Source organism: Rana temporaria, chromosome 6 (genome assembly GCF_905171775.1).
Source record: "Rana temporaria chromosome 6, aRanTem1.1, whole genome shotgun sequence".
In the NCBI taxonomy this organism is placed as follows: domain Eukaryota; kingdom Metazoa; phylum Chordata; class Amphibia; order Anura; family Ranidae; genus Rana; species Rana temporaria.
In genome coordinates, this window is record NC_053494.1 from 31,506,925 (window position 1) to 31,579,013 (window position 72,089).

At 45.7% G+C, this 72,089-nt stretch overlaps 1 protein-coding gene across 5 annotated transcripts; it reads left to right on the forward strand.

Moving 5' to 3' along the window:
• Positions 1 to 2,310: 2,310 nt before the first annotated feature.
• RAB40C (RAB40C, member RAS oncogene family) lies at positions 2,311 to 50,418 on the forward strand. 5 transcript variants are annotated; one of them, XM_040356599.1, is made up of 7 exons: positions 2,311 to 2,335; positions 22,973 to 23,272; positions 41,176 to 41,236; positions 42,835 to 42,895; positions 44,431 to 44,508; positions 46,431 to 46,653; positions 49,255 to 50,418. In XM_040356599.1, the coding sequence occupies exons 2-7, from the start codon at positions 23,131 to 23,133 to the stop codon at positions 49,548 to 49,550; spliced, it is 861 nt and encodes a 286-aa protein (XP_040212533.1). In that variant the 5' UTR covers positions 2,311 to 2,335; positions 22,973 to 23,130; the 3' UTR covers positions 49,551 to 50,418. The 5 variants fall into 5 exon arrangements, with proteins under 5 accessions (XP_040212533.1, XP_040212529.1, XP_040212530.1 ...); XM_040356595.1 differs by lacking the exon at positions 2,311 to 2,335 and adding an exon at positions 2,345 to 2,558; XM_040356596.1 differs by lacking the exon at positions 2,311 to 2,335 and adding an exon at positions 19,828 to 20,004.
• The last annotated feature ends 21,671 nt before the right edge of the window (positions 50,419 to 72,089 follow it).

Here is a 72,089-nt window from a genome sequence, read left to right on the forward strand (position 1 = left end):
CTGTACTGTTTGTAACGCACTCCTGAACTCTGTACGTAACGCACTCCTGAACTCTGTACGTAACGCACTCCTGAACTCTGTACGTAACGCACTCCTGAACTCTGTACGTAACGCACTCCTGAACTCTGTACGTAACGCACTCCTGAACTCTGTACGTAACGCACTCCTGAACTCTGTACGTAACGCACTCCTGAACTCTGTACGTAACGCACTCCTGAACTCTGTACGTAACGCACTCCTGAACTCTGTACGTAACGCACTCCTGAACTCGGTACGTAACGCACTCCTGAACTCTGTACGTAACGCACTCCTGAACTCTGTACGTAACGCACTCCTGAACTCTGTACGTAACGCACTCCTGAACTCTGTACGTAACGAACTCCTGAACTCTGTACGTAACGCACTCCTGAACTCTGTACGTAACGCACTCCTGAACTCTGTACGTAACGCACTCCTGAACTCTGTACGTAACGCACTCCTGAACTCTGTACGTAACGCACTCCTGAACTCTGTACGTAACGCACTCCTGAACTCTGCACGTAACGCACTCCTGAACTCTGCACGTAACGCACTCCTGAACTCTGTACGTAACGCACTCCTGAACTCTGTACGTAACGCACTCCTGAACTCTGTACGTAACGCACTCCTGAACTCTGTACGTAACGCACTCCTGAACTCTGTACGTAACACACTCCTGAACTCTGTACGTAACGCACTCCGGAACTCTGCATTATGTGCGCAACGCACTCCTGAACTCTGCATTATGTGCGCAACGCACTCCTGAATTCTGCATTCTGTACATAACGCACTCCTGAACTCTGTACGTAACGCACTCCTGAACTCTGTACGTAACGCACTCCGGAACTCTGCATTATGTGCGCAACGCACTCCTGAACTCTGCATTATGTGCGCAACGCACTCCTGAATTCTGCATTCTGTACGTAACGCACTCCTGAACTCTGTACGTAACGCACTCCTGAACTCTGTACGTAACGCACTCCTGAACTCTGTACGTAACACACTCCTGAACTCTGTACGTAACGCACTCTGGAACTCTGCACTCTGTACGTAACGCACTCCGGAACTCTGCACTCTGTACGTAACGTACTCCTGAATTCTGTACGTAACACACTCCTGAACACTGCATTCTGTAAGTAAAGCACTCCTGAACTCTGCATTCTGTGTGTAACACACTCTGGAACTCTGCACTCTGTACGTAACGCACTCCGGAACTCTGCACTCTGTACGTAACGTACTCCTGAATTCTGTACGTAACACACTCCTGAACACTGCATTCTGTAAGTAAAGCACTCCTGAACTCTGCATTCTGTGCGTAACACACTCTGGAACTCTGCATTCTGTACGTAACTCACTCCTGAACTCGGTACGTAACGCACTCCTGAACTCTGTACGTAACGCACTCCTGAACTCTGTACGTAACGCACTCCTGAACTCTGTACGTAACGCACTCCTGAACTCTGTACGTAACGCACTCCTGAACTCTGTACGTAACGCACTCCTGAACTCTGTACGTAACGCACTCCTGAACTCTGCATTCTGTACGTAACGCACTCCTGAACTCTGCATTCTGTACGTAACGCACTCCTGAACTCTGTACGTAACGCACTCCTGAACTCTGTACGTAACGCACTCCTGAACTCTGTACGTAACGCACTCCTGAACTCTGTACGTAACGCACTCCTGAACTCTGCACGTAACGCACTCCTGAACTCTGCACGTAACGCACTCCTGAACTCTGCACTCTGTATGTAACGCACTACTGAACTCTGCACTCTGTACATAACGCACTCCTGAACTCTGCACTCTGTACATAACGCACTCCTGAACTCTGCAATCTGTACAAAATGCAGTGCCCATTAGCGATTCCAGTCAGTGCGCCAGCGCTGAAAGCTGAAAAATTGCCTGGGCAGGAAGGGGGTGTAAGTGCCCGGTAGGCCAGTGGTTAATTGCAGACAAGCACCCCATGGATCTCGGCACCCCAACACTTCAGTTTCTATTATGGATCATCTGATCCCCTTGTTTGGCTATTTGTCTGCACAGCTCAGTGTACGGGGACGCACAAAGTACAGGGCTGCTCGTGCACTGTGTGTGTGTTATTGTTTACAGATCTGCGTACAGGCGCCCGGGACCGAGCACGCACTATGGGGGAAGTGAATAGAATGAAGGGAATGCCGCAGAGGTGGGCGTAACCTAAAATGCTTTCCTCTGAAGCCATAGTGCGGGGGGGGCGTTGCCCGAAGCCCCAGTAGGCGATGTCACTTGTGTCTGAGGCACAAGATGCTCGCCGGTGATTGGGCGGCTGGTTCAGGAAGGGGTGGGTGTTTTTTTGCGTGACGGAGGTCCTGTTGTTGTGGGCATGCGCAGTGTGCGGCATCTGTGTGGGGGATATTGGACGCGGTAAAGCTTTGAGTACTGAGCAGAGGCGTTTGGTGCCCTGAGCGGAGAACGACGTGTGGGTGCGGGGAAGAGGCCGAGGCAGTCCCGGGCGGAAGTAACCTGAGTCCCCAGAGTTGGGCCTTCTACCTGGACGTGTAGTGGTGAGTTCCGCCTGTTCTACCGGGCGGCATCCGGCCAGCTTGCTCCTCTCTTCCTAGGTGTACAGCGGAGGTGAACGACTTCCTCCCTCTGCAGGTCACTGGGGGCTTCCTCTGCCACATAAACATGGAGCCTTCCCTGCTGGGAATCGTACAGTCAGGTTGCATAGTCCACACACATTACAATATGTACGATCTCTGTTATAATAATGTAGTGCCAGGGCCTGCCTGCTTGTATGGAGTAGGTAGGTCCTCCCTCCCTTTTACACAGATTCGGTAGATCTGATGGTGTGGACAGATTGCAGTGTGTGTGGGGTGAGCCTAGAGGAGATTGTACAATCAGATTGAATGGAATCTGTAAGATCATTCTACATGTCACAATCGGATTCAGATCTACCGACCCTGTGTATTAGGAAGACCTACCCTATCCAGTGGCGGTGCGTCCATAGAGGGCGCAGGAGCGCCGCCCCCTCGCTCCTGCATTGCATGAATCTATGTATTGTCTCCGCTGCCCACTATTCAGATGGTCGGCCCCCTGGCGAGCGACGGCCATCTGAATAACGGCAGCTGATTGGCTTTGGAAGTGTCCATCAGAGCCAGTGGCTCTGATAGGCTTTCCGATTACAACCTGAGGGCTGTCATCGGCTTCCAAATAGTTAACCAGAGGACACAGGGGGTGTGCGTTCCCTGGTTAACACTGACAGGCGTCTCGGCCAATCAGGTTCACCGCTTCTGGTTACTGGTAACCTGATTGGCTGAAGCGACATCGAGGGCGGGACTAATTCGAGGGATCATGAAGCAGGAACCGAGGATGGCCGACCGAGAAAGGTAAGTGCCGGGGGGGGGGGGGGGGGCGCAATCTGGCGGCATTGTAGGGAAAAACTGGCGGCAATGGCACGGCACAGTGATTGATGGGCACAGTGGCGACAATGGCATGGCACAGTGGTGACAATTGATGGCACAGTGGCTGCGTTTGACATGGCACAGTGGTGACAATTGATGGCACAGTGACTGCGTTTGGCATGGCACAGTGGTGACAATTGATGGCACAGTGGTGACAATTGATGGCACAGTGACTGCGTTTGGCATGGCACAGTGGTGACAATTGATGGCACAGTGGCTGCGTTTGAGATGGCACAGTGGCTGCGTTTGAGATGGCACAGTGGCTGCGTTTGAGATGGCACAGTGGCTGCGTTTGAGATGGCACAGTGGCTGCGTTTGAGATGGCACAGTGGCTGCGTTTGACATGGCACAGTGGCTGCGTTTGACATGGCACAGTGGCGACAATTGATGGGCACAGTGGCTGCGTTTGATTGCATGGCACAGTAGCGACAATTTTATGGCACAGGGGCTGTGTTTGATGGGCACAGTGGCGGCAATTGATTGAGACATTTGTTTGCGCCCCCCCAAAAAAATTTGAGCACAAGCCGCCACTGATCCATCTCATCTCTATACAGACAGGCAGGTCCATGCATTAGTTGTTGGCCGATCTAACAGAGATTGTACAATCAGATTGTATGGACTGTATCTGCTGGTCATACACTTTGCAATCTCCTGTCAAATGTGCAGTGGGAGGGTCTGACAGATTGCATACAAACAGAATGGATTGTTAAGGTTTGCTCAGATATAAAAACACTAAGCCTAGGTTTCCACTCTTGCGACTTGAAAGTCGTACAATTTTGACGTGAGTTTGATGTGACTTGAAGCAATCCCTGTGTAATCTATATCAGGGTTTGACAAATTTGCTTGGAATCTAGGAGCCAGCTAAAAAACGTAGGAGCCAGAAAACGCGACAAGCTCGCGTGCAGAAGCGCACACATACGTGAGTAGCGCCGGCTTATGTAAACGGTATTCAAACCACACATGTGAGGTATCGCCGCGATCGTTAGAGCGAGAGCAATAATTCTAGCCCTAGACCTCCTCTGTAACTCAAAACATGCAACCTGTAGAATTTTTTAAACGTCGCCTATGAAGATCTTATAGAGTAAAAGTTTGTCGGCATTCCACAAGCGGACGCAATTTTGAAGCGTGACATGTTGGGTATCAATTTACTCGGTGTAACATTATCTTTCACAATATATAAAAAAATTGGGCTAACTTTACTGTTGTCTTTTATTTTTTATTTTCCCCCAAAAAGGGCGCTTGTAAGGGGGGGGGGCACACTCTGCCTGTGTGCGCCCCCACCTCCCCCACGACAGCCGGTAACTGAGGCCGTTGCGGGGGAGGTGGGGGGCGCCTAGATTCCAAGCAAATTTGTCAAGCCCTGTAGTGAAAATCTGCAAAAAGCACTAACAATGCATAGGTGTGAATCGGACCTCAAGGGTTAGTTCACCTTTTCAGACGAAAATAAGAGATGACACCCTAACCCACCCACTCGCCCCCGGGTCCTCACTGTACTCGCCGCCATGGTTCATTGTCTGTCATTGCCTATACAGACACTATTGTGGTCTGTGCTGTCCTCTTCTTTTTCCTATAGGGCTCCCGAAACGGATCAGAACGATTTTGATTGGTCAAAGCTGTCATGTGCCAGTGCTGACAAATCAGAGTCACTCTGATCTGTCCCAAAAGCCCTAGAGAAAGAAGGGCAACTGCTGCATGAGAGTGACCACTAATCCCCCACATCGGTAGGTACTGTGGGGTGGGTGTGGATAGGCTGTTGGTTCAACTTTTTATTTTTTTTATGAGGTGAACTGTGATGAATAATTGATGAGATCAATACTCCGCTGTATGTAACATTGTTACGATGTTCCCGGGACACGGATATTCTATTGAAGATTGGGAAGTGAGATGTCCTGCAAACGATAAATGAGTCTCAGGAGAAATTGGACAACAAACATCTTACAAATTGGCAAACTGTCATACGGTGCAATAGTCTAACGACCTGATCAATGTGTGTGTACATACGGGGGTCACACACATTACGGCCTGATCAATGTGTGTACATACGGGGGTCACACACATTACGGCCTGATCAATGTGTGTGTACATACGGGGGTCACACACATTACGGCCTGATCAATGTGTGTGTACATACGGGGGTCACACACACATTACGGCCTGATCAATGTGTGTGTGTACATACGGGGGTCACACACACATTACGGCCTGATCAATGTGTGTGTACATACGGGGGTCACACACACATTACGGCCTGATCAATGTGTGTGTGTACATACGGGGGTCACACACACATTACGGCCTGATCAATGTGTGTGTACATACGGGGGTCACACACATTACGGCCTGATCAATGTGTGTGTACATACGGGGGTCACGCACATTACGGCCTGATCAATGTGTGTGTACATACGGGGGTCACGCACATTACAGCCTGATCAATGTGTGTGTACATACGGGGGTCACACACATTACGGCCTGATCAATGTGTGTGTACATACGGGGGTCACACACACATTACGGCCTGATCAATGTGTGTGTACATACGGGGGTCACACACACACATTACGGCCTGATCAATGTGTGTGTACATATGGGGGTCACACACATTACGGCCTGATTAATGTGTGTGTACATACGGGGGTCACACACATTACAGCCTGATCAATGTGTGTGTACATACGGGGGTCACGCACATTACAGCCTGATCAATGTGTGTGTACATACGGGGGTCACACACATTACGGCCTGATCAATGTGTGTGTACATACGGGGGTCACACACATTACGGCCTGATCAATGTGTGTGTACATACGGGGGTCACACACATTACGGCCTGATCAATGTGTGTGTACATACGGGGGTCACACACACATTACGGCCTGATCAATGTGTGTGTACATACGGGGGTCACACACATTACGGCCTGATCAATGTGTGTGTACATACGGGGGTCACACACACACATTACAGCCTGATCAATGTGTGTGTACATACGGGGGTCACGCACATTACGGCCTGATCAATGTGTGTGTACATACGGGGGTCACACACACATTACAGCCTGATCAGTGTGTGTGTGTGTGTGTGTGTACATACGGGGGTCACACACACATTACAGCCTGATCAGTGTGTGTGTACATACAGGGGTCACACGCACATTACGGCCTGATCAATGTGTGTGTACATACGGGGGTCACGCACATTACGGCCTGATCAATGTGTGTGTACATACGGGGGTCACGCACATTACGGCCTGATCAATGTGTGTGTACATACGGGGGTCACGCACATTACGGCCTGATCAATGTGTGTGTACATACGGGGGTCACACACACATTACGGCCTGATCAATGTGTGTGTACATACGGGGGTCACACACACATTACGGCCTGATCAATGTGTGTACATACGGGGGTCACACACATTACGGCCTGATCAATGTGTGTGTACATACGGGGGTCTCACACACATTACGGCCTGATCAATGTGTGTACATACGGGGGTCACACACACATTACGGCCTGATCAATGTGTGTGTACATACGGGGGTCACACACACATTACAGCCTGATCAGTGTGTGTGTGTGTGTGTGTGCATACGGGGGTCACACACATTGTGATGATGCAGTTATGTAGAAACCATTTTTTGTCACCTCACGTACTCCAGGCCCAGGTGATCTGTCCTTCAATCTGCATTGTAAGGCACAATGAATACACTGAATGTGTTGTACTGACTCATGATGTCCTCGCTCAGCAAGGTGTGTTGTTGTTGTCTGGTGATTTTACAGAGCGATTGTGAATCTGGAGATCAATTGACATGGAACAGTCCAGGTTTGGTTTCTGTTGTTGTTTAGATGTGGCCATTGTTGTTATTGCTGGTGTTTTTTTTTTGTTGTTGTTTGGCTTTCCTTTGTTCCCTGTCAATAAAACGTCATTAGCTCTCAATGTGGCAGTTATGGGCGGTGTTTACCTGGGGCTAAAGATGGATCAGGCTGGGCTGTTAGGCCCCTTTCACACGGACGCATAGAATGGTGCTTTTAGCTGCGGATTTTCTAGTTTTCTACCGCAGCTAAAAGCACACAATGCTTTCCTACGGCCCCATTCACACACAGCGTTTAGCTGCGATCTCGTTGCATGCGGTTTGGTGCGAATAGAAAAAATAGAATTGAATGCGTCCAGGTGCGATTTTAGCGCAGCTATATGCAGGTAATCGCAGTCTTTTGTGTCAACTGCGGATAGCAGCGTGAGAAAAAAAAATAACAGGAAGCACATCCTAATCAAAAAAAAATAAAAAGTGTTGTTATGGAAATGACTACCGCAGCTAAACGCGACTGCATGTAACCGCACGTAATCGCTATGTACAAATGCAGCTAATCGCAGTGCCCAGAGCCTTGAATTTCACTGAAAATGTACATGCTTTTAATTGCGGCAAAACTGCCGTCTGTCTGAAAGGGGCCTTACACCGACCTATAGTGAATGACAACAAGCCTAGCACAGTAATGCCGAATACCCCCCCCCCCCCCAAGCTCCATCTACAATCCATCTTATGTTGGTCTTGTTTGGACAATGCTTTGGCTATAATATTCGGCATCATAGGCCTGTAGAAGGTAAAGGGATTAGGAAGTCTGGCTAAAGTGGTCCTAAGCCCCGCTCACACCCTATTGCCGGTGTTCTGCCGATGAGTGTCCCCCCGGCAGATTATGCCCCCCCTGTAATGCGCAGGCGCGGCGCTTGCCTCCGAAAATAGCCGAACCTGTAGAGCTGAGAGTCGGCTCTAGACGGCGCCTGCGTGGACCTCGCTGTAAGTGGCCAGTCGGCCTCACGTCCTCGCTCGGACGGCTCGCTCGGCCTCCTGGCTCTTTTTTTGACATCCTCCATGTTCACAGGGATGGTAAGGAATGAGACTGGGTGTCAGAAGTGTAACACAATTTGGTGTGCGCAGGCGCCATCTAGAGCGGACTCTCGGCTCTACATGTTCGGCTATTTTCGGAGGCAAGAGCCGCTCCTGCGCAGTACGGGGGGGGGGGCATAATCCGCCAGGGGACCTTTTTCGGCAAGACACTGACGAAGGCACTGTCCCAATCATTGTGACGCTGATTTTGCGGCGCTGCAACGATTTCCAAACTTAGTTCCTGCACTACGTTTGGCGACAATTTCAATAGATATTTGTGCGTGAACCCCCTACAGATGTCTTTCAAATTTCCCCCCCGAAGCTCTTTTATATATTCTCCTTAAAAGAGAAGTATAGGATTTTATTTTTTTAGAATCGTACTTACCTAGGTGGATGCAGCAGCAGCATCTGTCCCCCACCGACTCTAAGAACTGAGTGATCAAACATTGCTGATCGGTTCTCCCTGTTCCCTGAGCAGAGAGAGCTGTTGAGGCTGCATTCACACTGTAACGCCGCGTACGTGGCGTATTTTGCCGCGATTTGTTTAACTTTTTTTTTTCTCGCAATTATTTCCATTGCTGTCTATGGCCGAATGCCAATGCCGCCTGAAAAAAAGGGTCCGGGACTTGGTTTCAGGCGTACGGCGTTTGGCGTGAGATGTGAACCATCTCATAGACAGCAATGGAAATTCGCCCCTCCAGCGTATCGAGCGTCACGCTTCAGGCGTTTTGTCGCCTAGCTGTGAATGCAGGCTAAGTGTCTGACACACACACCCGCCCCCATGTGTGCTCACTGTTGCGCTGAGCTGTGAAGGTGTCGGAAGCATCAGGCTCTCAGCGGCTCGCAGAGAGGCTGAGCCAGGTGCCAGTCCGGGCATGTGGGCAGATCCCGACCTGAAAACTGGTCACAGGAGTTCAAAACAAATTGCATGCCTGTAATAGCTGTACTTTCCCTTTTTATAGATTACATTTTTTTTTTTTTTTTTTTTTTTTATGTTTTGGATCGAGTGGAGAGGGATTGGAACCCCTGCCAGGTTTTTATTGCTGTCTGTGTCCTTTGGCGAGATTCATATTTATTGTGTTTACTGTTATCACCTGTTACTGTTATATGAATAAAAGCGGAAAAAAAAAATCATTTCAGGTTGTCTCTTAAATGGAAAATCTTCAAATGGGGATTTTCTCACACTTCCTGTTTTTTCATATGAGACAGGAAGAGAAATCTCCCTAATGGGACACAGTGGGCAGGAAACACCTGATGGGAGTTATAATCCTCCTTTTCTCTAAAAAAATGGAAGCAAAAAGTTGTACTTTTTTTTTTTTTTTTTTTTTTAAATCCACTTCCATACCAGGCACTTACGCACCTTCCTGCCCAAGCCAATTTTCATCTTTCAGCACTGTCGCAATTTGAATGACAATTGCGCGGTCATGCTACACTGTACCCAAATGAAATTTTTATCATTTTGTTCCCACAAATAGAGCTTTCTTTTGGTGGTATTTGATCACCTCTGCAAGTTATTTTTTTTTTTTTTCTGTTAATTTTTTTTGTAAATAAGTATGTTTTCTTCTTCAATTATGGGCACCGATGAGGCAGCACTGATGGGTAAAAAGGGGAAAAAATTGCGCCAACCAATAATAAAAAGCAATAAAGTCCTTTGTGTTCCCACAAGTGAAATAAAAGAAAAAAAACTGGGTGCTCATGGGTGGCACAGATGGGCACTAAGAGGTGGCACAGATGGGCACTAAGAGGTGGCACAGATGGGCACTAAGAGGTGGCACAGATGGGCACTAAGAGGTGGCACAGATGGGCACTAAGAGGTGGCACAGATGGGCACTAAGAGGTGGCACAGATGGACTTATCTTAGCCAGTGCCCATGTTGCCAGTCGGTGCCCATTTGTGGGCACTGATTGGCATCGATTGTGTTTTTTTTTTTTTCTAATTGGTGTTTTTTTTTTTTGCACTGGGGGGCACTTCCTGGTGGTCCAGTGTTGGCATTCGAGGGGGGGGCTGCGCTGCTAAACAAATCAGCGCGAAGCCGCCGATCGTCTTTCCTCTTCTCGCGTCTGTCAGACGCGGGTGAGGAAGAGCCGATCAACGGCTCCTCCTGTTTATATCGTGATCAGCCGTGGTTGGACACGGCTGATCACGTGTGAAAGAGCCTCCGCCGGAGGCTCTTTACTGAGATCGGAGATGCAGGGTGTCAGACCGACACCCCGCATCACCGATCGCCACGCTGCGCGCCCCCACGAAATCCTGCAGGACGTCAATAGACGTCCAGTCAGGATTTCACAACCACTTCCCGGACGTCAATATGCTATTGACCAGGCGGGAAGTGGTTAAAGTTCTTTGTTTTTACCGGTGACTGTGCACTTTGTAACATGTGAGTAGGAAGTTACATTGTAAGAGAAAGGCGGCGTGCTTTGGTTTTCAGAGAAGCCAATACTAGGTGTGTTGAGAGGAGTGTGCATATTTTGTGGTTTTCTTGTTGTTTCTTCCTTTCCCTATAGTGCAGTGTTTACAACCCACACATATATATAAAGGTAATTATGTGCAAATGCTTTGTGAAGACATGCTACAGGATATAAGGGTCATCTTCACCCCAAATTGAAATATCCTTTTGTTGGATGGCTGCAGTGTGTTGAATCGCATGCGGATGTACAGTATGTGTGTTGGGGCCTCTGGTAGTTGATCAAGCCAGATTTTCCAGTTCTGCCCAACTGCAGTAGCAGGTACAAAGTTTAAATGATGGCGTCACACTTCCTCGGGGGATCGTCTGTAATAATTAGGTAGTGGAGTTTCTGAACAGAAGATTTTTAGTTCTGATGTAGAAATAAAAGTTTGGAAAATAAGGGTGATCATAGTTGGGTTGGTCATTGAGGAAGACAAGTGGGGCTTGTTAATCCTCCCTCAGCATTGCATTTGGCTGTTTCATTTTGGTTGCAGGGTTGGGCCATATACAAACTTTCAATTGCTGGCCACACACTTGGAAATTTTCAGCAAAATGAGTGAAGAAGGCCATACATTAAGCCAGGGCTCGACAAATCCCGGGCGCCAGGTCGCCATGGCGACTAGAAATAGGGTCCTGGCGACTTGGCTTGGAAGGGGGGCAAAAAAAAAGCTGGCGCCATCTGGTGGTGAGCCGTTGGTATTACAAGTTATTACCACCAGATGTGTGAGCTGGCGTCATCTGGTGGTGGCCGTTGGTATTACAAGTTAAGCATTACAAGTTAAACAGCAATTCTAATGTAATTTTTCACTATTTTCACTGCCATCTTCTTCCCTCTAATTAGAACCCCCAAACATTATATATATTTTTTATCCTAACACCCTAGAGAATAAAATGGCAATCGTTGCAATACTTTCTGTCATGCCGTATTTGCGCAGCGGTCTTACAAGCGCACTTTTTTGGGAAAAAATTACACTTTTTTTAATTAAAAAATAAGACAACAGTAAAGTTATCCCTATTTTTTTTTTAATATTATGAAAGATAATGTTACGCCGAGTAAATTCATACCCAACATGTCACGCTTCAAAATTGCGTCCGCTTGTGGAATGCCGACAAACTTTTACCCTTTAAAATCTTCATAGGCGACGTTTAAAAAAATCTACAGGTTGCATGTTTTGAGGTACAGAGGAGGACTAGGGCTAAAATTATTGCTCTCGCTCTACCAATCGCGGTGATACCTCACATGTGTGGTTTGAACACCGTTTACATATGCGGGCGCTGCTCACGTATGAGCTATTATATTCTGACAGCGGAAGGTTTCCCACCTGTCAAAATACATTGATCACTGCAGGCGGTTATGACCGCTGGCAGTGATCAGACAGGAATAAAAAAACACAGGCTGGTTGTACTGATGTCAATCAAGCAATCGACTTCAGTATAACCAGCCTGCCCATACATGGATTGAAGTTTGTCCGGTTCCTTGCTAGAACGGGGTTGGACCCCCCTTTTGCCTTAAAGTGGAGGTTCACCCAAATAACATCTATATCAGACCAACTTCTTTATACTTCTAACATCTGGCTTACGGGGGCGGGGCCTTATCCGCCGGGGTGATCTTTTTCTGAAAGGACGTCAATCATCTGGGCGACCTCACAGAGGACATTCCTCCTCAGCTTGGAAATGCCTACTCCCGCGGGGAGAAGTACCCAGAAGCCAGATTGCAAATATAGATTATACGGTATGTACAGCGTAAAAAAAATGTTAGAAGTATAAAGAAGTTGGTCTGATATAGATGCTATTTGGGTGAACCTCCGCTTTAAGAACTGCCTTAAACACTTCCGGACCACCCGCCGTCGATATACGTTGGTCCTTTGACATTAAATACCGGGGGTTATGGCAGCAGATAGCGGGAGCCAATGGCTGTTCTGCTATCAATCTATCCTATCGGGTCCTGAGACACTGGCTGGAGCTGGTGTGCTCGTCCCTGTTACTTGAAAGACCGGGTTCAGGTAAGTAAAAGGGGGGCTCTGGGGGCTGCTGAGAGACTGAGACTGGATCTCCCCGCCCCTCTACAGCTCAGCTCTCCAGTGAGCGCGGAGGAGCACTGCTGATTGACAGTCAGCAGCTCTCCCCTCAGGGATCTGTGAGAACCCAGTCATCAGTGTTGGATCGCTCAGCTCTCAGTGCAGAGGTGGCTGGGGACAGATGCAGCATCGGTCCAATACTGCATCCACCTAGGTAAGTATAAAGGGGCAAAAAAAAAACAACCTTCTCTTTTTTTAAATGACAAACATTTCATAATTGCCTGCTTTGTGTAATGCACAGGTGTCAAACTGTGGCCCTCCAGCTGTTGCGGGACTACAAGTCCCAGAAGACATTGCAAGGCTGACCGTTGCAAGCATGGCACCCACAGGCAGAGGCATGATGGGACTTGTAGTTCCACAACAGCTGTAGGGCACCAGTTTAACACTTCTGATTGGTTTTGCACAGAGCAGCCCTGATTCTCTTCTTCTCGGGTCCCCTGCCAGTGCTCCTGGCTCCTCCCCCTTAACCAGTGCCGCCAATGGAAAGCTGCTTGCTATGGGGGCACTGTTGCTTGCTTCCGAGCACCTGCTCTGTGCGTCCATAAGACATGCTGGCTATGATTGATTTTTTTTTTTTACTCTGATTTGGTGTGCATCAGATCTGTTAGTGTGTGGCAGAGATGCATCCTAAGATATTGGGGCCCCTATCCCACTCTGTCTTATTGAGACCATGGCTTGTATGTTTTAAAGCAGGGATATGCAATTAGCGGACCTCCAGCTGTTGCAAAACTACAAGTCCCATCATGCCTCTGCCTCTGGGTGTCATGCTTGTAGCTGTCAGAGTCTTGCTATGCCTCATGGGACTTGTAGTTCTGCAACAGCTGGAGGTCCGCTAATTGCATATCCCTGTTTTAAAGACTTGAGGAACAATGAGGTAAGGTGACCTTTCGGGTTATAGTGAAGACACCAGAAATACCGATGGAGAATAAGGGAATACATAAGAAGAGTAATGAAAAATTAATGCAGTGTGGGAGAAAAGAGGCCAGGAAAATTCAGGCATACTTGCCATTTCAGTATAACCGCAGTTTATGAATTAAACATTTTTTTTTTCTTCCTGCAGCATCTAAAAAAATAAATAAAAAAAGTCAGTATAATTGGGTTGTCTTATTACTGAAGATGAATCCTGTTTGTAGCCCCCCCTGTTTCTGGGAGTATATGCTGGGATGCCTATTTTGACCAATGGCTATTTGCAGCACCCTCTACTGGTGACCAATGATATAACCACAGCCCTGGTTATAAGCACAGAACCAGGCCATGCCGACAGACGTAGGGCTTGCCTTTTAAAGGAACCTTAGAGCCTGACATTGTTTAATTCTCCTAATGAAAAAAAGCAAAATTGTTTTGCACTCACAGGTATGTAGATGAGGACCTTTCATTTTGTTGCAACTTTCCTGATCTGCATACTTGTCTCTGGGTCGACTCAACGTGCTGTAGCCAGGGGGTTGGCATAACAGCCAGGTAACTAGCATGTTCAGGTAGAGATGCAGCCCAAATTATTCTCTGAAGCGATCAGCCAGGAAACTGTCAGCCGAAGGACACAGAGAGCGGCAGGGCTGGACTGCCCTGGCGCCGCTTTGAGCCGAGGCTCCTTCTCCCCCTCTTGTATCACACAACGGGCATTTTCCGCTGTGTGTCATGGAGCGGAGTCTGTGTTTGGCGGCGCGATGTGACAAGGTCTCGTCCCCCAGCTAATGTGATCGTAGATTGAATCGGTGTTCTGCCTATCACATTAGCCGGTCTAGGGGGGCGGGACCTTATCACACCGTGCTGCCAAACAGACCCCGCTCCATGACACACAGCGGAAGATGCCCGCTGTGTGTGAGATACAAGAGGAGGAGGAGGAGAGCGCTGCAGCCTCGGCTCAAAGCGGCGCCAGGGCAGTGTTTGTGTGAGGCGAGTCTGAAGTGATGATGGGGCACAGTGATGGGGCACTGTAAGTAGGGCTGCAACTAACGATTATTTTCATAATCGATTAGTTGGCCGATTATTGTTTCGATTATTCGATTAATCGGTTAATAACTTTGCCATTTGCATTTGTACTTTTTTTTTTTTGCCCAATTTGTTGGGCAGATTAAAAAACACAAACTGCTGCAAAAACGCATTATATGCTTTTCTGCAGCTTCTCCATTGAAGTATATTGACCCAAATAATAATTGCTACTGTAAGGGGTTAATTTTTTACTGTGGGACTGTGAAATTAATATTTACAGTAGCGATTTGCTCTTTTTGTACCATAAAGGGATCTTTTTTTTTTTTTTAACCCTATTATGTTACTGGCCGATTAATCGATTATGAAAATAGTAATCGATTAATTTCATAATCGATTAGTTGTCGATTAATCGATTAGTTGTTTCGGCCCTAACTGTAAGGCTGCAAGTGATGGGGCACTGTAAGGCTGCGTTCACGGGCACACTGAGGCTGCACAGATGGGTACTGATATGCTTTATGTTACTATTGTTAAAGTTGTTAATATTTATTTTTGGAACTTAATTCTGCTTAAAATATTTAACAGTGTTAAACAATATTTAACAATTTACAAGGGCGTGTTTAGGGGCGGAATTAGGGGTGAAGCAGGGGAGGTGTTGGGTGGGGCAACTGGTGGCGAGTAACTCTTAAAGCGGAGTTCCGGCCACAATTTCACTTTTTAAATATAAATACCCCTGTAATACACAAGCTTAATGTATTCTAGTAAAGTTAGTCTGTAAACTAAGGTCAGTTTTGTTAGGTTGTTACAGCATTTAGACACTTTATAAAATAGAAATTGACTGGGGCCATCTTAAGTGTGGGCATCATGAAGCCACACTGTATGACTTCCTGGATTTCAGCCTTGCAGATCTCGCACATGCTCAGTGCTGCACAAGCAGTGTAATAGGTTTCAGCACCTGTACTGTCCAAGTCACATGATTCTTCGAGACTGGGGAGTGCACAGACTCCTGGAAAGTTACACCCACTACATTCCCAGGAGTCTGTGCGGTGTAGGTTAGGAAGCTTAAGCACCTAGGTGCAGGAAGAGGGAAGATGAACTATTCTGCCTAGCAACAACACTTTGAAGGCATCTAAAAAAAAAAAAAAAAAATTCTTAAAGGACTAATGACATTTTTTTAAAACTACTGATGTAATGTTATATTTATGGGTGGAACTCCACTTTAAGGCCTGGGTAGTGGCTCAGGACTTGAAATTTTGAGCCCTGGTGTTGGTTCTGGGTGGATGGATCCTTTTACAAATTAAATTGGTATTCAGTGTGCCTTAAACAGGCAAAGCAAAACAAATATATCCGATGTAAGAAAAATGTGTTATTTTCTAAAACTGACCACCTAGATCGTAGATACTATGGGATCCCGGGGCCCAAAATTTAACGAGTGTCACCCGACCGGCAATCAAATACTCTAGTGGGGCCCAAAACGTATTTTTCTTAACCTTTTGGGCTTTTCCCCTGGGGAGTCCTACTCATCTGTTTTTTTTTTTTTTATTTGATTTTTTATTTATTTTTTTGAGGGGGGGGGGGTTGTGATGAAAAGTGCTGCAATACGTATGATTTTTTTTTATTTTTATTGATGTATGTGATTGGTTGTGGATGGCCTCCAGGTAATGCTGGAGCTTGTAGCGAAGAAAGCTGCTGGTCCTGATATGTTATTTGATTTGCTCTATCTGTAGTGTTCTGTGCGATCGTCTAACGCTTGTACTTTCACTATGCGATTTGTTGGAATCCCTGTACTATTTACTTACGTTTAATGAAAAAGATTGAATGTAAATTGTTGTTTTTGCAAGAGCTGCAGGGGTACAAGTATATATAATTTATTGTGGGGTATATATCAAAGCAGATGGCATCTGGAGCAGCTGTGCACAGCAACCATCAGCTTCTATTTATCATTTACAAAGCAGAACTGAAGGCAGAATAAAAAAATAAAATGATTTATAAGCAGACATGCTGTTTTATGTAATGACTCTTCTACAATAAAAAATAAACCTGCCTGGCTGTTTGCTGTCTTCTGTGGCGTGTAAACTGGGCTGTGTGCGCAGCTGAATTCACAACGTCGTCATGGGCTTTGTGTGTCGGTAGACCAACTCCTGCGTATGCGTCATCCTTCGGCGGCCATTGAAGACTGGCATCCAGAAACAGCCAAGGAGAAGATGCTGGCATGGAAAAGGGACCCCTCGAGGACTTGGGACTATTGGAGAGAATGTAAATATAGTGGGCCAGATTCTCGTACTTTTCCCGCGGCCATAGCGTAAGCCATTTACACTACGCCGCCCCAACTTACTGGAGCAAGTGCCATATTCCTCAAGCACTTGCTCTGTAGTTTGCGGAGGCGTAGTGTAATAGGCCCGGCGTATCCCCGCGTATTTCAAAGGGGGCGGCTTATATTTAAATTAAGCGCGCCCCCGTTCCGATCGAACTGCGCATGCGCCGGGCTAAAAATAGCCCAGTGCGCATGCTCCAGTTCTCGACGTAAAACGTCAATGACGCCGACGTGTGCGTCATTGACGTAAAGTCGTATTCAAGAACGACTTACGAAAACGACGTACCCGACGGGAAAAGACGACGCGGACCCGACGCCATACTTAACATGGCATACGTGGGACTGGCGTAAGGTTACCCCTCATATAGCAGGGGTAACCTGACGTAAGCGACGGTTACGCAACGCGATTTCGTTCGGGAATCGGCGTATCAGGCTCATTTGCATAAACATGAGACCTGAACGTAAACGCCACCTAGCGGCCGGCAGCGAATTACATTTAAGATCCGACAGTGTAAGTGACTTACACCTGTCGGATCTACAGCGTATCTATGCGAAAATGATTCTAGGAATCACTCGCATAGATACGCGGGTCAAAAAAGAGAGATACGACGGAGTTTCCTGAGATACTCGTAACTCTTCTGAGAATATGGCCCAGTGACTTTAGTTTTGCTCTATGGCAGTGTTTCTCAACCTGGGGGTTCAGGACCCCCTCGGGGGTCGAATGATGATTTGCCAGGCGTCACCAAATCCTGGCCTGTTTCTGTAGCCCACACCGCTCTCCCAGCCTTTTCTCGGCCGCCCAGTTGGGCTGTTCCTAGTGCCTGCGGCCGGCCACTCAGTAACTTTGCAGCCGCCCATTCAGTTCACAGCATGGCTGGGGGGCAGAGACTAGAAGTCAGCTGACTGGTGAGGAAAGTGAAGTGGGAGGGGCTGAATGAGACCCTATCTCCTGATTTCAGCATAGGTGTGCGAGACACCACTGTAGTACGGGTTCCACGATACGAAAATAATTTTACTGGTAGGGGTCCCCACAATTTGTGAAAATGTTATCTAGGGGTCACAGCACTAGAAAGGTTGAGAACCACTGGTCTATGGCCTCCATCACACTTGTGGTTGGGGAAAGTACTAAAGTGTGGTTGAGGTGCATTTTTATGTCCTCCCCAAACGTTGTTCCTTAAACTGCCAATGCGGGGGGGGGGGGGGGGGTGTACATTATGCTGCAGCCACAAAACTGCAACACAAGTTATCCCTGATGTACTACTTGCCAAAACGTGACCCATTCAACTGAATAGGGGCGCCACCCACGCGGTTGCGGTGTGCTGGTGCAGCGTTTAAGGGGTTAAAACGGGTGGTAAGGAAGCAACAGAACACCACACTGCCCGTTTAAACTCTATTTGAAGAACATTTGTTCTTCAGAGGGCATGGCAACGAGACCTGCTGAAGATCACAATGCAAAGTTGATCCAGTTTTGATCATTTCTTTCCGCATTGTGCTGTATAATGTAATGCAGGGGTGAACAAAGTACTATGGCATCCAGGAGCCAGCAGGACATTTTAAAGAGCCGGCTCCATTGACAACAAGTGTCCGCAGCCTCGCTCTGGCCCGGTGTGCGCAGCCTCGTTCTAGGCCCGATGTCCGCAGCCTCGTTCTAGGCCCGATGTCCGCAGCCTCGCTCTGGCCCGGCGTCCTCAGCCTCGCTCTGGCCCGGCGCCCGCAGCCTCGCTCTGGCCCGGCGCCCGCAGCCTCGCTCTGGCCCGGCGCCCGCAGCCTCGCTCTGGCCCGGCGCCCGCAGCCTCGCTCTGGCCCGCAGCCTCGCTCTGGCCCGGCGCCCGCAGCCTCGCTCTGGCCCGCAGCCTCGCTCTGGCCCGGCGCCCGCAGCCTCGCTCTGGCCCGGCGCCCGCAGCCTCGCTCTGGCCCGGCGCCCGCAGCCTCGCTCTGGCCCGGCGCCCGCAGCCTCGCTCTGGCCCGGTGTCCGCTGCCTCGCTCTGCCAAGTATTGGTCATAATGTTATCGATTTATTGATCTTTATATATGTATATTGATTGGCACATTCCATAAACAATTGACCTTGCTTGACAAGGTGTCTGTAAATAACGGCCTGTATTAGCCCGGAGCAGACATTTGAATCTGATTTTTTGCTGTTGGCCAAAACTATTGTGTAAAGGAGGCCGGGGATGGATTCCTCCTCTCTGGATCCTGAGCTGCGGAAGCAGAAGATTGCTTATTGGTCCTGGTCTGAGGTTGATGTGTCTAGCTTTAAGTACTCTGTTGAATAGGTCAGTGCTATATAAACAAATGCCATACGTCAGTCCATTGCTGTGTAATGTCTTTGACTTCCTTAGATCTGACATGCAGCGCACGGCTCTTTGTCAGGAGAATTTCCTTTTTTCTATTCTTGCTTTGTCCTGTGGCAGCTGGATGGAGTGATGTCAGCGGAGACCCCCATACAGCCCAGGCCACAATCAAAGAGTCCCTATCCACTGATTCTCATCCTTGTTGGCTTTGAATGGCCTCCAGGTTGCTCTATGGTAAAAGCATAATGCATTCCCCTCGTCTTGCTCATTAACTCTCTCATTACCAGGAAGGCGTCAGTATAAATCCCAGTGCTGTTGTTTTTCAACCCTGCAATGGTTAAGATGCTGAGCCATCTGCCTGTGTTTTGCTCTTCATGCAAATAGCTTTATAATCCGCCCCCCTGTCTAGGGAGGGGCTGAAAACACAAGCTGTGCTGTGATTGGATGATACCGGCTATACCTCTCCCTTCATCAGTATGCTAATACTGGGTGGGAAGAATAGGCTTTTATGCTGTACTATAGGACCAGCGGATGAGGACAGCGTGGATGGACTAGAGAAGATCCTACTAATTGGGGATCCTGTAATCACGCAGGTTGTATGTGTGTGAATAATTGTGTAATATCTGACAGTACACGGGGGCAGTATGTATGCGGGTAGTTGTATGCCATCAGTGGGGTAAATATTGGGCATCTGGTGTTTTATATGCAGCTACGTCTTTTGATTGTCCCATCAAGAATTGTCAGCCATTCAGAATAGCTGAACTGACGTACCATGAATCCAATGGTGCCGGATTCCCATCCAGCCGTACATGTTTATGCAGCAGAGGTGACCTCTTATATTTTATAACGTGTGATGGTTTGAGGATGAAAAGTGTTTTAACACCAGCAGTGGGCAGGATGATGTAGAATTTAGATGCCAGTTTATGCAATTTGATTGGCTTTTTGCCGGAGTTGCACATTATGGGCTTTAAATGATGGGAATAAAAACAATTCAACGTGAAGCTTGGATTTTGTGGGGTCTTTTTTTTTTTTTTTTAAAGCATTGGCTTTTTGACTCCTGGGATTTGTCCAGACCTGTTTTGTTATCTTTTATGCCTTTTTGAATTCTGTTCTTATCTGTGTGATTAATTGTATCCCAGATGTGGTATGAGCACTCATAGGCTGGCAAAAAAATACACAGATATTGTTCCTCAAATGGAGATTTCACCATTATCCATTGTCAATATCATTACGTCATCATAATTCTGAAACTTTTTCCCAATGATGATTTATATTTAAATTGGTATTAAACTATTATATTGCAGCTTACATAATAATAATATTATTATTAATTAAAATTATTATTTATTATTATTAAATAAAAATAATATTCAGGATTTATATAGCGCCAACAGTTAAGCTGTACTTACAGGCTTCCGATGGTCGCATCCATCGCGTCACGATTTTCCGAAAGTAGCCGAACGTCGGGGTGCAGGCGCAGTATAGAGCCGCACCAACGTTCGGCTACTCGTGACGCGATGTATGCGGCCGTCGGAAGACTGTCAATCAAAATAGGAACGCCCAGTCCCGAAGACCATACCCGGAAGCGGCAGAGAAGATCGCTCTCTACAACGGTAAGTACTGCTTCGATTTTAAAACAACTAGCCGATTCCCCTAGACAAAATGAGCATCAATCTAAGGGTAACATTTTTTTTATGGGTGAACTCCCGCTTTAGAGTGATTGTAAAGTCTTAATGACAAACCTGTTATAATAACCTGCTCTGTGCAGTTGGTTTTGCACAGAGCAGCCCAGATCCTCTTCTCGGGTCTCAGCCAGCACCTGACATGTGTCCATTCAGACACAGAGCCCTGACCTGGCCCAACCACCTCTCTCCTCTGATTGGCCAACTGACTTTGACAGCCATGAGAAACAATCAGGAGGACAGTCCCAATTGGCTAAGACACTCGTGGACATCGCTGGAGAGAGGTGGGGCTCAGGTAGGTAATTAGGGGGGGTGCTGGGGAGGCTGCTACACACAGGTTTTTTATCTTGATGCATAGAATGCATTAAGATGGGAAAAAAAAACATCTGCCTTTACAACTCCTTTTTAAAGTGACTGGAAACTATCAAGTTGTAAGGGCCCTTCACGGGCGGATCCGTTTTTAGACACCCGCTTGCTCAGCGAGGATGGCGCCGTTCATCCCCGCTGAGCCGGCAGATGACAAGTCCGTCTCTCACACAGCAGAAACGGACCGTTAGATCAGTGTTTCTCAACTCCAGTCCTCAAGGCGCACCAACAGGTCATGTTTTCAGGATTTCCCTCAGATGAAACAGCTGTGGTAATTACTAAGGCAGTGAAACTGATTAAATCCCCTGTGCAAAATAATGGAAAGCCTGAAAACATGACCTGTTGGGGCGCCTTGAGGACTGGAGTTGAGAAACACTGCGTTAGATCTCCTGCTTTCCTCTATGGAGGATCGAATGAAAAAGGACCATAGAGTCTGTTTTCATCCAATCCGCCAGACGAATGGGAAAATAGGGTTCCCATCTGTCTGAATTTAGCGGGTCGGATGGAATGTCGGCGGACATGTCACCGCTGACATTCGTCGCTCCATAGAGATGTATGGCCTGGACATTAGGGGAGGTAAACCTTTCGGGGCTGAAGTGGTTAAAGTGGAGGTTCATCCTATAAAAAATTTCTAATACTGCATCCAGCCCAGTTGTGCATATAAAATGACACTGACCTTTTTTTTTTCCCGTAGATAGCGTTTAGCCGTGGAATTCACCGCGGCTTCCGGGTAGGGAATTCCGCGGGAGTGGGCGTTCCTATCGACATGCTATTTGATTGACATGCTTAACGACGGCGCACACAGCGCGTCACGACTTCCCGAAGGAACGTCGGCTCTATTCGGCGCCGTTGCGCAGGCGCCGAATAGAGCCGAGCTTCCTTCGGGAAGTCGTGACGCGCTGTGTGCGCCGTCGTTAAGCATGTCAATCAATTGGCATGTCGATAGAAACGCCCACTCCTGCGGGATTCCCTACCCGGAAGCCGCGGTGAATTCCACGGCTAAACGCTATCTACGGGGAAAAAAAAAAAAGGTCAGTGTCATTTTATATGCACAACTGGGCTGGATGCAGTGTTAGAATTTTTTTATAGGGTGAACCTCCACTTTAAGCACACGCTTGTAGAAAGGAATAGTAAATGGGGAACTGATGGAGCCACAACAAACACAACTACTCATTATTGGTCTCGGTTTCGATGCTCCTTTGTGCTCGGGAAAGGCGGATGTACTTTTGATTCTCCCTCTCACTTGCTAAAGCTGGATAGTAACTCTGACACTCCCTTTCTCATAACTATTTTCACTGGTCTAACTACAAGAGAAGATCACTTTGTAAATGGTTGGGTTTATCTGGGTTCCTTATATTGCGGTACAGACTGGTATGGATGGGATGCATTTGATTTGTCTGGATGGGAATATGCAGGATATTGAGAGATGGGTGTGTATGGCTTTGCTGTACTGTTTATGACGTGTAAATTGACAGCTTGTTCCTTTTTAGTGAAAGTTGTGGTTTTGTTTTATCTTGCAGGGATCGTCTCTCCACCCCGTCTCCCAGGAATATTTAAATGAGGCAGTAGAAGAGGAACATCCTATCTTTCTAACGCCCTTGGCATCGCTAACGAGCAGCATCTGGTTAAAGAAGCACCTTCAGGGGCCTGACATGCCTTTTACCTCCTGACAAGGAGTATGGGCACTCAGGGCAGCCCTGTGAAGAGCTACGATTACCTCCTGAAGTTCCTGCTGGTGGGGGACAGTGATGTCGGCAAGGGGGAAATCCTGGAGAGTCTGCAGGATGGCGCATCCGAATCTCCATACTCCTATAGTAACGGTGAGCAGCTGTTGTACTGAAAGCTATGTTATTGTCTTGTCAATTCCAAGCACCTGGTAATCCCCCATGGCACTGTTCAGTGAATGTCCCATTTCTTTGTCAGCCTGCCAAAAAAAGGCGCTCCATCTGAATAAAGGATGTATTGGGCCATCTGAGGCGACTCGTGCTTGAATTTCGAAATTTTGGCTGTACATGCATGCAGCTAAATTGGGTGATCCTTTTGTTCAGCGCAGCCTGCCAAGCTTCTGTGCCATGCTGTGGACAAAGTAAAAGGTTGCACAATGGCTGCGTACATGAGACGATCCTAACTGATTGATAATTGAGCATGTAAAAAATGGGCAAGCAAGGTCTTTACTTTCCATACACGTGCAGGAGGTCAGAAAGCTAGGTCTCGTATCTACTTTTCCTTTTCTTCACATGGCTGCCCAAAGTATAACTAACTTTTTTTTTTTTCGTTTTGGCCCCTTTTCACATTGGGGTGTCGGCGATAAAGCGCCACTATTTTTATTCACCGCTAGCGGCCGAAAAGGGGTTAAAACCACCCACAAAGCGCCGCTGCAGCAGCACTTTGCTGACGATATAGCTGCGGTGCCCATTCATTTCAGTGGGGGAGGAGCGGTGTGTTCACTGCTCCAAAGGTGCTCCTAGCAGGACTTTTTTTAGCGTCCTGCAAGCGCACCGCTCCAGTGTGAAAGCCCACAGGCTTTCACACTGGAGTGTGAGGAGCGGCTCTTTCAGGGCACTTTGCAGGCGCTATTTTTATCGTTTATAGCGCCTGCAAAGCGCCTCAGTGTGTGCAGAGGGATGAGATTGCGTAATAGTTTTTAACCACTTGCTTACTGGGCACTTATACCCCCTTCCTGCCCAGGCCAATTTCCAACTTTCAGCGCTGTCACTTTTTTGCATGACTATTGCACGGTCATGCTGCTCTGTACCTGTATTACGTTTTTATCATAAATTTTTTTTTTCTACACAAATGGAGCTTTTTGGTGGAATTTAATCATCACTGGGGTTTTTATTTTTTGTTAAAGAAACCTAAACTAAGTTTTGAAGAAAATTATTTTTTTTCATCGTTTTGTTACAACATTTTTTTTTTTTTTCTCCACTGATGAGTTGGCACTGGTGGAAAATGTTGGGACCGATGTGCCTTTTAACAGAAGCCGGCTACTGGTTTTCTTCTTATCAGCGTGAGGAGGAAAAAAAAAGCAAATAACCGGCTTCTATTTACTTCTGTGATCACCATTTATTAGCTGACAACTCATCAAGTGGTAAAGGGCCGCTGTGATTGGCCCTTTAGCCCGCTCTGTGATCAGCTGAGTTCGAAGGACCCGACGATCACAGAGTGCGATCCCGGAAGGATGTCTATAGACACCTTCCCAGGCACGGGAAGCCCATGCTGTAGCCGTCTTATATGGCTATAACGCGGGCGGAAAGTGATTAATTGCTGTCCGTGCCCCTGAAGGAGATTCACCCTTTCTGTTTTGTCCTGTTTACCATTATCATTGAAAGTTAAAGTAAAATTAAAATCCCATTTCTGTTAAAAAAAATTAAATTAAATTAAAATTTAAAATGTTTCCAGAAAAGTAATGGGGGTTAAATCTTCCAATAGGGACACTCATTCTGGTGACCTGGGGGTCCCCAAGGAATTTTCTTTAATTTGCAGGGATTTCCTTTCACTTCCTGTTTGGCTATGGGACAGGCATTGAGGGGAAATGGGACACAGATGGCAAAAAAAAAAGATGATGGAACTTTTTTTAACTTAAAATGTAATACTTGGCAGGTCGTTCTGACCCTTGCTGACACTAATTAGTGTTATGAACCTCAAGATTGCAGTGGCCTCTGTGTCAGATGGCAGCACTCCAGCTGGTTAAGAAGTATCTAATGGTAATTCTACCTGCTAGAACAGGGGTCTCCAACTGGGGGCCCTCCAGCTGTTGCGAAACTACAAGTCCAATGAGGCATTGCAAGGCTGACAGTTACAAGAATAATTCCCACAGGCAGAGGAATGATGAGACTTGTAGTTTTGCAACAGCTGGAGGGCCGCCCGTTTGAGACCCCTGTGCTAGAAGATCATTCCTGCCAATTTTGGAGCAATGCCTTTTTTAAAAAGGGTAGATTTACTAAAACGGGAGCACTCAGAATCTGGTGCAGCTGTGCATGGCAGCCAATCAGCTTCTAACTTCAGCTTGTCTAATTGAGCCTTAAAGCGGAAGTTAACCCTCCTTTTTTTTTTTTTTTTTTTTTTTTTTCCTGGGGGAAAAAATAAATAAAAACCTTGCAAGAGTGAGTCATAATGAGCTAGTATGCATAGCATTATGTGGCACTTGCCTGAAATCGAAGCGCTCCTTGTTCCCCTCTGACGCCATGTCCCCTCAGATCGTCTTCCGTGTATCGCCGCTCCGGTGCTGTGACTGGCCGGAGCAGCGATGACGTCGCTCCCGCACATGCGCGGTCCCGGCATTATTCTATTCAGAAATCCGACACACTCAGTGAGCCTGCGCCGTTGTCTACAGGGCGCATGCGCCGTAGACATCGGTGCTGTGTTTTCTGCAAATATCTCCTTAACCGTGTAGGTTAAGGAGATATTTCTTGCACCTACAGGTAAGCCTTAATCTAGGCTTACCTGTAGGTGCAAGTTGTCAGAAGTGGGTTTACAACCACTTTAAAGCGGGGGTTCACCCTAAAACTACTTTCTAGTATTACAATGTCCCGACACATTACAATACAATTATGCCTATTTGTTTTTTTTTTATGCTGTACATACCTCGGTACAGCTAGTTCACCCGCGGCTTCCGGGTTTCCAAATTCCGCGGGAGTGGGCGTTCCTAACTTGCTGGTGATTGACGTGATGCCCAAAAACGAGCTCCACCTGTCGAGTAAGCTGCGTCACGATTGCCGAAAGGAGCCGAACGGCGGTGCGCAGGCGCAGTATAGTGCCGACTCGCCGTTCAGCTTCTTTCAGCAATCATGACGCAGCTTATGCGATGGGGGGAGCTCGTTTTTGGTCATCACGTCAATCACCAGCAAGTTAGGAACGCCCACTCCCGCGGGATTCGCAACCCGGAAGCCGCGGGTGAACTAGCTGTACCGAGGTATGTACAGCATAAAAAAAAATAGGCATAATTGTATTGTAATGTGTCGGGACATTGTAATACTAGAAAGTAGTTTTAGGGTGAACCCCCGCTTTTAACAAAAAACCTGGAAGCCGATTTGTTTCTATGCAGATCTGCCCCAGATTTTGCACTCTCCGGTTTTACTAAATCAATCATGCCACACGCTCACGTGACAGAATTTTGGGTGGAAAAATGTAGAGATCATAGGCTTGGTCCACAAACTACCCATTGGACAGCACAACGGAGAATTCCTTTTTATGACGCCTCTGCGGTGGATGGCTGTTAGGGAAATGTATATCTAATGTTATACTGCCTGCAGACCCCAGAGAGTTCTTTCTATTGCTGTCCTTGTTGCTTTGCCTATGGGAATCGCCACCTTTGCTTCTATGGCGCCACCTTTGCTTCTATGGCACCACCTTTGCTTCTATGGCACCACCTTTGCTTCTATGGCACCACCTTTGCTTCTATGGCACCACCTTTGCTTCTATGGCACCACCTTTGCTTCTATGGCACCACCTTTGCTTCTATGGCACCACCTTTGCTTCTATGGCACCACCTTTGCTTCTATGGCACCACCTTTGCTTCTATGGCACCATCCTTTGCTTCTATGGCACCATCCTTTGCTTCTATGGCACCACCTTTGCTTCTATGGCACCATCCTTTGCTTCTATGGCACCATCCTTTGCTTCTATGGCACCATCCTTTGCTTCTATGGCACCACCTTTACAGGCTTTCCTTGCAAAGACTTTCTGCTGATCTCCAAGCTATTGCTGCTGCTATCGAGCCGGATTAGAAAAAGGTTCAATTTCCTTCTCAGGATTTGAGTCGCAGTGCAGCAGCTTCCCAATTCAAAAAACTGAAATGAAAGCGTATTAAAAGCAGACAAACAACTCCCGCTTTATCACTGCCAATCCTGGACTACTTGGCCCCGCAGAGCTTACAGGCTATGTATTTGTGTTCTTTAGGGCACTGCCCAATGCCCATGTAACTGACCAGATGTTTTGTGTCACATTGGATAGATAATTCATAGGAAACCTGTACTGTTGGTACAAACTGCTTTTGTTGTATTTTTATTTTTTTATTTTTTTTAGATACTAGTTTCTTGGCTGTATCTGTGTCTTAAAGGGGGAGTTCACTTTTAGGGACACCTGGTTAGAGAGGGGGTCATTTGATTCCTAGCTATTATGCTTACTAGTGTCTTCCATACTTTTTTACCCTATGTGATGTTTTTTTTTTTTTTTTGGTGACAGGGTCTCTTTAATGACGCATGCAAGGTCTAAATGACCCTTCACGTCTCCACTGAACGTAATTCAATGCACTGCTTTACATTCTTTCCCAGTGTTCTGTCAAGTTTTCCAACCCATCGCTTAACTTCCGTTTTATTAAAAACCATCAGTAATTGGAGTTTTTGATGAATTGGTGGTTGGACACAACACTGGAAACCGAATGGAGTCCGCTGCAGGATATTATGAGCGGAGATTCTTATTTTGCTTCGATACTAGCCAACAAAATGGCTGCCTCCGAGGCGGCGGACAACTTTGTCCTTGTTGTCAAAACAGCTCAGTCTTCCTGTACCGGACTCTATTGGGTTGTCGGTGCTGTGTCCAGCCACCAATTCGTCAAAATCTCAGATTACTAAGGTTTTAAATAAACCGAAAGTGACGTGGTTGGAGTTTCTGATGGGTTGGAGATATTGACAGAACACCAACTATGATGGTCACGTAAACGGTCACCGGGGACCCGCAAGTGATGTCCCAAGTCACTTCTGAGTCGGCAACAAGAAGGGGAAGAGCGCAGATGTGTGTCCGCTCTCCTCCCTCCTCTCTACCTGGTGGCACCTGCCATGCCGTTCTAGGGCCCGCGGATGGGCAAGCAGAACCCAGGCAACAGGAAGGGGAAGAGAGCAGATGTGTGTCCGCTCTCCTCCCCTCTACCTGGTGGCACCTGCCATGCCGTTCCTGGGCAAGCAGAACCCAGGAAACGGGAGGGGGCGCACGGGGTGTGTCGAGCATTCGGGGGGCAAACCAGGCGCCAGGACACTTATCTTGCTGCCAGGGATAACTGGCGCCTGGGATTTTTCAAGCCCTGATCTAGACTATATGCACCTGCCTTAGGGCAGGCACGTCGAACTGGTGTTTAATTGGTGTATGTGGCCCCCCAGTTTCTTCTTTGTGCCCCTCCGGTGTTTTTACGAAAATGTGTTTCTAGCTGATCTCCAGTACAGTGCCCTTTTTTACATTATTTTACAATTAAAAACGTCTTTATGGCACCTTTGTTACTTTGCACTCTTTTTGTAGGAGATAAGCAGGCCTGGCCACAGTAGATCTAATGCAGCCCCCTTGAAGATTTAGTCCTCTCCATTTGGCACCATGTATTATCAGAGTTTGACATGCCTGCTTTAGGGGATCAGGAAGGATTTGTCTTCCCTGTTGGAGCAATTTGGTTGCAGTAAGTTTAATTGCTAACTGTGTATGTACTGCGCTCATCCCAAAAACTGACATTCCTCTCCTCCCCTTTTTTTTTTTTGTTTTCTGAAAAATGGCTTGGGACTTCCCTATGGGATATGAGTCAGACCAGAGTTTTTCTAATGCAGTCATGCGATTGTACGGCCGTCATTGGCTGGCTGCGATCACGCCCAATGCTGTGCTGGCGACAGTGCTAGCTGGCCACAGAGAGGCGGCTATCATTTTATATTCACTTCTGTTTACTGCAAAAGCAAATCTTTTGTTTGTTACTGTGAAATGGAATTAATAGCGCATAAAGCGTAATCTGCACTGTCCCTAGATTAATCCTCATTGATTGCTGTGCTTTGCACCAAAAGATTTATTACAAATAAAAACCCCGGAAAAGCAGAAGTGTTGATGGCAGCTAATCTGATGCAATTCAATAATTTAACCTGTTCTTGCCCCATGCACCTATCCACCTTCTGTTCTAAAACAAAAATTCGAATAATTAAAATGTAAGAGATGTGTTTGCTTTTAACCACTTAAGACCCGGACCAATAAGCAGGTTAAGGACCCTTTTTGCAATTCGCCACTGCGTCGCTTTAACTGACAATTGCGCGGTCGTGCGACGTGGCTCCCAAACAAAATTGATGTTTTCGTTCCCCTCACAAATAGAGCTTTCTTTTGGTGATATTTGATCACCTCTGCGGTTTTTATTTTTTGCGCTATAAACAAAAATAGAGCAACAATTTTGAAAAAAAATGCAATATTTTTAACTTTTTGCTATAATAAATATCCCCAAAAAAATTATATAAAATGTTTTTTTTTTTTTTTTCCTCAGTTTATGCTGATACGTATTCTTCTACATATTTTTGGTAAAAAAACGCAATACGCGCAAAAGTTTATAGCGTCTACAAAATAGGGGATAGTTTTATGGCATTTTTAATTTAATTTTTTTTTCTACTAGTAATGGCGGCTTTTATTTTTATTTTTTTTTTCGTGACTGCAACATTATGGCGGACACTTTTGACACATTTTTGGGACCATTGTCATTTTCACAGCGAAAAGTGCTATAAAAATGCATTGTTTACTGTGAAAATGACAATGGCAGTGAAGGGGTTAACCACTAGGGGGCTCTAAGGGGTTAAGTGTGCCCTAAGGGAGTGATTCTTGCTGTAGGGGGGCTGGACGTGTGACGTCACTGATCGTCGTTCCCTATATCAGGGAACAGACGATCAGTGACACTGCCACAGAGAAGAACAGGGAAGGTGTCCCGCGGTCACGGAGCTTCGGACCAGGTCGCGAGCGCATGCCGGTGACCCACGGCTGGCCTCTTAAAGGCTACGTGCCTGTGCCCAGTCGTGCCATTCTGCCGACGTATATCGGCGTTAGGCGGTCCTTAAGTGGTTAAATAGTCTTGTACTATCCTTTTTCATTTAAACACATTGCAAACTTGGACTACTAAAGCCTGGCACATAAAGAAATGAATGAGCAGACGCTAGCTTTAATAAAAAATTGTATGTCAAAAACAATGGCTATGCAGCTGCATTTATATGCAAATCTTCTATTTTCCTGAACAAGTTGTTTCTTCCCATCCCTCCCTCTTCCATATCCTCATTGGTTTTAAAAAGCAACAGCAGAAAAAGGGCCCAAAAATTACCGTTTTTTGCTTATTCTGCATGTGTTCTGGAACTTCATAGCAGTAACAGGTTTACTTTAAAGCTGAATTGAACCCATTGATTTAATGATTTCCAATGTAGTTCAAGGAATGCCATGAATTATATCTGTCAGTTGCTTGTGCTCTCCACTGTCAAGCAATCAAATGGTTTGCGTTCTACCTGATCGCATGCATAGCACCAAAGCAACAACAGATCAATAACGGGCTAAGATGGCAGCTTTCTTGGCTGTAAAGGATAGAAGGGTTTAGATTCACCTGAAAGTAAGAACTTCATCAGAAAATGAAGTCCTGTTGGATCACTTCAGGCTGGCCCCTTTTGCGGGTATAGCTATGTGAAACTATGCTGTGTCGCCCTGCTTTGCACATGCTCGCTTGCTCTCAATTTTAGGCACTGCCAAGTTTGTAGAGGCCAATCTGACAGCCTTAAAGCAGAAGTGGAGCACCAGCCTCCTTCAGAAAAAAATAAGTCAGCAGCTACAAATACTGTAGCTGCTGACTTTTAATATTAGGACACTTACCTGTCCACGAATCCAGCAGTGTCTTCACACCAGCCGATTTTTTTTTTTTTAATCCTTTGACGGGTGCTGCCGCCGCCATCATCTCCACTGCATGGAGGAAACGCGCCGTGCTTTGAGCTGCCAGGCGGCGGGGGAAGGAGGAGGAGGGGGGGTGCAAGCTTCCTGCTGACTTCGGGGCAAAATCAGCCAGAAGTGGTAGGCGGGTACCTGTCAATCGTGGAGCTCCACCTTCAACCCTCCTATCTTTTACAGCCAAGAAAGCTGCTTCTGTATCATGTGATCAGCTATGACACAAGCCATTTGATGGGTTGAGGGCACAAGCAAATGTGAGTTATGAATCCCATCATTCAAGGAATGTAACTGTTTTGTGAAACTGGTAAATCGTTGGGTTTAGTTCCGCTTAATGATTTACTGCTATTCAGGGGCTCTGGGCTTCAGCAAAAAGAAACAGAAGAAATGCTGGACACAATTTACAGCACATACAATTCCGCCAAAATGAGGATGTTCCCTGCTAATGAACAATTTTTTTTTTCCAAGTTGTTTTGGGTAAAGTTCTACTTTAAAGCGGGAGTTCACCCATTTATTTAATTGTTGCCCTTTTCCCCTTAGATGGATGCTCGTTTGGTCTTAGGGAATCGGCTATTTGTTTTAAAATATGATCCGTACTTACCCGTTTTCGACATGCATCTTCTTCCGTCGCTTCCGGGTATGGGTCTTCGGGAGCGGGCGTTCCTTCTTGATTGACAGTCTTCCGAGAGGCTTCCGACGGTCGCATCCATCGCGTCACTCGTAGCCGAAAGAAGCCGAACGTCGGTGCGGCTCTATACTGCGCCTGCGCACCGACGTTCGGCTTCTTTCGGAAAATCGTAACGCGATGGATGCGACCGTCGGAAGCCTCTCGGAAGACTGTCAATCAAGAAGGAACGCCCATTCCCGCAGCCCATACCCGGAAGCGACGTAGAGTACGTCATATTTTAAAACCAATAGCCAATTCCCCTAGACAAAACGAGCATCCATCTAAGGGGAAAATGTGCTCTCTAACGGTGAACCTCCGCTTTAAGCTGTCTGTAGACCTAATGACAGTTGCCGGATATATTTGCATCAGGTAAAAAACTTGTGTCTACAGCAGTGACAAATGCCGACCACTCTTGGGTGGGTAAGGCTCCATTCACAAAATTTCCTAAAGGGCCATTGTACAGCAAAGTAAACTACGTGTACCTGGGATTGGGCTCCCAGCTGTTCTGTTTAGTGACAGCTGATCAACCAGGACAACTGAATGACAGGCTGAAAAGAGTTGGGGCATTCTGGCTGTAAGCATTTATCTACACATCCAGCAGTTGACTGCGGTTAGGGACAGATGTCTTCTCTGAATGCAGACAGGTTGCAACCTTGGGCAGATCGCGGTCTCTGACAGCAGGTAACTACTGGATGTGCAGGGAAATGTTTACAGCTGCAGACATCCCCCAACTCTTTCCAGTCTGTCGTTCCATTGTACAGGTTGAGCAGCCCCTGCTGATCGGAAGACCTCGATTCCCGGCTGCAGGTATACTTGCTTTTTTCGTTATCATGCACATCTAAAATTCTGTACATTATAGGGCAAAAGGTGTCTTCATCTGCATTATGATAGGGTTATGCTGCCACCTTCGGGTGTATGGACACTGGCATAACCCCTCCCCATGGGGCATGGCTTCAGTTTTCTTGCTAGTGTCTTAGGTTTTAAACTGAAGGGCCTCCCTGTGACGGTTCAGGAAGAGAAGGCGATGGCTGTGATGTACATTAATCATCAAGGAGGCGGAAGAAGCGGATCTCATGCGCTCTTTTGCAGAGCTCCGTTTTCCTGTGCTGCCGGTGACTTGTCCTTAGGGTTCCCCCAACGGGGAACTTCCTTCAAGGACAGCGCAGGCGCAAACTTGCCGACGGAAATCTCCGAACCTCGCCCTGCATCCAGGCTCATTCTTTAACATCCCAGTGGATTGGAGGATGTTAAAAAAAGAGCCAGGAGGCCGACTGGCCACTTTCCTTGAAATCCACGTCGCCCTGGATGCCGGCCGAGGTTCGGAGATTTCCGTCGGCAAGTTTGCGCTTGGGTAGTCCTTGAAGGAACTTTTCCGTTAGCCGGAACCATCTCGGCTGAGCACATTGCGCTTGCGCAGGAACTTTCACGATAGCCGGAACCAGCTCGGCAGATCACCGGCTGTCAACATATCAGGTGTGGCAATTGACAAGCATATTTCCTCATCTGTCAATAACTGCCTCCGGGAGAGTGGGCTCTTTACACAGAGGTGTTCGAAGAGCTCTGCTGACAGTGGGGAAGCCCTAGATGTGGATTTTCTGGCGTTCTGGTTCAATGAGAAACTGAACACGTTTGTCTAATATATGCCTTCCTGCTGCTGAAGCTTCTACCTCATCTGCTTTGCAGGATTTGAGTGGAAGGTATTCTGGTGTTTTCTGATTGCCCTGGCCGATCCCCGGAAAACTTCATACTCTAATATTGTGAACATGTCGATAGACTACACTCGGACCCATCCGGATCCATTTGACCTACTGATGTAAGGTCCGGTCTTCCATTCCTTTACAATCGTAGGCTTTAATGGCATTGCTATTGCAGCCAGATCCTAAGGCACTGGGGTGTCTGATTCAGTCCTTCCTACCTTGTGGAAGGTGACTTCTAGGAAGATTTACAGAAAGACCTGGAAGTCTTATTTTGCCTGGTGTATGGCTCAGGTTTTCACCCTCTCATGTATGTTGTTGGCTCCGTCCTGTCACTTTTTTCGATCTGGTATTGATTTGAAACTGGCTTTAAGTACAAGCAAAAGTCAAATTGCATATAAACAATTAGGGCAGCTGCACTAACCAGTATCTTGTGAAAACCATCATAAGTGCAATGTATTCAAAAAGTGGTAAGAGTCCAAAATAAGGTGCAAATTAAATTGACATGAAGTGCGGAAAATTATTAGATGAAAAAGTGACTGTGCTTGGTGCTTAATGTCTACTGATCAGCCTCTTGTAAGGTTTCATCATCCACACCACTGGTACGCTCCTTAAAGCGGAGTTCCACCCAAAAATGGAACTTCCGCTTTTCAGAACCCTCTTCCCGGGTATTGACTCCCCTTCGCATCAAATGCACTGCTCCCAGGAGATAGCGGGGACCAGTGAGTGCGCGATGCGCATGCGCAGTAGGGAACCGGGCAGTGAAGCCGCAACGCTTCACTTCCCGATTCCCTCACCGAGGATGGCGGCGGGGGCAGCCGAGAGACGAGCGATTGCTCGGCTTCGGATACGGACATCGCTGGACTCCAGGACAGCTCAGTGTCCATTTATTAAAAGTCAGCAGCTGCAGTATTTGTAGCTGCTGGCTTTTAATAATTTTTTTTTTTTTTTCGCGGGAACTCTTTAAACATAAGGAAGAGACCAAAGAATTTCGTAGAGTAATACTCTTAAAACGTCCTCTCATAGGCTAGTGCCTCACCTGGCACTCAAAATTATCAGCCGTCAGTGTTAGAAATACCGCAGGTTCCGATCCCTGCTGGAGCCAATGTGCATTCCACCAAGCGGAAATTGCGTAATGCTGTGCATCCCCCCCCCCCCTGCGCGTTTTGTCACCAGTAGGCGTGGATAACTGCGTCTCTTCCGCAATTTATATAGAGCTGCCTGCTTCTTAATTGAGCAACAAAATTTTTATATAAGAAACCTTTTAATTAACAAATCAACATTGCACTGATAATTTATGATGGGTTTGCACAAGATACTGGTTAGTGCAGCTGTTCCTCTTCTCCATGCACCACAGTAGGAAGCCACTCGCCGCTCTTCCTTGTGGTTTATTTGGTTAGAAGCGCCTTTTGCATCCCCTCTTCATTTATTAATCACGTACCCTCGGCTGCTGCTGACTGTTTAGCACCTTGATTTGCCTCAGGACACTTGTACATTATGTCTGCAGCCCCCTTGGGGAATGTTCACAGCTGCCATTAATACCCAGATTTAGTAACTGTCGGTGTGTACAGATAAGAGACTCGCTGTGACATACTAGAGAGAAAAAAAGCATGGGAGGGGACGTGTGTGCTCATGGTTTACAGCGGTGATATGCAATTAGCGGACCTCCAGCTGTTGCAAAACTACAAGTCCCATCATGCCTCTGCCACTGGAATTCATGCTTGTGGCTGTCAGAGTCTTGCTATGCCTCATGGGATTTGTAGTTCTGCAACAGCTGGAGGTCCGCTAATTGCATATCCCTGGTTTACAGCAACAAATATTGGTGGGAACCTGCCTAGTTTGGTAGACTCCTAACTGAAGATAATTTGTGCCCCCAAAAAAGGGACAAACCTAGCAGAGATGGAAGAAATAGACATTTTCTTCCTAAGGCCCCTTTCACACTGGGGCGTTTTTTTGAGCGAAGCCTCATCTGCAATCCCAATGTGCTGGTAAAGCACCGCTAAGACCCTAAAGTTTTAGGGCGTTTTTGCAGTGCAATCAATTCATTTCAATGGAGAGGGGCGTTTTTGGAGCGTTTTTCAGCGCTCCAAAGATGCTGCTTGCAGGACTCGGTGTGAAAGGGTCCATTGAGATGCATGGAGAGCGTTTTATGAGCGCTATTTTTAACGCTAAAACGCGGTAAAAGCTCTTTCAATGTGGAAGGGGTCTAAGGCCCCCCGTACACACGACCGAACATGTCCGGGCATGTTCGGTCGTGTGTATGGCCGATCGGACAGGTTTCCAGCGGACACTTGTCCAGCCGACCGTTTTCTGTTTGATGGTGTGTACAACCATCAGACAGAAATCCGGCAGCGGACTGTCCACTGAAAACGGTCCGGCGGACCTTTTTCAGCGGACAGTCCGTCCGTGTGTACGAGGCCTTATAGGTAAAGGTTGATCCAGGGAAAATCCGATTTGCCTCTCGGGAGATCAGAAGGAATTTCTTCTCAAAAAAAAAAAAAAAGAATGGGCGCACCAGCCTAGTGCATTAGAGCCGGTTCACACTGGGGCGACTCGTCAGGCGACTCAGCCATCTGACAGGTTGCGTCCCATTGTATTCAATAGAACCGTTCTAATAGGAGCGACGCAAGTTGCTCCGACTTAGAAAAAGGTTCTTGTACGACTTCGGGGGCGACTTGCATTGACTTCTATACAGAAGTCGTCATTTTGCAAGTCGCCTCTGAAGTCGTCTTCAGGACGCCTTGCCGAGTCGCCCCCGAAGTCATGCCGCCCCAGTGTGAACCGGCTCGTATTCTTTCGGGTAGATTTTATTAGAAAAGATAAATTAAAAACTACTCACAAGTGTAGCTGAAAGGTTCACAATAATCAGTTTCCTCAAGTAGCGGCAATAAGTCTAGCCTAAAAACTCTCCAAATGGTCATAGAGGATGTGATGAGGGCCACTGCTGGCTGACATGTTTCGAAGGACAACCTTCTTCCTCAGAGCCCAGCCGTTCAAAATTTCCTTTTTTCTTTTTTTTCTTTTTTTTCTCCTTCCTTCCTTCACATTTATTGCTAGGATACCCCTATCCCTGAAGGGCAGCAAGGCCTGTGACATGTACCATGAAGATCTTTTAACTGTCTGGTAATGCACAGGAGTGTTTTGTTTTCTGATATCAAAATCTTTTTTTTTTTTTTTTTTTTCTTTTTTTCCCCTGCTGTAGCAAATTGGAGCATGCTTTGCTGGGTTTTTCATCTTCCTCTGGATCAACATTTATTTTTTTACTAGATGGACTTTTTTTTTTCCAACCTGAATATTTATATAACTATGTACTGTACATATTGCTGATGGTTAATCTTTGCGATGCTGCTGCAGAGAAGGTTTCATCAGCCCGGAGTATCATCTTTCCCAGGGTTGTCGGATTGTATTACAGCACACAAGGGGGTCCACAGGGAAAGCCATTTGCTGGATTAGAAATACTGGATCGGCCCCTAATGGCTTTGGGGAATTGGCTGAGAGAGCGGCGAATGCATTATTCCATCTTATTACAGGGATGTTCTTGTATGGAGAACACATCTATCAGGCTGTTAAAATATCATTTCTACGTTGTTGGCGTATCGATTTGGACAGAACTAGAAAGAAATGGTGTATTTGAAACACATTCACAACCGCAGCACTTGTCTGTGGTTACAACAGATACATGCAGGATTTATCTATATCCAAAATATGAAAACGCTGCTTTCAGGATTGATGTGGCAAGCTTTGTATTGAGGCTTTTAGGTGGGTAGATGGAGCGTGGTTTTAGGTATATTTTAGCTTATGAATTTGAGAGTCTTCTGAAACCGTGCCTCCCACTGGTGCCAGGGATGGGGCACCGTGCCTCCCACTGGTGCCAGGGATGGGGCACCGTGCCTCCCACTGGTGCCAGGGATGGGGCACCGTGCCTCCCACTGGTGCCAGGGATGGGGCACCGTGCCTCCCACTGGTGCCAGGGATGGGGCACCGTGCCTCCCACTGGTGCCAGGGATGGGGCACCGTGCCTCCCACTGGTGCCAGGGATGGGGCACCGTGCCTCCCACTGGTGCCAGGGATGGGGCACCGTGCCTCCCACTGGTGCCAGGGATGGGGCACCGTGCCTCCCACTGGTGCCAGGGATGGGGCACCGTGCCTCCCACTGGTGCCAGGGATGGGGCACCGTGCCTCCCACTGGTGCCAGGGATGGGGCACCGTGCCTCCCACTGGTGCCAGGGATGGGGCACCGTGCCTCCCACTGGTGCCAGGGATGGGGCTCCGTCCCTCCCACTGGTGCCAGGGATGGGGCTCCGTCCCTCCCACTGGTGCCAGGGATGGGGCTCCGTCCCTCTAAGGTCTGAATGACAATAACTTGGCCCTTTGTTTAAAATTTTTAGGACCTCTGGTCTAGGGGTTTTTGAGAACTGAGATATACATACCCAATCCTCCAATGCTCCCCGCACAAGACCAGTGCCTGTGACTTCTATCGCCCCAACTTACTTAAACACCACACTACCACCCCAATATCACCCCCTCCCCCATGGTCTTGTGCAGTGGACTGTTCCTAACGTCTTCCTGCCCATAGATTTGCTCTGGAAGTAAGGATATCAGGAATAGTCCACTGCTGGATCATGGGGGAGTGCCGTTTGCCAGTGGAGCTGAGGAGGATCGGGTGAGTATATAGCTTTCTCCTTTCGTGGGACAAGTTGTACAAGTGTGAAAGGGGCCTAAGGCAGGCAGTGTGGTGCTGGCCAGATCACCAGATAAAATATAGGAGGAAAAAAAGGCTTAAAAAATAAAACGAATGCAGCCCCACATTTTGAGGATTGGTAAACTGTAATATATATAGTAATACCGCTTTAAGTTTTAGCTTTGTATATATGCTGCTATATATAGAGTAGAGATCGGGTACCATGTACGGGGTGGGCAGCTCCTCGTCAATCGATTTGTGTTGTGGATCTCGGTGTAACTGCTCGGCAGCGCTCTGAAACTGTTTGTACTCTTTAAATAATTGATGATAACCATAATGTAAGGAAGCCAGCCGTGCGTGTACAGCGGGAAACAGGAAAGCTCGCCATTTATTAATAGCAGGAAAGTGTTTGTCTTTCAAGAGCCCTTCATCAAGTTTTCACCCGTCTATAATGTAAATAGAATGAAATCCGCTTGGTAATCCTGACGGTAAGCTGGAGGCAGAATGACAATACAAGAATGTGAGGGAATAGGGCTGATTATAATAACTTTGGATAAGGTAACTCAAGTCTTCTGTAAATGAACATGAATTACAGAAATCTTGTTAACCCTGACCACCCGTTCTTCCTGTTGGGTTAGGGAAACAACAATGTATTTTCAGTGATTGTTGGCAACTAATTTAATTTAACCAGTCTGAATTGGCACAAGTTCTTTAACCCATACTCTGATTCCCATTTACACTAGGAACTGCATGTGAGAATCGCACAGGATCACATTGCGTGTTACTATGCGATTCACATGCAGTTCTGTGCAGTGTGACCTCAGCCTATTCAATTTGATTTGGGTGAAACGGCACCTGAAGTAATGCATTCACTACTTTTAGAAAAGCAACTGGATTGCATGGTACATTTGTATCGTGCAATCCAGTGAGAGCAAACGCACAGTTTGTGACCTGCGTTTGGGGCCCACAATATCCGGGCGCCAGATCGCAATTGTGACCTGGTGCCCGCCGGTAATTGAGGCAGCGGCCTACAAGGCCGCGAAGCCATGGCCTCAATTACCGGCCGCCGCGGGCCCGCCGCAATCGCCACAGGATCCTGTGCCTCCGTGCGCCCCCGCCGCACGAACGTTGCGGGCCCCTGACGGCCGGTAATTGAGGCCGCGGCCTTGTGAAGTCCCAAGCTCTTCCTTCTGTCAGCTGGCGCCATCTGGTGACGGCCGTTGGCATTACAAGTTAAACAGCAATTCTAATATGCCATTTTTCACTATTTTCACTGCCATCTCCTTCCCTCTAATTAGAACCCCCAAACATTATATAGATTTTTTTATTCTAACACCCTAGAGAATAAAATGGCGATCGTTGCAATACTTTCTGTCACACCGTATTTGTGTAGCGGTCTTACAAGCGCACTTTTTTGGGGAAAAAAATTACACTTTTTATAATTAAAAAATAAGAACAGTAAAGTTATCCCAATTTTTTTTAATATTGTGAAAGATAATGTTACGCCGAGTAAATTGATACCCAACATGTCACGCTTCAAAATTGCGTCCCCTCGTGGAATGCCCACAAACTTTTACCCTTTAAAATCTCCATAGGCGACGTTTAAAAAAAATCTACAGGTTGCATGTTTTGAGTTAGAGGAGATCTAGGGCTAGAATTGCTCTCGCTCTAACGATGGCGGCGATACCTCACATGTGTGGTTTGAATACCGTTTACATATGCGGGCGCTACGCACTTATGCGTTCGCTTCTGCGCGCAAGCTCGTCGGGACGGGGCGCGTTTTATGGCTCCTAACTTTTTTAGCTGGCTCCTAGATTCCAAGCAAATTTGTCAAACCCTGGTTTTGGGTGTCGTTAACGTTGCACTGACACTCGCTGTAGCCCAACTCCAGGCAAAAGTTTTCCCTCCCACTGATGCCAGGGGTGGGGGGCACCATCCCTCCCACTGACGCCAGGGGTGGGGGGGCACCATCCCTCCCACTGACGCCAGGGGTGGGGGGGCACCATCCCTCCCACTGACGCCAGGGGGGGGGGGGCACCATCCCTCCCACTGACGCCAGGGGTGGGGGGGCACCATCCCTCCCACTGACGCCAGGGGTGGGGGGGCACCATCCCTCCCACTGACGCCAGGGGTGGGGGGGCACCATCCCTCCCACTGACGCCAGGGGTGGGGGGGCACCATCCCTCCCACTGACTCCTCTAAGGTCTGAATGACAATGAGACCTGAGAGGCACCTCCAAAAAAAAAAAAAAAACGGCAAGACAAATGCATTGCATACTAGCTCATTGTTATATACTTGCCTTAGAACAAGGCCCTGGATCCCCGCGCCAGCACACCGCTAAAATGGCCGACATGTTTCCTGGCGATACTTCCAGGTTCGCGGCCCTGGCATTCTAATTAGCCAGAGTCGCAATTACGTCACTCCCACGCATGCACACACAAGCCACTTGTCACGGCACGGGCCCTGAAGAAACTGCACAAGCAGGCCGGTCCTTCAGTGCGCATGCGTGGATGACGTCGGCGCCAAAGTTTACAGTAAATATCTCCTAAACGGTGCAAGGTAAGCCTCATTATAGACTTACCTGTAGGTACAATTAAAGAGGAAGACCTTTTACTTCCTCTTTAATATAAAGTTGGACTTGCACTGGCTGAACTGAATTTTTTTTCCAGGGATGTATCATAATGTAAGTAAAGTGGTTCTTATGTATTTTGTGTGATTACATTCCTTCATCCTCTTATTAAGGAAATCCGCTCTTGCTACAGTTGCTTGGCATGTTGGCGTGACCTGTGATATAATTGCCTCCCATGCTGTATTGCCAGCACTTGGGCTGCAGTATCACATTTCACCTACTGGTGGCACTGCAGGCCAACTGTGAAAAAGCATCACTTGATCACATTAAAACTATAGATCTCAAAAGTACCCATCTGCATCAATCACGGCTTGTCTAGATGTATAATGTAGGTGGCAGATATTGATCTGATATTGATCTGACTGGAATGTGTATTATTTGCTCCAATGATTTGTATTTATTTATTTTAGGTATTGACTACAAAACCACTACTATCCTGCTGGATGGCCGGCGGGTCAAGCTTGAGCTCTGGTAAGTCATATGCTGGGAGAGGCCTAGTCTGGGTCACACCATAGGATTTTAGTTACTTGAACAAAGCAGCCCAAAAAAAAAATCTTGATATTTTTTTTTTTTTTTTTTTTTTTAAACTGTCATTAGGATGATAGTTGGGTTACAAGCAACAACACCTACTGAGGCGTAACCAGGATTCCTGAGAATATGAAGCTGTTATGAACAAGTTTTTAGCCACACAGAGTGCAGAGGAGTCAGTGAAATGACAATCATGAAATGGAAAAAAGCTTTCTAACTGTAGGGGGGTGTGGCTGTAGGTGTGACATCATTGATTGTGTTTCCCTATAAAAGGGAACACACAATCAATGACGGCGCCACAGTGAAGAACGGGGTAGCTGTATTTACACACGGCTCTCCCCGTTCTTCAGCTCCGGGGACCGATCGCGGGACTCCAGCGGCGATCGGGTCCCACAGTCACGGAGCTTCGGGCGCGCGCCCGCGACCCACGGCTGGGCACTTAAAGAGGACGTACCTGTACGTGCCTGTGTCCAGCCGTGCCATTCTGCCGACGTATATGTGCAGGAGGCGGTCCTTAAGTGGTTAACCACTTCCATACTGAGATAATTCTGGCATTCCTCTCCTACGTGTAAAAATAAAAATTCTAGAAAACTACTCAACCCAAAACATTCGCTATATATTTTTTAGCAGAGACCCTAGGGCAGGGGTGTCAAACTGGCGGCCCTCCAGCTGTTCCGAAACTACGAGTCCCATCATGCCTCTGCCTGTGGGAGTCATGCTCGTAACTGTTAGCCTTGCAATGCCTCATGGGACTTGTAGTTTTGCTGGAGGGCCGCCAGTTTGACACCCCTGCCCTAGGGAATAAAATGGCGGCTGTTGCAATTTTTTATGTCGCACTGTATTTTATGTCGCACTGTATTTTATGTCACGCAGTCATTTTTCCAACGCAATAAAAAAAAAACACTTTCATGAATTAAACACTATTTAGCCCAATCTTTTGTATAGCCTCAAGTCTGTTGCGCAAATAGATATCCAATATGTCACACTTTTAAAATTGCGTGCTCACATGGCATTGCGCCAAACTTTGGTACTTAATCTCCATAGGCTATATTTTTTTACAGGTTGCCCTGTTTAGAGTTAGAGGGCTTGTGCTAGAATTATTGCTCTTTTTATAATAATTTCACAAATGTAATATTTAGATGGGGGAAGTACATTTTAATTTATTTATTACTCTTTACACACTGTATTTTGTGTTTATAACCCTTGAAGACTCCTGATCCCTAGAGACCAAACCTCCAGTTGTCTGCTTGTTTGTTTTTTTGTTTTTAGTGATTTTTTATTTATTTTTTTACTGTGCCTGGGATCCTCATAACCTGATGTGTAGCTTCACGTTCGCACTTTTTTGGCTTGACTCGGCTCACCTATTGGCGAATAGGGGTTGTCTCATCATGCTTGATGGCCATTAGAATGGTGCATAGGCTAGACCAGGAGCATGACCTGCTGTTTCTATCCCCAGTGTGATACAAGCGAAAACGGTGGTTGCGGCTGGAGTTTGTAATTTTTCTTCACCTTTTGACCTAATTTTTATTTTGCCTCAACAGGGACACCTCTGGCCAAGGCAGGTTTTGCACAATCTTTAGGTCTTATTCAAGAGGAGCTCAGGTAAGATCAAGTAAAAAAACATTTCCTTATTGTTTTATAAGTGTCACACAGAGCCCCAGGAAAAGGTGCAGGTATTACAAATTGTGTTTTTATGCTGGTGGAATTTTAGTTCTAATACCCACTGGTGTTTTTCCAGAGTGGTTTCATACATTTAAGATTTTTTTCTTTCTGAATACATATTTGTATTGGTGTTTTTAAAGAGGAAGTAAACCCTCCTCAAAAATAAAAATAAATATCCTGCAAGACTAAGGCATAATGAGCTAGTATGCATAGCATTATGTAGTAGTTGCCTCCGATCGAAGCCCCCGCAGCCATCCTCGTCTCCCCCTCTGTCCACCGAAATGTCGCCCGGGGCTTGCTTCTGGGTATCGCGGCTCTGGAGCTGTGATTGCGTGCGTGTGCCGCCGGATGAGCACTGCCAGCGCCCTACAAAATGACCGCCAGCAGGCCACTGGTGTGAATGTCTCTGACCAAACCATCAGAAACAGACTTCATGGGGGTGGCCTGAGGGCCCATTGTCCTCTAGTGTGCTCACTGCCGGACACTGTGGAGCTCGATTTTACATTGAACACCAGAATTGCCAGGTCTGCCATTGGTGCCCCATGCTTTTCACAGATGGCAGCAGGTTCACCCTGAGCATATGTGAAAGGGTCTGGAGAAGCCGCAGAGAACTTTATGCTGCCTGTAACATCGTTTAGCATGACCGGTTTGGTGGTGGGTCAGTGATGGTCTGGAGAGGCATACCATGGAGGGATGCACAGACCTCTACAGGCTTCACAATGGCACCCTGACTGCCATTAGGTATCGGGATATCCTTGGACCCATTGTCAGACTCTACGCTGGTGCAGTGGGTCCTGGGTTCCTCCTGGTGCACGACAATGCCCGGCCTCATGTGGCGAGAGCATGTAGCCAGTTCCTGGAGGATGAAGAAATTGATACCATTGAATGGCCCCCACGCTCACCTGACCTAAATCCAAAAGCACACCTCTGGGACTATTTTGTTTCGGTCCATCCGCCAGGTTGCACCTCTGTCAGTTCAGGAGCTCAGTGATGCTCTGGTCCAGATCTGGGAGGAAATACCCCAGGACACAATCCGTCGTCTCATTAGGAGCATGCCCTGATGTTGTCAGGTATGCATACAAGCACTTGGGGGCATACAAACTACCAAGGACCATTTTGAGTTGTTGCAATGAAGTTTTTAGAAAAATGGACTAGCTTGCTGCATAATTATTTCACTTTGATTTTCGGGTGTCTTTGAATTCAGCCCTCTGTAGGTGGATAATTTTCATTTCCATCAAATGATGTGCCATCCTTTCATTCCTAACACATTACCCAGTCCATATCGGTATAGATATCCAGCATGAGATTGTTGCCCGTTGAGATTTGATATGTTTTCAAAGTGTTCCTTTTAATTGTTTTTGAGCAGTGTATTTTACATGTATTCTGTAAATATTCTTTAGAAATGCTGCTGTGTCCGAGACAATTTATTTGTTTATTGCAGTATGCCATGTATTTAACACCTTAAAATTTTCCAGGGCATCCTCCTCGTTTATGACATCACGAACCGGTGGTCCTTTGATGGGATTGACCGATGGATCAAAGAGATAGACGAGGTAACCTGCCCTTTGATTTGCATTAAGTAACTTGGGAACAGTGACACTTATTCTAGAAGAGCAGATTGAGTGGTGCTTGTAATGGCTGCTCAGGACCATCCATTCCCCCCTGAAAATTTCTCTCCCCACTGCTTGTTATAAGAAGACGCTGTCAATTTGCTCTCCTTACTAGCGCTCCCTTCTTTGCTGCATTGGACACTGAAACTGGTAAAGGCGACCCGAAGGACCCGTGGCATCCCTCTCCTGGTTAGGCGGTGGTGCTCAAGCTTAGCAATTGGCTGCTAGACTTAAAGGGGTTGTAAAGGTAAATGTTTGTTCACCTTAATGCATCCTATGCATTAAGGTGAAAAAACATCCGACGGTACTGGCCCCCGAACCCCCGTTTTACTTACCTGACCCCTCGAAAGTCCCGCACGCGTCCACGTGATCCTCGTCGGTTCCCAGCCTGGCCGTTAATTGGCTAGGCTGGACGAATTGATAGCAGCGCAGCCATTGCCTGCCGCTGCTGTCAATCACAGCGGATGATGCGTCGGGGGCGGGGCCGAGTGATGGTGTCATTGCTGCAAAACAGTATGTGTCCTCCTGTATATATCCTGTAACACAGGGGTGCCTAACCAGAGGCCCGCGGAGCCCTCTGAAGTGACCGCCTGCTCTGGGATTGCTGGTTGGCATGCCCAGATCGCCGATTGCCGACCGGCCTTCCCAGAGCATTAATGTTGTAAATGTAAAAGGTAGAGGAAGCAAGCGGCTGAGGAGCAGAGCCACATAAACCGATGCTTCTTGTATAGAGCCGGCTCTTGTCACAGGCAGAGTGATACCAAATGCACTCTGCCTAAGACAGAAATAGCCGGTAACACCTGAATGGAAGACTGTTATTAATGGTAAGTTTATTACTAAAATCAGTGTCTATATGTGCATATGTGTGTTGCAGAGGTTACTGGGCTGCTTTCAAACTAATCCGCAGGTGCAGCGCAGTACATTGCACCTGCGGGTTCCCTGCACTGAGCCATAGACTTCTGTTCATTACCTGTGAGTTTGGTGTGCTTTTAGAAAGTGCACTACACCTGCAGGATATAATAGAAGTCTATGGCAAAGTGCAGCTAACCCGTAAACTGCGCTGCACCCACAGTGCGGGTAAACTGCAGCACATCAGTGTGAAAGCAGACTTGGGCCCCTTTCACACAATCCTGTCTGAGCCTCCGTTCACCTCTATGGAGCTGCAGATGTATATGGACTTGTGTTCATCATTTTACACCTGCCTACCTCCAATCTGATCGGAGGGCTGATAGAGTAGAGTGGTCTTTCTCCGCACTGCATATGCAGAGTGGACACAGACCTGTCCTCTACCTGCTCCCCTCATTGTGGCCCTCCTTCACTATGTGGCCCTATAGTGAAGGAGCTTTGATATCCATAATCTTCTTGATGTATTTGGACATTGTCAGCTACACAGTAGCTTTGGGTAAGATGCTAAAGGTTAGCAAAAGATTGTATGCGCCAGCCTCACTGCTCTTCTATAGTGAAAATTGCATGTCCCAAAGATCAGGGGATCCAGAATCATAGGAAGCTGCAAATCTTCCTTCCTTTTTTTTTCTGTAAAGCCAGAACTGTTTTGTTTTTGGATAAAGTTGGGAAGTATTAGAACTGTCCAGATTTTCTTGCTCTTCTTTTATAGAGCTCTTCACTCGCTTTCTGTCACAGTGACACAACAGTCTAGACGGGTAGCGAGTGAGACTCTGCATCAGATACAGACGGGAATAAAAGACGATGGGGGTTGTAGAAGTGATTTCCTTCTGTGGTGCAATTCGAAATGTACCCTTGCTGTTTATTTACTTGTAGTTCTTCCTTTTTAAGTTTCCAGTTTTCTAAATGATCTTTAAAAAAACTTTTTTGTCTTTTTTTTTTTTTTTTTTTTTTTTGTGCAGCATGCTCCAGGAGTCCCTCGTATCTTGGTGGGAAATAGGCTGCACTTGGCCTTCAAGCGGCAGGTGCCCACTGAGCAGGCTCGGGCCTATGCAGAGAAGAATGGCATGACCTTTTTTGAGGTCAGCCCACTGTGCAACTTCAATGTGACGGAGTCCTTCACAGAACTGTCTCGAATAGTCCTCATGAGGCATGGAATGGAGAAGATATGGAGGCCAAACAGAGGTGTGTGCCCTATGTCAAGAGGGGGAAGGTGCAGGGCCGATCCTAGGGTCACAGGCGCCTGGGTGCAGAAATATTTCTGGCGCCCCCACATGGGCATCGTCATGTTACTAACTCCTTCAACCACAGAGATGCTCCCCCACAAAGTCTTCATTAACCTCAGATCCTTACATGATCTCTTAACAATAAACAAAATACAGGAAGAGGACACAGAGAGGGCTTCTGTTAGAGTCTGTCAGATGTTTGGCGCCCCCACCTCTGCAGGCGCCTGGGTGCAATGCACCCTGTGCACCCTGCCTAGGATCGGCCTTGGGAAGGTGACTGTGTTAGAAATGTGAGCTACATAGAATAAATGGAACACATCATGTTCCTTGCTGGACAAACGCACAGTAGTATAAACTGAAGCTTATGGTTACAATTCTGATAACCGTCCAATAAATATTACATATTTTCTTATTTAGGCCAGAAAAGATATATAACTTTTTTTTTTTTTTTTTTTATGGCAATTTCATTAGTGTGCCTTCAGTGAAAGATATCGACATCTGTTTGCAAACATAATTCACAGGGCACATAGCTCTATTGTAGAGGACTTATGACCCATACATTGTCGTCCCGAGGAAGAATCGTACCATAATTGGATCGTTAGTACAGAGCTTTCGAGAGCCGATCGTGACAATACATTCGATATTATTAGATCAGACAAGCACGAAAATTTTCCTCGTACGATACCATTTAATACGATTTTCGTTTAGTCAGTACAGTTGTCGTCCAAAAAGACAATACAAATGCATTACTACACAGGACGTCGCTTCCAATTTTTTTTTCTGTAATACACAAATTTGTAAATTTAGCCTTTAGTATATCGACCCCTTAGTGTCACTAAAGGCACAACTCCTTTTTATTTGGATACTGTGTGGATGGATAAGAACTCCAGTCAAGTTTTTATTGCGGCCTGTGCTCCAGTTAGAGATTCATCCTCTCTATTTGTCATTATCATTAGAAAGTAAAGGAAAATTCCTATTCCACATGGTTCCAATGGTGACATCCTGGGATTCCCTCATTTTGGAAGGATTTCCTCTCACTTCCTGTTTTGGCTATGGGATAGGAAGTGAAGGGAAATGTCCTCTATGGGACATGGATGGCAATAAAAACTGACGGAGGTGTAGCTCTCCCTTACTTTATCCCCCCAAAAAAATTTTTTTTTTCCTTTTTAGGCTAGGCTCACATCGGTGGTTCTGGCAGCCGCAACCACTTGCACAGAAAAACTAAGGTGACCTTAATCCAAATGGCAACCACACGCAGTAGAAATCAACCTGCACTGGCAGTTCCCATGTGGTCTTCGATTCCAAGAATGAAGCACAGACCTTTTCCCTGCATTTAAGGAGGCACGACAGCCCATTCAAGTCTCGACTCTGAGAGCCTCATCAGTGTGAATTTAGTCTTCGTGACACTTTAAGGTTGCTAAGATTCTAACGTGTTTCCCCAAGTGTAAGACATTTTACATGTGATGACACTCAGTATCTCCTCGTTTTGCATCTGTTTGATTACATAAGTAGGAAGACCATTATGGTTGCTAGTTTTCTTTTCCCTGGGAATGTGATAATTCTAGTGACAACTCCCAGGTGCTGACAGAGCAAAAAAATAAGCTGCCACTGCTTATGTTCTTTTACAAAGGTCTTGCTCTGTTTGTAATGCTGATCCTTTGGCTTGGTGCTTCCTGAGTCACAGTTGTAGACAAGTATACAGATCTGTCTTCACTGGCTGCATGCCTATTCTGGGTCAATGCCTTCAAAAAGTATTGAATCCAGAGACAACAAGGCAGCTAGAGGTAGCGCTAATGATTTTGTTTTGTAGTTTAAACTGTAAAAGAAGGCTGCTGTCTACTATAGTGGTCATTTTGGAGAGCTTTATGTCTTGATAGACACCGGATCTCTAATGCCGCGTACACACGATCAGACATTCCGACAACCAAAACCGTGGATTTTTTTCAGACGGAATGTTGGCTCAAACTTGTGTTGCATAAACGCGGTCACACAAATGTTGTCGGAAATTCCGAAAGTCAAGAACGTGGTGATGTACAACACTACGACGAGCCGAGATAAATGAAGTTCAATAGGCAGTACGGCTCTTCTGCTTGATTCCGAGCATGCATGGATTTTTGTGCGTCAGAAATGCATACACACGATCAGAATTTCCGACAAGAACTTTTGTTGTCAGAAAAATTGAGAACCAGTTCTCAAACATTTGTTGTCGGAAATTCCAACAGCAAATGTCCGATGGACCCTACACACGGTCGGAATATCTGACCAAAAGCTCACATCAAACATTTGTTGTCGGAAATTCCGATCGTGTGTACATGGCATTAGGATAGCTACAGCTCCCTGGAGGGATCAAGATGAGGAACAGTGCAGAGATGGGATGCTGGATTTGCTGCTAAAACGCGGCAGGTCTAGCGAAGGTGGATGATATTTGTAGTCCAGAAATGGTCCACTACAAATTCTGAGCATTTAATACAGGTGACCAGTGACATGGCCAATCTAAGGTGATTTACATTCTGCAGATGTTTCTGGAATCTTTCTAACATACTGTGTCTTTCTTCCCCAGTATTCAGCCTGCAAGATCTGTGCTGCCGATCTATTGTCTCATGCACACCTGTCCATCTCATCGATAAACTTCCTCTGCCAGTGGCTATTAAGAGCCACCTCAAATCCTTCTCCATGGCCAATGGAATGAATGCTGTGATGATGCATGGACGTTCCTACTCTGTGGCTGGTGGTGGCGGTGGGGCAGCAGGAAGCGGTGGAGGGAGCAAAGGCAACAGTCTAAAACGATCCAAATCTATTCGGCCTCCTCAGAGTCCCCCTCAGAACTGCTCAAGAAGCAACTGCAAGATCTCTTAGCATGGAAATCTGAAATGCGCGGGGCTGAAGAAAGTACACCCAGCCATTTGGCCATGTGGAGAGGATGCTCTGTGAGCTGCACCTTGGACACCTGCGTGGGCGTGGATGCCGGTCCGTGTTTGTGCCATTTTTTTAATCTTCTGTCAAATGGAAGCCGGTGATCGTAGCAGAAGACTTCCATCTTGTACCTTATTGACTGACTTCCTGTCACCATACACCCAATCCTGATTCCTTCAAGGGTGTCGCACTGCATGATGGCTCTGACTCACTCCTACTACCCCTGGGGCAGTACTGTGCTAAGACAGCTCCCCTACCTCCTCCTTATTTATAAATAAGTATATATATTAACGGACACCTCACTTTTTTTTATAAATATAATGCCTGACTATACAACACTTCTGTATCATGCTGTAAATAATTAACATTCCTACCTTCCCTTATCAAAGGGACAAACCTGGGGCTTCTGCTACTAACCACTGCATGGATTTCTATAATATTGCATCACACTGGGAGCTACTGACCAAACATGGAGGTAAAAAGTGTCGCCCAAAGCAACCAGTTAGGTGTAAGATTTAATTTTCTCTGATGGCAAAATGGTAGCTGGAATCTAGTTGCCATGAGCAACATTTATACATTCCTTCTCTGTAAATCACTTTCCATGTAAACAGGCAAATTTTATTATGAAAAATATAATGTGCAAATTGAAGTGAACCAGAACTTAAATTTTAGTTTTGGAAATAACAAGGAGTAGAACCTCTTTTGGGTTTTTATTGCTATCCATGGCGCCATTACAGTGATTTCACTTACTGCCAAGTGAAGAATGGTTTCACCAGATGTGAAGGGAACATCTCCAGCAGCAACACAGATTTAAAAAAAAAATGAATTTTTTATTCATTGAAGGTCTCAGCCAAATTGTGCAAGACTAACGCATTTTTGACAGTCAAGGTTCCTTTGCCAAATACTAGTCCACCAAATCTACCTTTTTTTTTTTTTTTTTTCTTCTGGAGCCAAGTACTTCTGGTAGACCAAGGCCTGAGATAAGACAGCGAGCCAAAAATAAGAGGTGGTGTCCTCCCAGTGGTAGATGTTGAGGTGGGGGCATCCCTATCTGTGTCCCTGTTGAAGATTTTCTGTCAGTTGTTCAGACTATTGTCACTCGGACAACAAGTGATATGAAATTGCTCTAATAAAGCCCCGGCTAGTAGTAATAACTACTAATCCTTCTCATGATTTTTTGTTGCTTGCACTTTAGGGCCCCTTTCACACGAGAGGTCCAATCGGGTCTGCAGCTGTCCATTTTTTAGCTGGACCCTCCATTTTCTCCTCTATGGCACACCGGATGTAAACACACTTGTGTCCATTTATACCCAGCTACCTCCTGGGTCTGATCCGGCAAAAAAAAAAAGCAATCAGTTCTTCTGCATCTGATCAGATTGGAGGGCAGTTGGGTTTAAACAGTCAGCTGGTCACTTTACATCTAGCTACCTATCCATGTCCACTCCCCATATGTAGGGAGTGCATGGACCTGTCATCTAGCTGATCATCAGACAGATCCGCTACTGCATAGGTGTCAAACACAAGGCCTGCAGGCCGAATCCAGCCCTCCAGGTGATTTCATGTGGCCCTCGCACCTTCAACCCCTCCTCTGGGCCTTCTCCAGACCCTTACTCTCTGCTTTTAAGCAATGCATCCAGCTTCTTCCCAGCAGCAGCATAAGGTAAAGGGGGTGCACTGTGATGTAAGGGAAATTCAACTCCTGATGGTGGGGTGGTTCTTGACACCTAATGTAAGGGAAGTGGATGCGCTGGACATCTACTCTTACAGATAAGACCGGCCCTTTTCAGGGCAATCGTAATGCTGATGCGGCCCATGATGAATTTGAGTTTGACACTCTTGCTCTACTGAGAAAAAAACAGATCCAACCTATGTGAAAGGGGCCTGAATGATGTGTTCAGATATACAGTACAAAGTTTGGACACACCACCTCATTCAAAGAGTTTTCTTTATTTTCATGACTATGAAAATTGTAGATTCACACTGAAGGCATCAAAACTATGAATGAACACATGTGGAATTATACATAACAAAAAAGTGTGAAACAACTGAAAATATATTTCATATTCTAGGTTCTTCAAAGTAGCCACCTTTTGCTTTGATTACTGCTTGGCACACTCTTGGCATTCTCTTGATGAGCTTCAAGAGGTAGTCACCTGGCGCAGCACCCCATCACTCTCCTTCTTGGTCAAATAGCCCTTACACAGCCTGGAGGTGTGTTTGGGGTCATTGTCCTGTTGAAAAATAAATGATGGCCCAACTAAACGCAAACCGGATGGAATAGCATGCCGCTGCAAGATGCTGTGGTAGCCATGCTGGTTCAGTATGCCTTCAATTTTGATTAAATCCCCAACAGTGTCACCAGCAAAGCACCCCCACACCATCACACCTCCTCCTCCATGCTTCACGGTGGGAACCAGGCATGTAGAGTCCATCCGTTCACCTTTTCTGCGTCGCACAAAGACACGGGGGTTGGAACCAAAGATCTCAAGTTTGGACTCATCAGACCAAAGTACAGATTTCCACTGGTCTAATGTCCATCCCTTGTGTTCTTTATCCCAAACAAGTCTCTTCTGCTTGTTGCCTTTCTTTAGCAGTGGTTTCCTAGCAGATATTCTACCATGAAGGCCGGATTCACACAGTCTCCTCTTACCAGTTCTAGAGATGTGTCTGCTGCAAAAGGGGGCTACTTTGAAGAACCTAGAATATGAAATATATTTTCAGTTGTTTCACACTTTTTTGTTATGTATAATTCCACATGTGTTCATTCATAGTTTTGATGCCTTCAGTGTGAATCTACAATTTTCATAGTCATGAAAATAAAGAAAACTCTTTGAATGAGAAGGTGTGTCCAAACTTTTGGTCTGTACTGTAGCTGGAAATGGGTTGCCCTTCATTACCGCTTTCTGTTCAGCACAAAATGGCACCTTAGACCCACTGCTTATTGAAAGAATCCTAAGGAGCCCAACAAGTGTAAATTCTACCTCTGTGTTTAGATTAAGGCCTTTTTCAGAAACAACATAAACCTCAAGTCTCCGATTACTGAAGTTAGAACTGTTGTCTGTTCAGATCTCCCTCACCCCTGCGTGCGACTTCTTTACTTTCTCCACAACAAATCGCATACTCGTGGGGGTGTGTTACCATCTTGGAACCTTTCCAGTAATCTGTATTTTGTTTGATTCTTCAAGTAATTTGATCCTAAAGGTACATTGCCTAGAAATCTTATATTTGAGATGGTTCTTCATTTTCAGCAATTCTCAGTACATTACAGGCAGTGAGGCTTTCAGACTGTGGACAATTGAATACAAAGGTGTGGTTTGGTTATAAATCGTTTACACTCACATAATCCAGTCTGTCAGACCCCTGGATCAGGTTATACACGGGACCAGCCAATTGAAGGTGCTTATCACTTTACAAAGGATTATGCCTTGGTGACGGCCATCTTGGTTTGCCAAGATTTCTATGATTCAGTACATAATCCTTGTTTGCCTGTCTATGAAGCAAGTTGCATTTTTGTTGTCAACAAATCTGGCAGCTGCTGAGAAATCAGGCCCTCTGTTGTTTAACAGATTTCCCTGTGACAACATCAAATCTACCTTTTTGTCTTTGGTGGTGGCCTTCTCCATTTTGGCATTGGGAAGCTGTTGCAGGTTAATGAATCAACGTTTCTGAGCATATGTAATGTGCGTGTATATATAAAAGGGCCAATAAAAGTGCACCTATCCCAAAATGCGTTCTTATGACAATTGTTGTTTTCTTCCCATGTGCTGTTTTCTTTTTAATTGACGCATTATCTTGCTTGTATTTGATGACCTCTGACTCCTCTGAAGTGACCAGTCCATCTGATTATATAATACTGCGAGGGTTGGGGCCAACTTTCATCCTTTTCCTATAAGCCAGTGATGGCGAACCAGATGTTTTGGAACTACATTTCCCATGATGCTCAACGACACTGCAGAGTGCATGAGCATCATGGGAAATGTAGTTTCAAAACATCTGGGGTGCCAAGGTTCTCCATCACTGCTATAAGCTGTTATAGGCCAACCTCTAACGGCATGCTTTCAGCATCATTGATGTTACAATGCTCAAGCAGAAGGTCTAACCATTTAATACTTAAAGCGGAGGGCCGTCTAAAAAAACATATTAAAAACCAGCAGCTACAAATACGGCAGCTGCTGACTTTTAATAAATGGACACTTACCTGTCCAGGGTGCCTGCGATGTCGGCAGCTGAAAGCCGAACAATCTCTTGGCTTCCCCCGCCACCCCCCTCAGTGAGGGAATCGGGAAGTGACGCGTTGCGGCTTCATTTCCTGATTCCCTACTGCACATGCGTGTTCTCGCTCTCTTCTGGGACCTGTGTATTTCCCAGAAGACAGTGGGGGGGGGGCAGGAAGTGACGTAGACCCCGGGGGTCTATGCCCGGAAGTGGGTGAAAATACCTGTACTATACAGGTATCTGCTCCCCCCCAGAATGGTGCCAAATGTGACACTGGAGTGGGGGAGGGTTCCCAAAAAGCGGAGGTTCACTTTTTGTGTGAACCTCCGTTTTTATTATAGGCCAGGGGTCTTCAAATTACATTCTGGCACCGAGTAAAATGTATGCTTTGTTCATGGCTGCATATTCTTTTGCCTTCATTATCATTTTGTCATCATTACACAATGGGACCATCTGCTTGTGCCATGTGAGGTCACTGGCTACCATAGGCTTTATCTCAAGGAAGATAACCAAGAGAATAAAAGGGTAGCCACCAACTTCCCCCTTCAGTATGATGCATATGGGATGGAGCCTTAGATGTTAGAAGTTAGAGCAATGCAGTGCTGTAAAGTAAAATAAATTAATAATAAAGAAAACCGCATGGAAAGATTGCACCGTGTGTAACTTGTCAAACCCATTTTGTGATGTTTGCATTTTTACTGACCACTTTTTACTAAATGGTTAGAACATGTAATGCCCCAAATACACAACAATGTATAGAATAAGCATAGTTTTATTAAAATTTCTAAAATTAGAAATGTAGTTTCTAAGCTCTTTATATTAATAGACTCAGGTTGTGACGGGAAGTGTTGTCTTTTATGAATTAAAAAAAAATGTCTAAAGCCGGGTTGTTGGATAGCGAAGACTGCTATACTCCCCGAGTTCCTATGCAAATAACTACTTTCTGAAAGTCTGTATTTGCATAGACATGCCACCTCTCATATCCACCACATGAGGCACTTGGCCTAGGGCTTCTTGGGAAATAAAAGTGTAGACTTAAAGCCATTTTATTTATTTATTTTAATTTTGAACAGTGTAGGAAATGTTTAATCCCTTCCCACCCGCCTCAACATCTAAAAGGTTCTGAATGTGTGGTGGGCAGGAAGGGTTGCCGATCATATGACCATTGTGATTGGCTGTCACAGTGGCCACATGATCGGGACCTGGTCCTGCTGGCTATGGATAGTGGGGACAGAGAACTGTCATTGACAACTTGACCTCTGTGCTATGAGCATGCGCTTGGCACAGAAACATCAGCTGCCCGGTGACACATATGTACTGGAGTTAAAGGACACCCTTTGCCATCACACATGTGGAGGTTAAATCACTTGTTAAGTTTGTTTGCCATCTGTCCCATTGGGGAGATTTTCCTTCACTTAGCCACATGAGGAAGTTGGGGGTTGGGGTTTCCCCAAAGTTAGGTAGTACCCCATAAACGGTTCACTCGGGGGGGGGGGGGGGCGTCCTCCGTAAAAGTTGCCCATTATTCCTGTGCCAAGCTCAAAATCATGCGTCTTCCTTCACTTCCTATACTGGTGGAAATGGTCACCAGGGAAAATAGTGACTCTCCACACCGGAGACATGGGTCAATCATTAAAGCGAAACTTTACCCATAACGTGATCAAATATAATGTTCTTTAACATTGTCGCGCCCGGACCTCCGACGGTCATAGAGATGACTGTGACTGTCTGGTCACCAGTCATCTCTATGGTTCTTCAGCGAGCGCCGGCTGATTCGCTCTCCGGGCCCCCGATGGCACGGGAGAGCCCGGAGAAGCACCAGATGGCGGGAGGGGGGGACGTCCCCTCCCGCTGCCTAGAAGAACGATCAAGCGGCGGAACTGCCGCTTTGATCGTTCTTATTGTGCACAGAATCGCCGGCTGAAGACGGTGATATCTGAATGATGCCTGTAGCTGCAGGCATCATTCAGATATCACTGCACAAAGGGCAGGACGTATATTCTCGTACTGCGGTGGTTAAAAACATTACAGGAGTTCTAACCTCTCACCACTCCATCCAAAACTACAAAGAACTGTTTGGCTTTGGATACACTTAATCTTTTTAGTACTGAGAGATTTAACTGCTTGTTGACAGTTATTTCATTAGTGTCACATTGATTTTAGTGTGCTGCACATGGGATGACTGCCAACAAGTAATTAAATCTCCATAGCAGATGTAATCACCCATGTAGTCTTGGGGCAGTGAGCATTGTGAGAAGTGGAGAACCTGCTTTTTAAAATTATATATATATAATATATAACCCTTCTCTGTATTCATTGGGGTTTTCAGGAAGCTCTGATGGTGATGTGAGGACTTGGTAATGTGCGCAACCATAAAGTTATTTTCTGGCACCATATCATTCATGCTGTTCAGCAATTACCTTTTAGTTTTTGGGGCTTATGCATAAACGATGTGCCAACAAAAACAGTATGGTCATCAGCAACGAAAGCGTAAAAGTCACCATTAACCAGAACCTTCAGCTTTGGTTGGTAGCTGGCAATCTGAATCACATATATTGGCGTGCTCCCCATCTACTACCAATAGCTCTAGTTCCAGCAAGACAGAAAAGTCTGTGGTGGTGATTGTGCACTACCTGATGGCTCCAGCTGTATGAGTGACACTTATCCTAAGGCAGGGATCTGCAATTAGCAGACCTCCAGCTGTTGCAAAACTACAAGTCCCATCATGCCTCTGGGTGTCATGCTTGTGGCTGTCGGTCTTGCTATGCCTCATGGGACTTGTAGTTCTGCAACAGCTGGAGGTCCGCTAATTGCATATCCTTGTCCTAAGGCTTTGTGGAATATCGGACATCCATCCTAAATTTGAAGGTGCCACTCACAGATCCACCGGATCCTCTTATGTAGGAACCACTTGGAGTTCAGACAAGGACAGAGCTTATCCCAGCTCTAGACATCTAATGGAAAAGGGAAGAGTCCTGCAAGTCGCACATCTCTGCAAATCCCCGTAAGAAGGTGTATGTCGGCCTGGGCTCCAACCAGGCCGCGCCGGATTTGCTTCAGAAGTGAACCTGGTTGAGATGTGCAGCTTCCAATACTTTTCCCTTTTTCTATTAGACATCCAACTTGCCAAGTGAAAATTTGCCACTGGATTGCCCAAGATAAGTTGGTGAGCACTTCTGCTTGCTGATGCCTACCTAAGCCATCTATTTTTGCTGGAGTTGACCTTTAATTCAACAAAGTGTACCTGTCTAATATCTATATTTAGATAATGAAGGCAATCCGTCTTTTTCATCACTTGAGCGTTTGCTTAGTGGGACCACTAGAGCATGTTTGGGGTGTTTTATACTGCCTTATACCATAGAATGGAGTAGGGTGCTCTGTAGAGATGGTACGTGTATGTGCTTCATTAAGAACAGTTGGGTAGATTCACAAAGAGTTAGGCCGGCTTATCAGTAGATAAGCCGACCTAACTCCGAATCTACGCCGCCGTATGTTTAAGCGTTAGCTCAAACAGATACGTTTAAACAAAGCTAAGATAGGACGGCTTGCGTCCACGTCGAAATCAATAGGCCCGTATGGCGTACTTAGCCGCAATGCGCACTGGGAAATGTAGGCGCCCGGCGCATGCGCACTAGCAAAAAACGTCAAACGTGAGGTCAAGCCTCATTTACGTACAACACGCCCCCCTCCAACCAATTTGAATTAGGCGCCCTTACGCCCACTCGTTTTAGGCTACGCCGCCGTTAATTAGCAGGTAAGTTGATTTAGAATCATTACTAGCCTAGCTAATTTACGGCGGCGTAGCCTAAAAAGGCTAAGCTACGCCGCCGCAAGTTTAATCCTATCTACCTGAATCTACCTAAGTATGTTCTAATATTATACACCCCTACCTACCTACACACAATCCTAGGTATGTTCTCCTAGAGGGCATATGTGTATTATTAGCCTCTTCCGTTTGGAAGGAGAATGCTTATGAAGCCTATGATAAGTACATTCCAGTTTTACAAGTATAAATGATATGCTTCACATGTTCTGGATCGCTGCCTTTTTTTACTGATGTTTAAGGAATGATGCCATCCAAACCAGTGATGTAGCATGAACTCCCAGAGCAGATGGCATATCCAGTTACACCGCCCTATAGAGCTGTAGTGTAAATAATCTGCTGCTGTGATTCTGCTCCATTTGTCTTTTGTAGATCACACATTGATGTCGCTGAAGCCGCGAGAGATGCTGAAAGTAACAGCGAGGGGGAGCTAATCGGTATCATAGCAGCAGATCATCTGCTTGTAATGTAGGGATGTGTACTTCATGCTCCCAGCTGTGCTCCACCATTCACTGTAAGATATTGAAGTCCAGCAAGTATTTTTTGGGTACTCCAGTGGTGAGATCTGGCTGTCTTCCTACACTTCTTGCTGTTCGGCTTAGGCCATTTTCACTGGGTGCTCCATGTGGCCAATTCATCCAACCGCATGACATCCCAACACAAGTTTTTGTTGGCTGAGACAATTCACCACCACATGGGGAGGGGTGCAGTGTGACCATTCTGTCTTGGTCTGCTTTCTCACTATGCCACCCCGAGCGCCGGTGGTAAAATAGCTATTTTACCATCAGATTTGCGGAGCATTTCGGCACTTTTACCCCCGCTAGCGGCCGAGAAAGGGTTAATACTGCCGGAAATGCGCCGCTACATCAGCGTATTGCCGAGGGTACGGCGGTGCTGCCCATTGATTTCAATGGGCCGGAACGGTCAGTTTAGCACTCCTAATGCGCTCCAAAGAATCTGCTGGCAGGACTTTGTTTGATGCCCTGACAGCGCACCTCTCCAGTGTGAAAGCTCTCGGGTGAATAGAGCAGCTGTTAAATGGCGGATTGTAGGCGTTATTTTTACCGTGATAGCGCCTGCAAAACGCCCTCAGTGTAAAAGGGGTCTTGGGGGAACAGGCTAGAAAGATCCACCAATGTATTACCCATGGATACCCCTGGTGGGTGCTTCTTGAATGTTGCAGGTAGCAATGTAGTTCCACTTTGAGGTAGCAATGTCGTTCCATTTTTCTAAGCAGCTTCGGTCATCTCATTTGGTAGAGAATAATGTTCTTTGAATCCTATAATACTGTGACATGTGCAGACCTGGGATCTTCACCAGCGTGCCTGAGAAATAGAATTAAGTGGTGTAGTTCAACATCCACAAAAACAAGAAATGTTTAGTTTTATTGGCATTTACATTTTGCCATTTTATTGCACGTTTTGACAATACCTCCAACAGGCGATAAAACTGCCTTCTTGAGGCTCTCCACTGCCAGTGTCCCCTAAAAGAGCGTGGTTGCTGTCAATTCACCGTAATGTCTTGACTCGCACTTCTGGCCTTATTCCGTAGAGTTTTTTTGTTTGTTTTTTTAAATCTTGTTTAGAACCAATTAGAAATCACTTTGCTGAAGTCAACCTAGTCCAAGCTCCATTCTGATTGGCTGCTTTGGGTTAGTACCCTTCAGAGTTATGAACTCCATTAAATAAGATCATTGGACTGAATCACGATTCATGTTGACGTTTTGGAATATTTCACCCTTATTTATGATCATTCCACAAATATTTTCCTGATATTGTTACGTTTTTCTATTTAGTCTGCTTGGTCTTCCTTAGTATCTGGTCATGTATTCCCACCATTTGCCTTGCTCAGGTTAATAACACTAATGTAGATGCATGGCCCTTGCAAAGAACCAGCTGCTTGCTCTTCTCTCTTCCATGTGTTGATGTTCAGACGCTCTCCACTACCCATTATACATGAATGAATTCTCTTGTCACCTAGACTGTGCTCCTTACAACCACATAACAGATTTGTGTTCGATATTTGTGCATTCACTATGTAATTATTCCGTTTTTAGATTTCCAATTTTTTTTTCCATATTGCATCTGTATAAGAGCCGACCCTCTGGTTGTGTACTCACTTTGTACCAATGATATTGGGAGTTGTATCTGTATATCAGCCAGAGAGAGTCCAATCATGATAGAACATAAGTTTACACCGGAAATTAGCTGTAGTTCCATAATAGCTCTAGCCTTGGCTACCTAACAACAAAGAATCTATTGTAGCTTGCCAGTCCTTCAAAAATGAAAAGGAACGCAGCTACTCGTCTAAGAAAATTTTCAGCAAGTACAGATAATACCGTTTTTTTTTATCTTGTCAGAAATTGTTTATTGGCGTATAACTCACTTTTTCACCCTACAAATCAGTTGCAAATAGTGTGCGCGTGTTATACGCTGATACTGTAATTTGGGCTGACACGGGGAGGGCGGCGGGACGAGCGTCGTCGGATTACATACAGCAAGAATCTCCTGTTTATTCAGCGGCCTCTGTTATTGGAAGTCCTGTCTCCTTGACCAGCTGATTGGACCAGTGTTCTGTCTATCGTAGAAGCCGGTCCAGGAGGCCGGCGAGTAAACAAGAGATTCTCGCTGTATGTAATCTGACGGTGGTCATCCCGCCCCTGAGATGGGCATTGATCAGGCTGCATTCATGGCAATGGGGAGGCTGCAGACGGGCATTAATCAAGCTGCATCAATGGGCAATGATGAGGCTGCGGGATGGGCAATGATGAGGCTGCGGATGGGCAATGATCAGACTATATTGATGGGCACTGACCCTTATTTTGCTTCAAAGTTCTTTACTTAAAATGTAATTTTTTTTTCCTGAAACGTCCCTCTCAAAATGCAGAATAAATACTGTAAGTGTCCTTGTCACTTTCTGTGAGCTGAATTTAAAACCGAAAATGAACCTCCTTCTGTAAATTAATACCATGTAACGGATGATGAGGGGTAGACCAGTTGAAAGTCCAGCTTGGGTGCAAACCGTGGTTCCTTCCATACAGCTGTGGCCAAAAGTTTTGAGAATGACACAAATCTTAAAGGGGAGGTTCACCCTAAAAACGACTTTCCCTTATTACACTGGCCCCCCACATTACAATACGATTATGCCTATTAGTTTAGTTTTTTGATGCTGTACATACCTTCGTACAGCTATTCACCCGTGGCTTCCGGGGTGCGAGTCCCGCGGGAGTGGGCGTTCCTAACATGCTGGTGATTGACGTTTTGCCAAAAAACGAGCTCCCCCCCCCCCCCGTCGCGTAAGCCGCGTCACGATTGGCGAAAGGAGCTGAACGGCGATGCGCAGGCGCAGTATAGCGCCGACTCGCCGTTCGGCTCCTTTCGCCAATCGTGACGCGGCTTACGCGACGGGGTAGCTCGTTTTTTGTCAAAATCTCAATCACCAGCATGTTAGGAACGCCCACTCCCGCGGGACTCGCAACCCGGAAGCCACGGGTGAATAGCTGTACGAAGGTATGTACAGCATCAAAAAAACTAAACTAATAGGCATAATCGTATTGTAATGTGGGGGGCCAGTGTAATAAGGGAAAGTTGTTTTTAGGGTGAACCTCCCCTTTAATGTTCACAAAGTCTGCCACTTCAGTGTTTTTGGATCCTTTTTGTCAGATGTTACTATGATATACTGAAGTATAATTACAAGCATTTTATAATTGTCAAAGGCTTTTATTGACAAGTACATTAAGTTTATGCAAAGAGTTAATATTTGCAGTGTTGACCCTTCTTTTTCAAGACCTCTGCAATTGGCCCTGGCATGCTGTCAATCAACTTCTGGGCCACATCTTCACTGATGGCAGCCCATTGTTGTATAATCAATGCTTGGAGTTTGTCAGAATTTTTGTGTTTTTTTTTTTTTTGGTTACTTGCCTCTTGAGGATTGACCACAAGTTCTGAATGGAATTAAGGCTAAGGCATTTTTTCTTCTCGAAGCCTCGGCTCTAAAAAAGCCCAACGATGTCTTGCCATTCATTTCAATGGCCCCTGTTCACATCTGAGCATTCTGTCGCCTAAAGCAAAACGCCTGTCGCTCAAGTATACAAGCTTTTTTTTTTTTTTTTTGGCCCGATTACAGGCATTTACTTTTGAACTTAAACGCCTGTACAAAAACATTGCAAAAATGCCTGTAAAATGGCAACGCCTAGATGTGAACGGAGCCTAAGGTCTGGGGAGTTTCCTTGCCACGGACCCAACATTTCAATGCTTTGTTCCCTAAGCCCCTTAGTGATCACTTTTGCCTTTATCTAAAAAAATTGTATTTGTCATTCTGAAAACTTAACCACAGCTGTACATACAGTTGAGTGAGTGTAGACATCGGAGGAACAAATAGATTGGACCACCAGCTGGTAAAAATGAGAGAAAAAAAGCCTGAACATAAAAATAAAAATAAAGCAGCCATCACATCGAAGGACTGGTAAGCTCCAGTATATTCAGCTTTTGGGTTAGATACATTTTAAATCACCCATGTAGCTTAGAGTTTCAATACGACTGTCTGATCAACGCATGATCTCAAAGGATGAAAATTTGAGCCAAGGCGGTGACGACTTTTTACAACTCATTTGTGTTCTGCTGCTCTGATTTGATTTTAGCATTCCATGTATGGTATATAGGGCTAAACTCAACTGTGAAATCCTGATATTTTATTTTCTAAATAAATAAAAGAAAATCCCTCACTATCAGAGTGTTGTGTTTTTTTATTTGTTTTAATTGTGTGCTTGGGCTAACTTGTAATGTGTTCTGTATATACCATAGTTTGTTGGCCTGAGTTCATGAATACAAAATTTTATAACAAACTATATTTTTATTTTTTATAATTTTTTCGAAAATATAATTTTTAGCAAATAATATAAAGCCCAGTAGTGATTAAAGTGGAGGTTCCCCCTAAAAAAAAATTCTAACAATACATTCAGAAGACTGATTACACTTGCGGGTAGGCTGTTTTTTTTTTTTTTCCTGTACATGCCTCGATATCGCCGTTTCATCCCTCGGCTTCCGGGTATGATTCTTGTGGGGCTGGGCGTTCCTAGTTGATTGACGTTCCTCGGACCGACGCATACTTGACGTCACGACTTTATGAAAGAAGCCGAACGTCGCTGTGCAGGCGCCGTATAGAGCCGACTCTATACGGCGCCTGCGCAATGACGTTCGGCTTCTGTCGGAAAGTCGTGACGCGCAGTATGCGCCGGTCGGAGGAACGTCAATCAACTAGGTCCAGCAAGAATCATACCCAGAAGCCGAGGGATGAAACGGCGATAACGAGGTATGTACGAAAAAAAAAAAAAACCAGCCTACCCGCAGTGTAATCAGTCTTCTGAATGTATTGTTAGAAATTTTTTTTTAGGGGGAACCTCCACTTTAAATACCACCAAAATAAATATCTCTATTTGTGCAAACAAAATAAGGAATTTAATTTGGGTACATTGTTGCCTGACCATGCAATTGTCATTCAAGAGAGCCAAAATTGGTCTGACCAGGAAGGGGGTAAAAGTTCCCTGTATTGAAGTGGTTAACCACTTGCCGCCAAATCACGTACTTGTACATCATTTGGCTTCAAGTGGTTGTACTGGAGTTATGCCTGCAGCTTTAGGCATCGCCCTGGTACAGTGTTTTTTTTTTTTTGTTTTTTTTTTAGAGCCAACGGTCGGCTCTCTTGTAATGACAACTGATGCGGCTAAACAGCCGCTCGGTTGTTCTTACAAGCAGCGGGAGGGGACATCACACCCCTTTTGCCGCTTGCCTGGGCTTTTCCATCCCACCTGGAGACCAGAGCGACCAGCCGGCACATCCGCCAGCTGGCCGCAGACCCGAAGAAAGCCGGGATCCACTTAGATCGGGTCTTGGCTATAGTAACCTGGAAGCGATGTTATGATATCACTTTTGGTTTACTGGAGTCTTAAAGGCACCAGTTTCAAAAAAAAAAAATCAAGTATTCAAAAATGCATATCTTGGTGTTTTTTTTTAAAGGCTTTCAAGTGCAAAGGAGGGATTTTGGGGTCTTATAGACCCCAGATCCCTCTCTCTAACGAGTACCTGTCCTGTGCCTTTAGCTGTCACAGGGATGTTTACATTACTTGTGACAGCAGCAAAAGTGATAAAAGTGTAAAACTAAAAATAAAAAAAATTGAATTATTCAAGTGTCCCCGTGCTAGTGCATTAAGGCGAACATGTTCGTCGTCCCCGAACGCACGCAAACTGCGATTGTCCCATACATGTGGGGTATCACCGGGCAGTAATTCTAGCACTAGACCTTCTCTGTACATCTAAAGTGTGAACCTGTAATGGCTTTTAAAGCGTCGCCTATGGATAGTATAATGTGTGTAGTTTGTGCACAATTTTAAAGCGTGAAATATTTGGTATCTATTTACTCGGTATGACTTCTTTTTATATTTGACCAAAAAAAGGGTTATGGTGTGTTGGTTTGTTTTTTGCATTAAAAGTTTAAGAAACGGCTGCGCAAATATAAAAAATATTGCAAAAGCCACCAATTTATTCTCTAGAAACATAACTTTTGGGGGTAATAACTATTTTTTTTAACTAAACCAGACGACTCCTTATCTGCAGCTGAAGTAAAGACTGCGGACAGGCTGAATGTACAAAGATCAAGCTTTATACTGCCCAAGGCCTGTGAGGACAGATTTCAAACTCAAACAAAATACAGAAGTAAGAAGTAATGTTTGCACACCTGAAATTTTTTAAAGTAAAACTAAAAAATGTTTTTAAGAGGGGAGAAAAAAAGGAAACCTGTCATGCGAGAAATACAGGTACTTGCTGAGCTTTTGGAATGCTAGATCCAAGGCTTTGACATGTTCCAAGTCACTAACTGAGCTGTTATAAGTATGTAGCAAGTGAAGTCTGAATGCCTGCAACTTCAAATTAAGAATTTCACATAAGTTAATAAAAAAAAAAAAAAAAAAAAGAACTTAAAAAAACAAAATTAAACTAGTATTTGGGTGGCCAGAAAGCCTGGGACCTCCTACAGATAGCTAGTTGATGGGGCTGTGCAGATGAAAACTGATTACATCATCCCTTTCATCTCCCTGGATCTTTTGGATTCATTTTTTTTTTTTTTGTTTAATTAAAATAAAGATCTTCTTTGTTCTTACATTTGTGCACAATTAACTATCTGCTCTTGTGTAGCTCACATAGCCGGCAATATTTCATGGATGCTTTTCAGCAATGCAGTGGCAATTATGTTTTAAAAGAATGAGGGACAGTCGGGAGCTATGCTTTCTAGACATGTGCATTTGTTTTCGTCCGAATACATTTTCGTCCAAATTTCAGCTATTTTCGTTATTGTTTTAACAAACGAAAGTGCAGAATACGAAAACCGAAAGATCTGACATAAACAAATGCTTTATTTTTGTTTTCGTTGGTCGAATGTGCCCAACCTTAACTCTATTAGTCCAAGATTATTCTACCTAGAGAGAAAAGATTTGACATTATAGAGAGAAAAGATCACTGCTGGAATTGGGTGGGGGAAGAAAAATAAAAACGGCGCAGCTAAACTGTAAATCGTACATTTCTGGTCAAATGCTCGGCCCATAAGCTATAGAAAAATTCTAATGTTGGTTGACTAGTAATAATAATAATTAATTAATATAATTATTACTAGTCCTACAACATTAGAATTCTTCTATAGCTTGTAAGTGTAAAATTTGACCGGAAATGTACGATTCCACATACGGTTTCGCTGCTCCGTCGAATCTTCTTTGAACATTCGACAGACACCATAAATATTCAATTGCAGATTCAACCTTAATTCATTAGGATTTTTGGACGAATGCAATTTCTAACGAAAAACCAAAAAAATAAAAACGAATTTCGGGAGTAGCTAAATGTATTTTTCGGACGAAAACGAAATTCCGAAACAAAATATTTCAGTGTGCACATGTCTAATGCTTTCAGGTTATAGTGGCTTGCACTTTACAGTGATGTCATTGATCCTTTTTTTTTTTTTTTTTTTTTTTGATTGCTTCGTTTTGATTATACATTTTCAAGGCAAAGTCATTCTTTCGCCATAGCATCCCAAGTACAAAGCCTGATATATAATTCATACCCCTGATTAATGAATAGAATTGCCATCAATGGTAAACAAGAATAAAATGTGATTATTATTGAAATCGGTGCACTCTTCCCAGACGGGAAGCTCATTAATCAATAGGAATCCCATTGTTCTCAACAGCAGCTCGTCCCATGAAAGGTTTGATATTTGTTCATTTCACACTGACCCCTGATCTACAATTCCCTGGTCGAGGCCTGGGTCTCCTCACTCACATCTTAATGCTGAGGAGGACACGTGTGGTTTGTGAGAGTCCCGACACAACACATCATCTCCATCTTCCCCCGGGGGGGTCTAGGCCAAATATTCATGTAAGGCCACAGCTGGGTTTTTGTCCCGGTAATAGTTATATAAATGTTCCGTATAATTGGCAGGACGTGGAAAATGGAGAAGAGAGTGTTATTGTTCTTCGGGAAGCCGCTAGCCTACATGGGATGGAGAGGCCTAGGAGAGCAGATGGGCCAGGCATGGACCTTGCTGCTCCCGAAGATGGAATGAAACATAAATTTGATCTGTGTGAATATGAGAGATGTCTGGCAGGACATACAAATCTTAGATCCGTCACTACTTCAGACACAGGGAGAAACCAGAACCAATACGAGAGATTAGCCGCCATTTCAAAGCATGAGTGTTCCCATAACTGAAAAGCTATCATAGATGCTAAATAGAATGTTACGCCTTCAACAAAGATGGCTTTGAAGTCACATTTCCAAAACAGAAATGTTTAGAGTGGACCTAGTATCAGATATATTAGGTCATCTTAGTCCTTGTTCACACAATGTGCAGCCTTTTTCTGCACCTAATCAACATCAGGCCGGATTCACACTTGTGCGTTGCGTTTTTGAGCTCTGTTTTCTTTGCCAAGTTCTCAATCAGCTGTTCAGCGGTTCCACTGCTTTTTAGCTGCAGATTTGATGACCTGGGAGAGGGGAGGGAAGTCTCGCCGCTGTTATCATGAGGCGGAACTCCACGCCAAATTAAAATAAAAACGGCATGGGTTCCCCTCCATGAGCATACCAGGCTCTTAGGTCTGGAACGGATTTTAATGGGAACCCTAACGCTGAAAAAACGGTGTGGGGGTTCCCCCAAAATCCATACCAGACCTAAGGGCCTGGTATGCTCACGGAGGGCAACCCATGTCCACCTTCATTAAATGTAACCATATTGCTACACTTAGAGGCTCCTCGCTTCTTTTTTTATACTCAATTGTGACATGACGCTACTCTTATATCAAGACATTGCTTGTATATCAAGGCAAAATGTATTTAAACATTTTGCTTGTCTTGCAAAACGCTCTCAAACCAAGTTACTCTCAAACCAAGGTTTTACTGTATCCCATTCACACCGCAATGCTGGCGTGAGGTGCAGTGCAGAAAAATGCAGTCATGTTGTGAGATACCAGTGCTATAAGTGCTACTAAAGCAGGGGTGCCCAACCTTTTGAAGAGCAGGGGCCACCTAAATTGACTTGGTAACTGGTCAAGGGCCACAATGAGCGGAACGGGTGGATGGCAGCCCACTGAACTCCTTTTTTTTTTTTTTTTTTATCGGATTGGAGGTAGGCACAAATCCATTTACATCTGCCACTCCTTAGAGATAAATGGAGGCTGACGTCCAGTCAGGATAACTGAACCACTGCCCGGCCATCATTTTGCTATAGGCCGGGCGGGAAGTGGTTAAGGAAAAGCTTAGTTCAGAACCCCATTTAGTCACACCATATAATGCTAGCCAGGATGGAGAAGTTCCTTCTCATAAAGAAAGGTGATCTGGGAAATAAGTCAAGCCCAAAATAAATATTTCTGATGCTTCCGTGTGAAAGGAGTAAAAGCTCATCTCTGGCTATTTTTTTACTTCTATTCCTACAGCACTATTGAAAAGAAAAAAAATATTTCTAGCTGTAATGCTCGACTCCTCTCTGGTAAAAGTTGAATAAGGAGACTGAGGACATACTGTACAGGGTATAGACAAAAGTAGATAACCTGCGTTGTTAAAGTGGTTGTAAACCCCTTAAACCCTCTTTAACCTACAGGTAAGCCTAGATTAAGGCTTAACTGCAGGTGCAACAAATATCTCCCAAACCTAAAAGGTTTAGGAGATATTTGCAGAAATGACAGGCGCCGATGTCTACGGCGCATGCGCGCTGTAGACAATGGTGCAGGTGCACTGAAAGTGCCGTTTTTGTCAATGGCGTTAACGGGTTAATGCCGTGATTTTGCGAATGCGCAGGGACCTGCGCAGGGCTGCAGAGATCGGGAAATGTCTCCCTGCCTGTGATTAGCGCAGCGCCGTGCCGACTTCCTGGCGGGCTCTGCACATGGACTATGCGAACACGCCGGAGCTCATCCCAATAATAATTGTACTATTCGCTGGTTCTCTTTCTACTTATCCATCTGCACTTTTAGCATTATTTACAATTCTACATCATCCTCTCCGCTTCTTTTCTCTGTTGGGGTCCCCCATGGTTCTGTTCTTGGACCTCTCCTATATCAATCTACACCTCCTTCCTAAGTCAGCTGATAGCCTCCCGTGGCTTCCAATACTCTATGCCACAGGTGTCAAACACAAGGCCCGCGGGCAGAATCCGGCCCTCCAGGCCATTTCATGTGGCCCTCGCACATCTCATGCAGAGCTCCAGCCCCGGTTCGCAGCATTTGGCTTTGCTTTTTTGCTTGAACGCGGGGTAGGTAGGTTTTTGTGTCAGTCTTTCACAATGGTTATTTTTCCACACACTTGATCGCTGCTTGTTCATTTACTCTTTGAGATTGTAGCCATATTTTGTTACATTCATTCGTTTATAACATTTTGAACTAATGTCTCTATATGTATTTTCTATTAGATTCACAAAATGTATTGATTGACTCATACCCCTGAGGAAGGCAACGCTTTGCCGAAACATGTCGGGAATTTCTGTAACATCTTTTGTCAATTCTACTGGAAATTAAATGTTTTTATAAGATTTTTTTCTACCATTAATAAAATGTTTATATTTACAATTTTGATCGTTTTTTATATACGACTTGTTTAACTGGCACCGTTATAATCCCCCTTAATTTTCCATAATCCCCTACTTATTTTTATGTCTACCATGGTTTAGCTCAATGCAATCCTGATTCCACTATAGTTGTAATATTGTTATTCTTATTTGCTATCATGCAATACATTTACTGGTTTATTACCATGTTAATACTGATTTTCTCAGTGATTGGCCTCATTTAAAGTCCCCTTGACCAATGTTTTCTCCTGTTCTGCCTATAAATTTGGGATGGAGGCCAATTACTTATGGTGCCACAGACGACACTTTTTTTTTTCTTCTTCTGTGTATTTGGGTGGAAGACACCCGGTCACTTAGTGGTCTGTTGCACCATACTTTACTCGTTTAGGGCCCATTGGCACAATGGAGAACCTAGGGTATGTTTATATGTCCCAGGGGCGTACATACACCGGATCTGAGTTATCTTCAACAAGGGCTATATTGTAATGGCTAGATGACCGGGTCAGAGTAACTCTGGAACTTGTAGGATGTTCCTGGTGTACAGTGATCGGTCCCTACCAGAAGTTATCCAAGATAAGAAAAAACTTAATACTGACAACAGGGTCATGGGTAGCCAAAACTCATTGCTGCATGTACGGAGCGAAGGCTGGCTCATGTAGTCCGATCCAAAGAGCATCCAACAGCTACTGATCCAACAGAAGATCTAGTGTAGCTCAAATTGCTGAAAACGTTAATGCTGGTTCTGATCGAAATACATCAGAATACACAATGTATTTCAGTTTGTTGTGTATGGGGCTGCATAGCCGCAGACCAGTCAGGGTTCCCATGCTGACCCATGTCCACAGCCAAAAGTGCCTACAGTTGGTACAAGAGCATCAGAACTGGACCACGGAGCAATGGAAGAAGGTGGCCTGGTCTGATGAATTCAAGAATGGTTTGGGGAACACAACAATGACTTGGTCTCCGAATTCTTCAGATCTCGGCCCAATGGAGCATCTGTGGAATGTACTAAAAAAACACGTCTGATCCATGGAGATCCCACCTTGCAACTTAAAGAATCTGCTACTGATAGCTTGGTGCCAGATACCACAGCATACCTAGGTCTAGTGGAGTCCGTGGCTTGATGGGTTATGGTGGATGGTCATACTGTTATGTCTGACTGGTATACAGTATAGTTAGGTTTATCCTGAAACTCTATTTTAATGGCATATTATGCATGTCTGCAGTACGTTCTTGTGCGGTGTGCGAAAATGTGTGATTTCCATACTTAGAGCATTTTCTTGCATATGAGAAGACACGTCATACTCCCATTCTAACCACTCATTATTCCAGCGCCCCTCTGATGCACATATGGTAGTTCCAGTGATTTATTGGTTAATACCTGAGAATTAAGTCTATAAATAATATATAAAATTGGCACCAAGGTAAAAAAAAAAAAAAAAAAAACCTTTGGGCTAAAAAGGAACGTGGTGACGTCAGCATCATGTGCTTGGACCTAAATGTTTCATCACCAAAAGATCGCATCGGGCTGCATATTTCTGCATCACATCAGATAGCACTGCAACCTCATGTTGCAATGCAGAGACCTGAACGCAGTGTAACTTGGCACACTCTCAATAAAGTTACAAAAAACTGTAAACGGCGCAATGCAGCAAAGGTTAGAGGCATACTTATTTTTTATCCAAGCTGTATGTAATGTAACTATGCAATAAAAAATTTGGACTGGGGTTTTATTTTTCCTGGTGTGTAACTTAACTTTTTTTTTTAACTTAACTTTTTTTTTTCATCACATAGGGGACAAAAAGTCATCTGTGATGAATTTTTGTTGACAGGTTCTCTTTAACATGACATCTAAATGTCTAAAAGACCCTGCATGTCTCCCCCGCGCTCCACTGAATGGAATGCAATGCAGGTCGTATTGCGTTACATTCTTTCCTTTGTATGCTGGCTGGGGTCACCGAGAGGTGGACCCGGAAGTGATATCAAACATGTCACTTTCCGGGTCAGCAACAAGGAGGGGACCTGACAGTGAAAGGGTTAAACCTGCTTACTCTAGTACACAATTAATGGCCTCAGCACACAGTCTCTAGGATAGGGTGACCAGACATCCCCGGTTTCAGGGGACAGTCCCCGGATTGAGGACAATGTTCCTGGACCAAGTCTGTCCCCGGTTATGTCCCCGGATTGGATTTGTACAGGGGCTAAATGACACCCCCTCCCCCACTCCACTGCTCCTACTAGGTTAGGGACCTGTATTTTTTCCATTATCTGTGCCCCTTTCTGATAATTATGTGCTGGTCGGAGTGGAGGGAATATTTCTTCAGTTTCGGGTGCATGCCCATTCAGCTCCGCTCGCATGTTCTTCTGCCTTGGCTCAAGTCCCAGCCAACCGCCTGCCTGCTTATCTCCTTGATCTTCCTCCGCTCCCCACCCAGTAGTAGCCGGGGGCCGGAGAATGAGGCTTGAGAGGCTGTGAGGCGGACGGCGGGGGCGGCTACGGGCAGAGAGTCACTGATTGCCACCATTACTAGTAAAAAAAAATATGTCCCCAGATTTAATTTGAAAAATCTGGTCACCTTACTCTAGGATCTCTCACACGTCTGTACTCACAAATGTTCTTGGAAAATTGGTTGCCTTCTTCCAATATCCTTGAGACATTTTCACCCCGTTGTACCAGACTAGATCGTCAGACGACAGTCCCTCAGCTTCTGCAACTCTCAGTAGCATAGGCCCTCAGTTAACCCAAATGAGGATGCAACAAGCCCTACAGTACGGTGACCAGATGTCCCCATTTTCCGGGGACAGTCCCCAGGTTAAGGCTATGATCCCCAGACCCCGTTTGTCCATGGTTTTGCCGGTCGGTACTGGGCAGCCATCCTGTGGCAGTTTCCCGATGGACGGGGCATTTCCCGGTGGACGGGGGCATTTCCCAGTGGACTGGGGCGTTGTGCACGAGAGAACACATGCGGAGCTGTAGAGGAGTTGCTGGAGTGGCTCCAGCCTGCCTATGTTGTGCTAGTGTTTAAGCCGCCACTCCTCCTCAGCAAAAGATCCCATCACATGACCGCCCCCTCTTGCAGCATTCCTCCCTTCCCTCCGGTCCTGCAAGGCACTATAGAAATTGTAGTCTAGAAGAGCAGGATTGGAGCTACAGAGTGAATGGCCACAAGCAGGTGAGTTTAAAGATAGCAGTTAACATAAGTATTTTTTCTCCTTCACTGAGAGGCACACATGTGGTGTCACTGACAGGCGGCACTGATGAGCACTCATGTGGCGCTGACAGGCGGCACTGATGGGCACTTATGTTGCACTGGTAAAGGCATGGGCCACTGACAGGCATTTTT

Excerpts from the sequence above, each read along its gene's own strand:
- RAB40C (XM_040356599.1), top strand. The coding sequence starts at position 23,131 with ATGGGCACTCAGGGCAGCCCTGTGAAGAGCTACGATTACCTCCTGAAG. Across the intron at positions 23,273-41,175 it reads TCCATACTCCTATAGTAACG|GTATTGACTACAAAACCACT; the intron begins GTGAGCAGCTGT and ends TATTTATTTTAG. Across the intron at positions 41,237-42,834 it reads CGGGTCAAGCTTGAGCTCTG|GGACACCTCTGGCCAAGGCA; the intron begins GTAAGTCATATG and ends TTGCCTCAACAG.